Raw genomic sequence first — 72089 nt, 5'->3', positions numbered from 1 at the left:
CATTCTACTCGTGAAGTGAAAAACAGCGGACTGCAGGGAACTCGCATTCTTTCAGACACAAGGCCAGGAAAATCGTGACTGCCGTCTAGACTGTGCAAAATTTAAGGCAGCAGTGCGCAGTACAGATGCGCACTGTGCAATTACATTGATGGCCAGCTGCTAAGTAAGAGTGCGTTCAGACGCAGGAGAGCGGAGCCCTGATGCAGGCCAACGTTACTCTCATGAGCTGGGCTTTGGCTCTGCAGCTGCTGCTGCTGCTGGCCACAACCACACCACGGTCGGCTGCTACGCTGGTGTACATCGTCAAGCTCAAGGGCCACGCGCCGCTCTCCGGCCACCCCCACGCCTTCAATACACAAGGAAAACTGGACCTACACAGGTACACCCCACCACACACACACACTCTCTCTCTCTCTCTCTCTCTCTCTCTCTCTCTCACACACACACACACACACACACACACTCTCTCTCTCTCTCTCTCTCTCTCTCTCTCTCACACACACACACACACACACTCTCTTTTTCTTACATCTTGCTTTTGCCGTCATGCATCGCAGCCACGGCAGCCTCGCTTACTCTGCCTTCCTGTCGAGCTTGCATGACTCCGTTCTTCAAGAGTCCCTCGACGTCGGCAGCTACGAGAAGCTTTACAGCTACACCGTCCTGCTAAACGCCTTCGCCGTCAAGCTGCAGCATCGCATGCAGGTAGAGAGAGAGAGAGAGAGAGAGAGAGAGAGAGAGAGCAGAAAACATGCACAACAGTACAGTGGCAATACACACGCATTTGAACTTAAGGCCCACTCTCGCCTACACTAAAGAGAGAGAGAGAGAGCGCCATAAGCACATTTAACATGTAGCTTTAACAAAATAAAGTTAACATAGTTTTTATTGAAATCGTAAAATGTGAATCTAAATATCAAAACTAACATAATATGGCGGAAGGGAGAGCCCTTTGCACGTGTCTAAATCTGAGACATGAAGGCTAAACTCCAAAACTTATAGAAGCCTTTGTGCACGCAATAAAGCCGTACTATAGCAAATGTGCAAAGACACTGCAAATCTCTCAAGTCATGAGCTCAACACCCTTGGACCTATGTTTTCCCCGTCCCCCTTCTCTCTCTCTTTCCCTCTCTCATGATTTTAACTTTTTGTGATTGTTCGATCAACGATAACCACAAAAGACTCATGTTCGAGGGGATTTACTAAGAGCCAATTCACATGGCTTCAAGGTTGCGAACTTATTGGCAATCGGCAACCTGAAACCATTCAGTTCACATGGGACCTCCAAATTTGGAAGCTAAAATAAATAAACCCCTTTTTTCTTATTGTTTCGAGCGTCTTGCCAAAGAAAGCGAGCATCGTGCCACAGTCTGCGCTTGTCGCTTTGCACGGTTCTCAACTCGCTCCTCCTCTTTGCCTGGAGCGGAAATGCAACCAACTGTGAACCAGTTGCAGGTTTTTATTTGGAAACTGCTCACGGGAACCAAAAATATTTGCAACCAGTTTGCAACTAGTTGCGAACTGGAGGCTCACGTGAACTGGCTCTAATAATAATATAGAGACGTCACTTACATCAAATGCCCCTTTTCTACCCTTATATATAACACCATTTATTTAAAAAAATGCACCTTTTCTTCCTCGTAGAACCCCTCTCCCTTACACTTATGTTACCCTACAATAACCATTAGCGACTCCCTCAAGGACTCACGGGGCCTTCTAAAACAAGAGAAGCTCTAAATGTTACACCTGAGGCCATTAGATATAAGATTAGGAAGGGCAAAGTCAAGAACCAACAAAATAACATTTTTCCTATCTCTCTTCTCCTATAAGGCCTCTTTTAGCTAGCAATATTTAACACCCCCCCCCCCCCCCCCCCCCCCCCCCCCTCTCTCTCTCTCTCTCCCTCTCTCTCTCTCTCTCTTTCTCTCTGGGGTATTCACTAAGGGTTATCGTATGGTATCACGTGAGTGTACAATAGGGGGGTTTTCTAAGGCCAAATGGATAGATTTTACATAGGAGGGTCCCGTATGTAGGGGTTAAAAAGGCAATTTTGTTGCACGCAGGTGGCGTCCCCCTATTACTACTAGTGAATCCCCCGTGCTCTCGACTCTCTCCCTCCCTCTCTCTCTCTCTCTCTCTCTCTCTCTCTCTCTCAGTATACCTCTTGCCATTGTTATAACAATGTTAGCCATGGAAGACTCATGTAGTTCTTTTCAACAAGAGAAGCTTTCAATGTGTCATACATGAGGCCATTATACATAAAATCACTAATGGCAAAGTAAAAGAACATTGAAATAAGCCCCGAGGTCTAAGTCCAAGGGTCCATTTACTCTCCACATGTGGAGTAATTCTTCAAACTAGCGTTATTCTTTTTAAACAAAGAAGAGCATGTGTATAGTGATTGAACTGAAATTAGCAGGATCCATCAACTACTAACTCCACATTATCATGCTATGTGCTCAGAGAAGTTTCAACACAAGATCTGAATCAGCATCCCTCTTAAAAACTATTTGCCCGTGTATAACTATCTCTCTACGTGAATAGCCAAAGGTAATTATCCCACATATGATCAGGGTAGAATGAAAATTGCACATTTGTAGTGTTTTAATGGAGTAAAAATGGATCTTGGTGTGAAAAAGCTCACCAAAGCATTACACTCTTGACACACCATGCTTTCTCATAGAGATATATGGTAAAAAGTTGCAATAGAATTGCTAATGAGACAAAGTTAAAACTAAAAGCAACATATCATACTTGAGTCGTACTTACTCTTAGTTGTATACTCGTTTTAGAAATACTTGGAAAATTTGCAAAAGTAGTGCTTGAATGAAACATATTCGATGTCCCTTTACACCAAATATGAAACATGATTATCTCTTTGGACATATTTAGACGACCTTAAATTGGTAATAAACCATAAAACTGACACCCATTATCAGGGCCTCTGAATCTATAAAGAATATCTCAATGAGCACTTTGCTGCAAGAATAGAATTTGGCTATTAAAAATACATGCTTATAGTAGCACTTTGCTACAAACTTTGAAGGCTTGCAAAAATCTTGGTGAACACTTTGCTACAAGAACTAATAATTCAAAGAGAGCGAAGAACATTAAACCGTTGTGGAACCCGTGTCCTAATAGGAAAAGAAACTAGTGAGCTTCTCAAAGACCTCGATAAGATGACCATATGTTTCATCAAGATCTGTTTTTTCTAAGATGTGCTCAACCTTCACTTGCTCCTCCACGATCTACAAGACAACAATGCGTTAAAAAGAAACAATTGAACAATTATTAGTGAGCCATGATTCACTTAAAAAAAACGGATCGATTCAAGTTGCATTCATGAATTAGTTCACCAATGAATATGCTCAAATGGAAGGGTGGTATTATACTTGTACTTTGTGTCAAAAAATATTCTCAAAGAGTATGTATGAAAGTTATCAATGTCCAACCCTTGCAAGAATGAAAAACTAGAAGTTGGTAGACGGCAATAAAAATGCAAATTGTACATACATGGATTTAAAAAATCATGATCAATGCATTATGTGCTTGCATGCCATGCCCACAAAAGAAACAAAAACCATAAGCAAGTATGGTATGGATGTGGCACTGTCTTCACCTAATTATTATAAACCATAGGGAATGTGCCTTTTCCCCATATACTTGTTTCCTCCTCCAGTGTTGGAAGGGTTATGTTATTCTTTTCCTCCTCCAGTGTTGGTCATGTTTGCTTCTCCTCCATTACAGGAGGGTCACATTTCTTTCTAGATTTTCAATGCATCGAGAGAACTTCATTACCTTCAAGCTTTCCAAAATGTCAATTATATAGCAATCTCCATCATCATCTTTTGCCATTATGTTGACTGTTGTCTTCACTTCTGTACCAACTTTTGACTTTTATACCTCTCTCTTGTTGACCACAATCTCTACAATTTTCCACCTATATTTAATATCATTCAGTCTCCATCTTTCATACCTTCTCTCATGGTGACTACAGTCTCCATCATCATGGTGATCATGTATACTATGATCTCCACCATCATCGTTTGTCAAGGTGTCGAGTCTCGCTTATTTATGTATCAATTTTCATCATATCGATTGTCGTATTTACTAATTCTTTATCAGCATGTGAGAAGATACCAAGGTTCTCTCTTACTTTTGAGTTGCAGTGAACCACATTGTGCGTACCTTTTCACTCATCACACACACCAATGTGGATTTTGAGCGTTGTGCTACTATTCTTTGCACAACATCATTCTCCTAGCAAATTGGTTGCAGTGCTATGATTTCTTCTAAATTCATCCTGTCTATGATGGTCTCTTCATCTTTTTATACCATTGAGGTACCTTTTTTCTTGTTGATCATGATCTCTATCATCGTGTTGATCATGTCTACTGCGATCTCCATTATCATCTTCTACCATTGTGTCAATTATTGCGTTCGTTGTCGGGTAAGTAAAAAACCCATGTTTTAACATGCTTGAATGAATAAAATGACCCCTTATTTTAGGATTTTTTTCAAAATTGAATATAAAAACCCCTTATTTTAATGTATCTCTATTAAATTGCCTACAATTTTTGCATTTTATATCACCTCTTGCTGAACTCACGCGGTACATTAACATGATTACATAGTGCACCCCTCGAGACTGCAATCTCCATCATCGTGTTGATCATGTCGACTATGAGTCTACTACGATCTTCATCATTGTCTCTTCTCCCATTGCGGTCTTCGACTTCATCATTGTCATTATTGCCAACATATCCATTGTATCTGCCCTTGAAATCATCATGCTCTTTGTGATTCCTTTGATCACCATCCTTGCTCTCAATGAGTACTTTGATCGCCATCCCTTTGGCTACAATCCTTTCTATATTCATTCTAACAGTCATGGTCTCTTGGTCTTTCCTACCTTCTCTCATGTTGATCATTTCTATCATGATCCTCTCAATCATGGTCTCTTCATCTTTCAAACGTTCTCTCATGTCGATCATTTGCATTGCAATCTCTATCACCATGTTGATCATGTCTATAGAGATCTCCATCATCATCCCTTCTCTTGCTGTAGTCTTTGCATTCATTATTGTTGAATTACGACCACCATATCCATTGTATCTATCTCCATAATCATCATGCTCTTTGTGAGTTTTGATCACCATCTCTATGGCTATGATCTTGTCTATATTCATCCTCTCAATCATGGTCTCTTCATCTTTCATACATTCTCTCATGTTGATCATTTCTATCGCGATCCTCTTAGCCATGGTCTCTTTGTCTTTCAAACGTTCTCTCATGTCAATCATTTCTATCATGATCCCCATCATTGTATCAATCAATATATCTAATGCAATATCCATCATAATCTCTTCTCCTGCTATGGTCTCTCTGTCCATCATCGTCATTACTACTACCATATCTATTCCTGCAATCATCATGCTCTATGTGAGTCCTATGATCATTAGTGCATTATTGGCAGCTATTACTCTTATCATTCTATTTTGAATTTTATCCCCACCTTCCATGTTCTTGAAAATTCACTACTTATCTAAGCAATAACGTCAATGATAGATTGGCTGGCTTCCTGGCTCATAGCCTCACTATGTTGTGGTAGATAATGGCTATTGGTCCTCGGCATGCACTAAACTGTAGCACCAACAGCACCCACAAGTTGTGGCTATTTACATGAGGTCCATTGCTTTCAGTCTAAGTGTAGCCTTGAATTGACAATTCAACATATGCTCCTTGAAATGAATTTCATATTCATGAATGAACATTATGTTGAAGAACAAAATTATCATGATGCTCTAGGATAACGTTTCACCTAAAGATCATCCTTTTCCTCCCGGGCTCAAAAAATCTCTACTATGGGATCAAAAAAGTCCCATTCATTCCGCTTCTTTACAACACTGCTCTTGGAGCTTGACCTTTTCATCAACTCAAAGGCAAACACTGCCTTGCTTGATTAAGAGAAGTCCAATGCCCACTCCCGATGTGACTTTTTGCCAATACGAGTCTCTCTCCCAGAATGTGCACTGAGAATAGCGAGCTCATGAAGCTGCTCCCGAATGTCAAAAGCAACTGCAAGCGGTGCATGCATGGAGAGAGAGAGAGAGAGAGAGAGAGAGAGAGAGAGAGAGAGAGAGAGAACAAAAGTTGTGGGTGGAGCTACTCAACACTGTGTGTGATAGAGCCCTTATTATTCAAACTAGTAAAGAATAAGGTGTGTACAAGTAATGGGTGGTTGGGAGTCTCTGGCATGTTTGACCATGGTAAGAGGCACACCGCCTTTACCCCAACAATCTCCCACTTAAAGGAGAATGTGCCGATAAGTGGTACTACTATAGGACCTAGTAGTATGTACAATAGCTAAGGGAGGAAACTCGTCTCAACCTATGTCCATTGGCTCTCTTGAAGCCAATGCATGCCGCTATGTAGGCTCTAGTGGTGTGCGAAAGCGTATATCCTTGCTAGAATCAGCATGCATACCGTGCAAGTATCCTGTAACGACTTGCACCACTCCATGATGCATCATGTTCGTGTCAGTCATTGAACGACTGACAACCCCAACTACAAATGCTCCCACTGTAGCTGCTATGTTGGTTCTCAACACTAAGAGGTCATACATAAGAGTCCCAAAGGCTAATGGCAAACGTGTAATCTTTGCCAGCATATCCATGCCAATTGCATCAACGCCATGTGCAGTGACCTCTACCAATCTATCCACAGTCGGGATCTCAACCCTCACTATATCACCACTAGAACTAGTTGCATATGGATGCATCGATTATGACTCTAGGGTAGTCGTCACTCTCTCATCATCCATAGGGACTATATCCTCATTTCCTGGAATTACCATAGTGGCTTCTAACATGAGCATGTCAAAGAACTCATCGCTCATCTCCGTGGTAGGAGGCATCTCTATCCTAAGAGGATTCATCCGATGTGTCTTGCTAGAGCATGGCCGCTCTAACTCTACATCTACAGACATGTTTTGCACAACACTCTGGAGCTCATCCACAAAAGTACATGTCTGCAAAATCAATGAGACTGCAATGTCTCGTACATGTGACTCACTGCTTTGCTTCCTGATTGGCAAAGCCTCAAAATCTGTCACCACCATTGGTGACTGTTCTAGTCGTGCACCCAAAGAGCTATCCTGCTCTACATGTCTATCCTCAGACCCTACATACAGAACAAGCGAAGTGTCACTTTGCTCATCAGCAAAGTGTACTCGCCTAGACTGCAAATGTACGCATGCAACGGACTCATAGAGACTATGACATCTCTGACACCAAGAATGTAGAGAAGAGTCAAACGAGCATCATGATGTCCTCACGCATCACAAGCAAACCTCTCCTCATCAAGTAAGACTCATCAGACAATTGAACATGACACCCATGATAGTTGTGAGATGGAGATCAAACTCCTATAAGCATCAGACACATGTTGAACATCATGGAGCACAAGCATACTCCCACTAGCAAAACACAAATGAATGTCACCCACACCATGAATACCATCCCGTCTTAGAGCAAAAAACATGCTAAACCACTTCCTGCGAGCACTAACATGGCGAAAAGCACTATTGTCCGGCTGCCAATGTCTAGGTGAACCTACGGAAGTAGGAGTTTCTACCACACTCATAGTCTTGACAACATCCAATGGAATCCTCTACTATCTCCAACGCCTGAAACAATGCCTTGTCATGTGCCCTGGTCTACAAAAATGCCAGCAAACCACATGTTTGCACCTTTGAGGTCTGCCTGATACACCAACCTGTGTATCCAATGACAAACTACCACTACAAGATACCATAATTGAGTGCAAAATGAGTCTATAGATCAGCCCACACAAAGCGTAAATGATACAATGTAAAAGAAAACTAGCTGATCAAACACTTGCCACCAAATCTATGGTAAACATCGCATAAAGGGCATAACCATGTGCCAAACCAAGAACCAATCATGCATGAATCATGACCATATGCAATGAGAGCACAAGCAAAATGACCAACCGCATAGGCACATGCCAAAACTTAGCTAAAATAGCTCTCTAGCACCTGTCACAAACGCATAGAACCTAGCAAAAAACCGACAACAAAATCTCAACCATAAAACCGCATCCAAGATGCCAAAGTGGGAGAAGCTCTTGACATCTACAATCTCCTTCTAATCCCCTGATCCTTCATTGAGGGCTTAACTCGTAGTAAGGTATCTTGTATAGTGGTAAGTTTCATGGCTTCTAGTCATGAGCTAATTGGTTCCCTTAAGCCTTGACAAAAGCGGACTACATTTTATGGTCATTGGCGGTGTGTATCGTCTAACCCTTGCAAACTTTGAGTAGTACTCTTCTTGGGATAAGCTGTATTGTTTCAAGGCAAAGAACTCGTTCATCTTTATCGCCTCATAGACAAGAGGTAAGTATTTTTCCTTCATTGCCTATTCAATCTCCCTCCAACTTTGGGTTTTCCAATACTCCCATGTCACGTCAATGTTGTTGTCACCATAATTTTGCTTTCCTTGAGAGTCAAAACATCCCTAGTATTGCTAGGTTTGCAGGTGCGGTCTTTGTAGCAGAGAAGTAATTGTCCATAGCTTCAATCCATACTTTCGTATCCTTCTCAATATCATCGCCTTCCCCCTTAAAAAAAGATGGTTATATTGGCTTCAACAACAACTTCTTCTCCTGAATTTCCATCTATATAACATCGTTTTGAGGGTTTACCAATATAGGAGTGATTTGAGGGTTCCCCTGGAGCGTACATATATATTAAATTATTATAATAACATCAATGTATATAATAACTTAAAACACTTTAAAGTATTTTTGAGACTTGGACTTATCTAGTCCATCAAAAGCTCAATCACATGACTTAACCAGTCAAACGTTTTGTTTTGTAAGAAAAAACAACTAGATCTCATATTCATAAAATAATCAAAAATCATGTAGGGTGGTTTACAAAGATCTCCCCATGAGCAAACATATTAGAGGTTTCAATCATAATTCTGATTTCACATTAGCTTGCATGTCGTAATATTTTGGTGGGTTGGGCCATGGGTGTAGAAAATGATACACACAAGGAAGCTTGGGGTAGCCAATGAATTTTTTTTTTCTTCAAGGTCAGCCAAGTGTGATTGTTGCAATATGTCAACAAAGTTATGGAAAAGTGGGAGTGAACCTCGACCACTATAGTCTCTAAACGAGGACTCTAAACCATGAACCATAACACTACTCAATGCCAATGAGTAGAAATGCCTAAATGGCTCCACAATTTCACATACAATGGCAATCTGCACTCAACATACATCCATGGAGTGATTGCGCATGAACAAGCACTAAAAGATTTGCAATCCAAAAACTTGATCAATGCAAAAACAATGCTCTCAAGAGAGCTCACCAGCAGTCAAAAATGCTTGCCAAATGCATGTATAATGGGCATCAACCTTGCGCCAAAACCATATGCAAATCCATTCGCAAAGATCATAAATCGAAGCACAAAATCACTTCCAAAGTATACTATGAAAATCTGTGAAAGAAGCTCCACTTGTGTGCTCAAAAAACCTGGTCTCTCAAGAGACCGCTTCGATGGTGTGTAAACGCCTTCGTGCTTCGTTGCCCAAATCTACTAAAAAACCCTCAAACCACAAGCTCTGCACAAGTTGAAATTGCACCTTCAGCTCAAAATTTATGCACCCAACTTCAAGCACTTGTCGAGATTCCAAAAATGCATCAAACTCGCACACTATGCGAGAACAGAAAACCTGAACGGTGAGGAATTTGCAAAAAGTTTCTTCTACAAAGTTGTAGACCACGTCGAAACGGAGGGATACGTGGGTAGATCATTCAGATCTACATTCTACAAGTAGAAAAACAAATTTGAATACAGTGTTGTTGTGCACACAGTTTTTAGGACAACACCTTCACTTACACACAATCTTCCACACTCTTTTCTGAGCTTCCACAAGAGTATACATCACACTCAACTGAGCTCACAAGCTCCCATTGCATTCTCACAAAGCTTCCAAGCTTTCTTAATCTCTCCATTGCCAGAGCGAGCAAGCTACTGCCTCAAATCTCTCAACACCGCCATGCTCTCCGTGCCATGTGCTCTGATACCAATTGTGAGTGCATGAATGGGATGCGTGTGCAAAGAGCAAGAAGCGAGAAGGGGAGAGAGAGAGAGAGAGAGAGAGAGAGAGAGAGAGAGAGAGAGAGAGAGAGAGAGAGCAGGATGTGGGTGGAGTAGCTCAACACTATGTGTGTGAGAGAGCTCCTTATTCTTCTAACTAGTAAAGAATAAGATGTATACAAGTAATGGGCGGTCGACCGTCTCAAGCATGGCTGATCGAGGCAAGTGGCACACCGCCTTTACCCCAACACCCCCGCTATTTTGAACCACTTTGTTGCTATATTGACATGCCCCTACCCGAGTCTGATGCAAGGTCTTCTTATACACTATTGTGTGACATGCTCCTACCCAAGCCTGATGCAGCTCCTTCTATGCTGCTTTCAACCTAAGTGTAGCCTTGTGTTGCTGTTGCAACACCTCCTCCTTTATTATGGTTGTGCCATTGATTTTGTTGGTTAACATCTCTTCCTTCTTGACGGTTTCTTGGGGTCCTCCTTGTTGTGGCTATTTATGAAAACTTCGCTCAACATCATTGCTGCTTTTCAGCACCATTCACTAGCTATTTTGACCCGCTTTGTTGCTATATTGATGTGCTCCTACTTGGGTCAATTATGGAACCTTCTACACTTTTGCCGATCATGGACTCCATGTTCTCTAGCTCCTTGTGCTTCTCCTGGTGTAACCGCTCTGTTGCTTGTAGTCATGGAGAGTTGGTGGATCTCATTCACTTGCATTGAAAAGCATGCGTATTCGCTCACACTAAAAATTTGGCACCCACATTAAAGCACATCCCATCCCCTATCCCCTATTATTAGCTAAAAATCCCTCAAAAACCATTTAGTGACATGGAGCACTCTACTTCCAACTTTCACCCAAACACCCCTAGAGAATCATCGTAAAGAATAATCCATGAATCCATGGAATCTTTGACAGAGAAAATATAGTAAGGAACAAGCCCGTGGCTTCAATATTGTGCCGGGAAATTGTGACTGGTACTCGCCCAAATCCTCCTATAAATTGATGAAATTTCTACCCATAAACTGTAGAGGAGAATATATGTTACATCTAGCTCATAGATAATGGAAGGCTCATTGTGCTTACACAACTCAATCTAGATATCGAGTAATGCAAAAATCTTGTTATTTCCTCGTCCTTGTGAAACTCATTGCCTGCCATCAAGGCATTGTAGATGAGGAATGCTAAGCACATTAAGAAAGGTTATTGAGCAATACAATTATCTAGCATGGCTTTGCTCACTCATGACTTAATTTATCTTATTAGACTCCTCTTTGGAAACAATCGAGTAAATAATTTTTGAATAGCCATGACGAACAATTCCTCAAATCGAATCGGGATGTTGTTTGAAGATCATGCAACGATACAATATAAAATTAATAGACTTTGCCATGTACGAACTCCCCGTAATTTTTGCCTAGCTGTAAAGTATTGTACAACTTGCACCTATGCCTGAAAGTGTTATTAGTTCCAAAAATGATCGATCGATCAATTTGAAGCATCCCTTCCTTGGTTGGCTTCTCTACAACAAAACTCTAAACTGAAATGCACATAAATGTAGTTTGCTAAGTGTTGCAAACCTCAATCTGCAAAATCCCTCTTTTGAATAAATAGATGGCCAATGGAGAGCACTCAAGTGTGTGCCTTGCCACAAGATTGAGGCCACAAGAAACCATTTGGATTGCACCTTGTGTAAATCTCGTTTTTGCCAATCACCTTGCCAACTTCTTTGAAGCTCAACAAAGACTTGGAAAGTGTTTTAGCCCTTGTGAGTAAACTTCTCTTGTCAGGCGTTTTGGCCACAAAAACTCTCCAACCCAAGAATTGGGTGCCTACCATGTAAAAAATGAAGCTATTGAGCTTGGTAGCTTTGACGGCAGCTCATGGAGAGGGAAAGCATTGGTGTTGGCCGCTATGGGGCTGTAAGAGGGTAAAGCATGAAGTGAAACATGTTGATGGTGCCATGTGCACCGTTCTAGTGCCACTTGTGCCCCAAACCAAAACGATCTCAAACAAACCCTCTCCTACTCACTTAGTGGCTCTTTCCATGCAACCTTTTCCCTGAAAAATAGCACCAATGCTAAAAACCACACCATTGACTTTTCCACGGCCATAGGCTTCACTACCTAAGCTTTGATACGACTAAAATGCCTAGGGGGACTAGAATGTGCGTCTCCTCCACCCAACCACCTTGTCTTAGGTGCCTTGGCCCATCTTTAGGAGACGCCTAAACTTAACACGATATAAACGGCCTTGCCTAAGAACCTGTCCCACCCTCTCAAATCCTACTTTTGTCTTGATATTGTTGCGACTCATTTTTATCTCGTTTGCAACAATACACTCAATGATACTCCCTTTCCTCGTGGGAAATTTAGTATCAAGAAATTGTGTATATCACATGTGTTCAAGGTTTAGTTAAAAAATCCTCCTCATTTACACATGGTTGCAATTTAAATGGTCTAGTCTTCTTTACAACCTTTTGTTTTCAAAATTCATCTCTTAAACCCCTCTTCTGGATGGAGTCTGTAACATTTTTGCATTGAAAGCCCCTCTTTATGCACTCACATATTACATTTACATATTTCAAGATGATCTACTAGGAATTTTCTTCTCTATATATTCAACAATTTGGGGTTGAGACTCCTTGCCACACAAATAATAGATAATCTTAAGACTAAAACAATTACAATTAGCATCTTCGAACTCGATAAATTATACATAATCTCATAGTACAAAATGAATAACTATTTATCAAAGGTAGACATTATTGCACGCCAACGACTGACTCGTGTGACTTGGGTCTCCTTGTGGATATTCAAGGGACAGCAATGCATACTTAAGGGAAATGGGTACATTGGGTAGGTTTAAAATACTCAAAAGGCTTCCATTGGTTGGTAATATCAACTCACAAATTTGGAAATAATGTCAATGGAAATCCTATGACAGGGTTTGCTATTTTAAATGAACCTCCCACTTGAGATTTACACGTGATCACAATGACATTATGCACATGTTTTTCTTTTATTTTAATGTGTGTGAGTGTGTGTGTGTGTGTGAGAGAGAGAGAGAGAGAGAGAGAGAGAGAGAGAGAAAAGGAAGTATAGCCTCTACATCACAATACCTATAACATAAAAAAGGATGAAAATTCTCACAAATAGAGAAAAGATTAGGGCACTAGTTAGGACTCCTAAATAATGGTGTTGTGCATGTAGGTTCCTTGCGCAAGGCAACTCCTAATGCCCATGTATGAGTGCACCTAAACTCTATTGCATGATAAGTTGTTGACACAAAAAACTCATTGAATTGCTTTCATTTTCCAAATAAGGGTTCATGTTTGTTAAAGAAAGTGAAAATTGCACAAGGCATACATAATGGGTGCGGAGAATTAAGGTTTGAATAAGGAACAAGGTGGTGATGGCAAGTGACACTTTCTTTGATAAACTTAAAGGATAGTAGTAGCAATGTTGTGCATTGTAAAGAGAAGGAAGAGGGACACATTGTAGAGCTCTTGAAGGTGATGAGGGCATACTGATTTCTTTGTAAACCAACTACAATCAAGAAAGAAAATTTGAGAGCATTTTGGAAGAGTGTCTTCATGCCACTTCATGTTTCTTTCATGCAAGCTCTAGAGACCAAATGGATGTACGATTCCTCACACTATACACGAGTATGCTATTCTTTTTTGAATCCTCCAACGCATCTTCATGGGCTTCTATGTCATGTTCTATGATGGCCTTGCCCACAACCTTCTCCAACAAGAGTGAGGGCGATTGATAAGTGCATTGATATGTCAATAGCTTTTGGCAAGCAACAAGGTGAGCTGTGGTATTACTGTAGCATGCCAAGAGTAGTGCTACTCTCTTGCTACTTCAATTACTTGTTTTTTTGTACGTTGCAAGCATAGGAATGGACCTTATGATGAGGCATACACTCCATGGCCTCACAATACGTCGATTCTTATTGTAAAGAGGATCACATTTCTTATTGCATTGCCTCTCTCAAAACACGCATGTACACATTGGGTAAGAGTGGACCCAACAATGAGTCATACACTCCATGGCCTCACAATACGTCGATTCTTATTGTAAAGAGGCTCACATTTCTTATTGCATTGCCTCTCTCAAAACATGAATGGACACTTTGGGTAGTGCATCTGGTGGTTACCAGTCGGTACCTCTTCATTGTTTTCTTAAGGAGATTACAATTGATTTATTGGTTACTATTCTTCTTCTAATATATGGATATGGGATCGTGTCTTTTCGTTTCCACGCTCGTCAAGGAATGTGGTCATACAAGCTAATCTACAATGTAAAAGATGTAGCCTATACCTTAATTTATAGTGTTGAGCAGAACCCTAAGGTAAAATGCATAGTAAATAAAAATAATCAGACATAAGTAGCCCAAATCTATTTGTCTTTTGTTGCAAAGGTGATGTGCAAAGTAGCATAATTAAACATCAAAGCTTGGTAGCCATCTTCTTGTGCAAACATCTGATAAGCTTGCCTCCAATCTCTCTCTCTAGCAGCTTGACTTCTGCTCGTTGTGGTAGGTGACGCTTAGATAGACACTTAGATAATTGGCTTATAGGAGGGCAATTGAGGCTCTCACTCCAACATGCGGTCACTCAAATGTGGTGCTCTCTTTGAGTGCAAAGTGTCATAGAGAAGTTCCTTTCCCACAATGTCATCTTGTGGGGTACCCTAATTACAAGTATACCAATAAAGGTCAACAAGCTCTTGCAATGACTAGTTCTCACATAGTGTAGCGGAGTGCTGTATTCTCTCTCTCATCTCATTGGTGTGAATTCAAAAGGTTTGGTTCCTAGCCTTGAAAATTGGGATCACACTTGACCCTCGAGCAATGAGACCATCAATGATCCTAGCTATAATAGGAAAGTGAACTTGAACCGCTTCAAAGACGAGTTGCTTCTAAACATGCAAATTTTTCAATTCCCTTCCAAAGCTAGATTAAAAAAAAAAACTTTTAGTTAAAGGAAACATTCTGTTTAGTCCCTTTTACATACAAAAGTACCCATCCAATGACCCACCATATGAAAGGTCGATCGCCATAAGAAGGGAAGGTGCCCATCAAATCCTCGAACGGGAACATGAGGTTTCGCAAATGAGGCATTGCTTATGAGAAATGACCTAGTTCGAGAGAAATAAATGTGAAAGGATGAAGTTTCTTATAGTAAGTGAAACAAATGTGGGTTTCCTATGATAAGCAAAACAAGTGTGGTGTGCTATATATGGAATGACACTCTCATTAGTACCAGTTTGGTACCAATAAAGGACGTGATATTTAGAAAATATAAAATAAAGTCCGTTTACAAGCTTATGATATGTTAGCCAAAGTATCTTAAAAAAAATATAATCTTTCATATGGAACTAGAGTGATGAAAAACACCCACTTAAAACGGTTATCTAAAACATGTCTTTTAGTCTTAGAAAAAATGAAAGGGTTATATGCAGTAATTCATGCTATTTTATGTATGCGCTTCACATTTTTGTAAATTTCATGTAAAATAAAATAGTTTTTTTGACTATATTCAAATATGTGATGCACCTTATTTGAACTAGTACAGCCGGTCGTCTTTGGCAGCCTCTTTCTCTCCCCCCCTCTCCCTCTTTATCGTGTGTAACTGGATTTTTTTTCGTTTTGGACTTTAGCCTTCAGATCGCAGATTGTGACACGTGTAAAGGGGAGCCCTTCTGCCATATTATGTTAGTAGATACGATTGATGGCAAAGTAAAGCGTGTCTTTTATGTAGCTTCAATTTGTTTGTGCTACATATGTACTCATTCTACCAACTAAGTACTTAAGGTAGTACAATTTGATATTTACGCAAGTTGTCTTTTGTAGATCTTCAATACTGTGCATGTTGAAATTCTATTTCTTAGTTCATAAGAGATTAGCCTTAAAATTGAGTCGAGGAAGGAGAGAGAGAGAGAGAGAGAGAGAGAGAGAGAGAGAGGACTTCTCTACTAACCTAGGCCATCTTCAGGCTCTTGTCACCTTAATCTTGCAACATTGCAACTTTTTGTTGCATCCTTTGACCTATGTTAGTGCTTTGAAAAAACCTACTCTTAATAAAATCCCACCTACAATAAAATGTGTACATTTGAAAGAATTTTGGGTAAAAACCTTCAAATATAGTCTACCTGTAAATTTCTCAAATATGGAACAATTTTGGGTAATTTTTTTTGAACATAGTCAATTTACCTCCAATATTTTCCATGTGTATGTTTTCTAAGCCAAGAGTTCTGCTTTTGTACTCAGTAATCCAGCCGGTGTGAGAGAGAGAGAGAGAGAGAGAGAGAGAGAGATGATTGGCACAGGTAGAGACGCTGGAAGAGCATGGAAGCGTGGGGAGCATCGAGGAGGACAAGAGGTTCAACAAGGCGACGACGTACACGCCAGAGTTTCTGGGCCTTGCAGGCGGGGCGTGGAATGTGAGGAAGGGCAGCGTACGAGATGCAGGCAGAGGCACTGTCGTGGGCGTTCTCGATACCGGCATCGACCCATCTCACCCTTCCTTTTCCCCACATGGATTCAAGCTCCCCCGACGCTGGCGTGGTGCTTGCCCGCCCTCCTCTGCTTCCTTTTGCAATGGCAAGATCGTCATTGCCCGCCACTTCTCTAAGGGCATCATTGCCGCCAACGCCTTCAATTCCACCTACGATTATGACTCCCCTGTTGATGGCGATGGCCATGGCACGTATGTGTCTCTATTTCTCTCTTTGTGCCATTTTTGTGCATCTGCAAGCACGCATATGTTGATGCTCATGCATTGTGTGACGTTCATAACTTAATGTTCTTTACCAGGACGTGTTTTCTGTTGATACATGAAGTTGTTATTTTCATAGAATCTGCTGCAAGTATGTACACTCTCACATACACTTAATTTCCAAAGGTGAGTTTAGCATGAAGTTGCAGGTCTTTAGATACACTCTTATCGTTTTATGTACATTCACCAATTCTTCTGAGATACTTTTCTTTAAACAAACAAGAACACACTTCTTTAGCAATTGTAGTCTGAGCAATTAGCAAGGCTATATTGATTGTTCTTTTTTTTGGGTAAAGTTAGGATTCATTTTTCTGATTGTCCTGTCTTCTTTTTTATTTGTATTTTTGGCAAAAAATGGGCCCTGGACCTTTCTATATTTACATAAATGAAATTTTAGAAAGCTCCAAAGCCGGAGGAATTACAAGTCAACAAATTGGCAGTGAAAAACTGAAACTTCACGAGAGAATCTTGAAAACAGGCTCCGGATCTCCAAGGCCAAGATTTGCACTCCAAGCAAAAGATTGCTTCTCCACCACATAACAACCCAGCATTAACAATCTAGTTGTCAGGTGCAACGGAATTGTACAACAACGATTATTCCATGTGTCCATAAGCATTTTCAAATCCAAGTGGCTCATCCCTCATATGCATAGCAAAATGATCACTTGCTTCGTCTTCAAGATTTCCATAATGGGCATCATAGAAATTGTCACGAGGATGTGGCAACTGCTAACTATGTCACGAGGACGTGGCAATTGCTAACCATAGTTGTTGGTTTCTTTCCAATGATTTTTGTGTTATTTTTTGAGACCCTCTTTTTGAAGTTGCAAATGGTCGGACATTGTATGGCCAATGTGTACGGTAGTTTCACCCGCAGACGGGAAGTTGGTCGGCACTGGAAGTCGTACAGTAAGAGGATGTCTAGGCCCAACCCCAGGTCATGTAGGTCCCTTTGTTGCACTTAGCAAGTTGGTGGATACTAGGAAATGAACTCAATAAAGGCATAAAGTCAAGGTGGGATCACCAACAGAAAGTATCCGACAGTTGGGCCACATTGCACTTTTGGATGCGGTCCCAATGAGGATAGATGGTCAGATGACCAGCGGGAGCCCAACGGAAGCATCTCCTAAAAATTAGGGAACTGCTATTTTGGGCCGTGAATTGTGTTCGCGTCATTACCTTCGGAATGACAAGGGAACATTTTACAACTCTGCCGCGAAGTCAACTGGGCAACCAGTCGAGAGATTTTTGAGGCGGCAACCCCGAAACGGAAAAATGCTTGTAATCGCGCCAAGTGGCACATTTCTGTGCACTTTCCTCTTGCATGAAGAAGTGGCACTGAATTTGTAGCTGGGAGGGCTCATTTTTGAGCTTTTGTCACAGGTTAAAAGCTATGGAGTGCTTTCTTTCCACTCTATGTACAGTGTGGTGCTAGGAGTGATGACTTGCACACTACACACTGCTCTCTCTCCCCCCTACATGCAGTTATGTGATGCCCCACAAGAGGGCTCTTCATTTGACTGATGTACATCTGTGTGGTTTCATGCTTTTGTGCTGAGGCAAGAGCCTCCTTGAGCTGGAACAGGAGTAGCTGATTGCTACTCCAAAAGCAGACACCGGTGAGGGTCATAACCTCACCAAACAGGGGTAGTTTCAGTGTTGTGTATGCGCTGTAATTTGACTGTTTTGAAGCCATACGGTTGCTAGAACCATTGGGAACAGTGCCCCACTAACATAGGACAGTTCAGGGACTGTTTAGGGACTGAACATGGCAAAAATCAGTAAATACAGCGTGCTGAATTTACTGTTTTGGGCAGGAATTAGAGGGTTTACGCCAGTGGAAGTGAGTTCCAGTAGGGGAATTGCTTTTGCGCAAGGTTTGGGTTTGTTATGCTGCCGAAATTTGGCCAAAACAGGTGGTATCTAGCGGGATACTGGTAAAGAATTCCTAGGACTCTACTTTGTAATTTACCCTTTCAAAGTATAAAGAAATACCGAAAGGGGTGCCAATTTTGGGGCCTACAAGTTGTCGGCTTCTGCTCGGGGCATTCTGAGCTGTGTGTGCACTTAAGTGTTAATCCCTGTCGTAGGTTCCCTATGCAAAGTACTCTCTCTGTGTATGTGTTTAAAGTAAAGTAAATTATTTTGGGTGAAAGCCAAAGCCTATTGCCCCACAGGCCGGTTTCAAGGTTCCGTTGCCGGGACATCAATCACTTTTTCCTCAAAGAGTGAGCCTCGGTTGTTTTGGGTAAAGACAGAGTACAGGAACGCGGGATTACACTATGGCCGACAAAGGGAAGGCATTATGGAAGAGCGATCCTCTTTGAAGGACAGGCAGAAAACTCCAATGGTCTTCGAGATTGGCGAGAGCTCACGGCCACGTCAGTCTGTACCTCCTGTTGATGTGAATGTCCATCCAATAGTATAGGGCTTTATGACTGGGCAACTTGAGGATGTTGCGTTTAGGACTTAGTTAGTTACTGCGGTGAATGTCTTTCCGCAACTGGTGCAAAATCCAAGGTTTATGGAGCTCTTGGAAGCGCCACCAATACAATAGCAAAATAAGCAACATACACTGTGAACGAAGCTTGTTGAGGCTCAAGCCCAAGTACTTCATGCGACTGAGCAGGATAGGGAACACTCGCATGTTGCGGTGTCAGGGGCTCCAAAACAGGTTCCTCCCGTCCTTGAACAGGTGGCTAGAATGCCTATTTCACAGGCTATGCCAGTTCAGTCCGCCACCTTTCAAAGCCCGCATGCTGTCTTGAATGGACAGGGAATTGGATATTAGGCAATGCACCCAGTTTTTCCACCATCCGTGGTACATCCTGGGTATTTCGGGGGTGGATTTGTGTTCGAGAGTATGGTTGGTTATGTGCCTGGAAGTCAGCCGTACATGCCAGGAACAGTGTCTGGGGGTATGCAAGACATGATGCCAAACCCCATGTATGGTAGCATCAGCATGCAACAAGGTTTTCAGTGCAACCAGGGCCGGTTTGCGGTGCCACAGGGTCATTTCGGCATGGCTGGTTTTTTTGGACAGCAGCCAGATATGGCACCTCTGATGCAAAATGTTAATGGCCAAGACGTGCCGATGATTCCTACTACAGTGCCCATGTTGCAGACTATTCCTTATGACAATTTGGGGGCACTGGAAAAACCGAAAGCTTACAAAGAAGGTGGTGCAGCTGTAAAGTTCAGCACTTTTAGTGGCTTCGAGGATAAAGTAAAGGCTCTGGCAGTTTGTTACAGCTTATGCAGGAGGGAATTTTACAGAGGCCTCGAAGGTGAGGAAAGCTGCCACTTTCTTGAAGGACAATGCGCTTACATGGTGGACGACATTGTGAATGCAAGGACAAGCACCTGCCACTTGGGTTTACTTCAAGCAAATGTTTGCATCTGCTTGGCTGTCAAATGAATTTGAAGCCGACGTCATGACAGATTGGCACTAGCTTACTTCGGCTACATGCAAGAGCTTGTTGGAGTACAATCGGAGGTTTTGTAAAGCGTTACTCTCAGTGACCTCCTACAGATTTGTGCCATTGGCAGAGCAGATAGAGAAGTATTGTTGTGGGCTGCCTAAAGGGCTTCGGGACTACTGTACTAAGAACAAAGTGGCTACCCTCACCCAGCTCATGGAAGTTGCTAACACTGGTCTTGCCTAGTTGAAAGGAGAGGACAATGGGTTTCTGAGCAACAAGAAAGGAGGGCAGCAAAAGATAAATTTTGTGAAGAAGCCCATTGTGAAAACGGCTCCTGAAGCGTCACAGGGTCAGAAAAGGTCACCGAAGACAAGGATTGAGCCGGGACTTCTGGAGCGCAGGCAAAGAAACAGAAAAGGAAGCCTTTGTGCGCAAGTCGCTCGAGTAAAGAGATCATATGGCACTCATCTTCTTTGATCCAGGTGCCAAAGCAAACTTTATCTCACCAGAGTTAGCTATGAAGCTGGGCATTAGAGCTGAAGAGATGGGGTACACGGCACAGGCAGGGTTGGCATGTCCTGACCACTCAGAGTGTTACTCCCATTATTGGAAAGCTGCGTCTGCATATTCAGTCATATGTAGACACATAAGTGTTCTATATCGTGCCATTGGAAGGGTGCGATGCGCTACTTGGAATTCCATAGATGTTCAGTGTGCATGGCGTGTTGGATGTCTTCGGCAAGATGATCACCCTTTAGCATAGGGGCAAAACTCATGTTTTGGATGTAAAGCTCAAAGGGGAGTCTGTCCCTATTGTATCTGCTTCTGTTTTTCACTTCTGTAATAAGAATCATCTTTCTGTGTACTTGATTTTTGTACGTGATGTCTCAGATAATTGTCAGTCAAATTTATCTGTGTCAGGTAAAGAAAGGTCAGCATTTTTGCAAGAGTTTAATGACTGTTTTTCTGATTCATTACCGTCGCAATTGCCGCCAGAGAGACCTGAGGATCATCGGATAGATTTGGTGCCAGGGTGTAGCCCACCAAATAGACCTCCCTACAAGGTTAGTGCGGCGCAGCAGAAAGAGATTATGGGCCAGGTTGAGGAGTTATTAGAGAAGGGGTTGATTCAGCCTAGTTCTTCACCCTTTTGCTCCCCAGAGCTCCTAGTGTAGAAAAAGGATGGCTCATTGCGCATGTGTATTGATTATCGTGCGTCGAACAAGAATACCATCAAGAATAGGTTTCTTATTCTCGATCGTTTAGAGGGTGCTGTAATTTTCAGTACGATAGACCTTAAGAGTGGTATCATCAGATTTGTATAAGGCCAGAGGATGTGCACAAGACTGCGTTTAGAATGACATTTGGTCTTTATGGGTTTCTAGTGATGCCGTTTGGGCTAACAAATGCTCCTGCCACGTCAACAGAATGATGGATCGGATTTTTCGCTCGCATCAATAGTTTGTTGGGACGTTCTTCTATGACATGATAGTCTATTCAAAGAATGAAGAGCATAGGCGTCACTTGACCATTGTGTTCGAAGAGTTGCGTAGTCACAGGTTACTTGTTAATCCTAAGAAAAGTGAATTCTTCTCGGAAGAGATCCACTTTCTTGGCCACATAGTCTCAAAGGATGGTGTCAGAATGGATCCCGCAAAGGTCGAAGCTATTAAGACATGGCCAGACTTGAAGACTGTGCACAATGTCTTGGGATTGTGTTCCTACTATAGAAGGTTTATCAGGAATTTTGCAAAGATAGCATCATCTCTTCACGCTTTGCAAAAGAAAGAGGTCACTTTCAGATGGACCCAAAAAGAGATTTCAGCTTTTAGTCTCTTAAAGGAAAAGTTGACTTCAGATCCAGTAATTGTTTTGCCAGATCTCAGGAAGTCATTTGTGGTCCAATGTGACGCGTGTGGCAATAGCATCGGAGCAATGCTAATGCAAGATGGACGGGTAGTAGCTTATGAAAGCCGAGTTTTGCAAGGGCCTGAGAAGACTATGCAAGTCTATGAGAAAGAGCTCTTGGCTGTGATTCATGCGCTTTCTAGCTGGAAGCACTACCTTTTAGGTGCTGATTTTGTTGTCCAGACACACCATTAGACCCTGCAATACTTCTTGCCACAATCAAAGTTATCCGAAAAGCATATGCAACGGGCAAACATTCTTTCTATGTTTCACTTCCAGTTTATGCATGTGGAAGGCAAGAAGAATGTTGTGCAGATGCGTTATCAAGGAAGCCACAAATTTCAGCTGTGTCAATTCCTGATCATGAGTTAGATGACATGAAGGAACAATATGCTACTGATGAAGATTTTGCAAGGATCCTTGAACAGTTGCAAGAGGGGCAACATCATGAGCACTACCTGCTCAGACTCCAGAGATGGTTTTATGATGATGCATGGCAGACTTTGTGTCACTAGGCGAAGAGAGTCATGTCCCACCGTATGCAGGGCATCGTGGTATTTAAATTTTATGCGACAATTAAAGTGGTAGAGACATTCTTCTATTGGCCTACCTTGAGGAGAGATGTGGATGCCTTTGTGTGAGCATGCGTGATTTGCCAAAAGATCAAGTTTGACAGGCAAACGGCACGAGGGCTGTTACAACCACTGCCGATTCCGGATAAGCCATGGGAAGGCATTGCTATGGACTTTATCTTTGATCTTCCAAGAACGCCAACAGGGAATGATGGTATATGGACCATTATCTGTAGGTTCAACAAATAGACCCATTTTATCTCTGTCAGGAAGAAGATAAAATCTGATTAGATGGCACGCTTGTTCATGTACAATGTGTTTAAGTACCATGGTATGCCACAATCGATTATTAGTGATCGTGATCCTCGCATGACTAGTTTGTTTTGGAGATGATTGTTTGAGAACATGGGTACTACGCTCAAGTTCTCGTCTTCGTTTCATCCACAAACTGATGGACAGTAAGAAGAGGCTAATTCTATTGTCTTAGATATGTTGAAATGCTATGTGTCAGATAATAAGGGCAAGTGGGAACAGTATTTGTCTATGCTTGAATATGCATACAATAATACGGTGCATTTGTCTACTGGCAAAGCACCTTTTGAGATTGTTGAAGGCGGCAAAAAGGTTCCTCCCATTTTGCATACAAAGGACAAGATCTTTGAGACAGATCGATATGTTGAGAACATGGATGAAATGTATAAGAAAATTAAAGTTGCCCTGGAGAAGACTTTAGGCAAAACATAAAAAGGCTGCTGATAGTCACCGTCATGAATTGTTGTTATCACCTGGTGATTGGGTTCTGTCAAGGTTCGAAAAGGCAAGGTTAAAGAAGATGAAGAGCAAGGAACGGCTGTTTCCTAAGCTCAGTATGCGTTACTATGGGCCTTTTCAAGTGCTTGACAAGATCAGCGATGTGGCTTACAGGCTGAAATTACCTTATGCGTCGAAGATTCATATGCGTTTCACGTGAGTCTTCTAAGACCCTTCGTGGGTGATGTGCCAGAAGAGGATCAGCGAGAGGTTGAGGAACTTGATGAGATCTTGGTTCCTGAGCAAGTTTTGGCACATAAGGACAGAAAAGTTAAAGGACATGTTGCAAGACGCTATTTGGTGAAGTTCAAAAACTATCCGCCTATGGATGCAAAGTGGATGGAAGAGCATGAACTGTCAGAGTCACCAAATGTATTGCAGCTTTACCTTGAAGCCTTTGGGTTACAACCTACTTATGCCCCAACCCAACGTGTGCAAAAGAGGGCTAATGATAGGGCTAGCACATCAACTGTACATATGAATTCAATGTAATAGATGGAAATGACAAAAGTATGAAGGCCTCATTAAGTCATTTGTATCTATGTGTTATGACCTTTCTTGTGGATACATGCAATGATAAAAGAGTGCTAACAACACAAGATCATAAGTGGCGTGTATTTATGGTATGTAATCGAGGACATTTGTGATTTCAAGAGGAAGGTATGTCACGAGGACGTGGCAATTGCTAACCTTAGTTGTTGGTGTCTTTCCAATGATTTCTGTTTTATTTTTTGAGGCCCTCTTTTTGAAGTTGCAAATGGTCGGACATTGTATGGCCAATGTGAACGGTAGTTTCACCCGCTGGAATTCGTATAGTAAGAGGATGTCTAGGCCCAGTCCCAGGTCATGTGGTTTTCCCCGTCGCACTTAGCAAGTTGGTGGATACTAGGAAGTGAACTCAATAAAGGCATAAAGTCAAGGTGGGATCACCAACAGAAAGTATCCGACAGTTGGGCCACATTGCACTTTTGGATGCGGTCCCAAGATGGTGGATACTAGGAAGTGAACTCAATAAAGGCATAAAGCTCAAGGTGGGATCACCAACAGAAAGTATCCGACAGTTGGGCCACATTGCACTTTTGGATGCGGTCCTAATGAGGATAGATGGTCAGATGACCAGCGGGAGCCCAACGGAAGCATCTCCTAAAAATCAGGGAACTGCTATTTTGGGTCGTGAAATGTGTTCGTGTCATTACCTTCGGAGTGACAAGGGGAACATTTTACAACTCTGCCGCGAAGTCAACTGGGCAACCAATCGGGAGATTTTTAGGCGGCAACCCCGAAACGGGAAAATGCTTGTAAATGTCAAGTGGCACATTTCTGTGCACTTTCCTCTTGCATGAAGAAGTGGCACCGAATTTGTAGCTGGGAGGGCTCATTTTTCAGCTTTTGTCACAGGTTAAGAGCTATGAAGTGCTTTCTTTCCACTCTATGTACAGTGTGGTGCTAGGAGTGATGACCTGCACATGCACACTACACATTGCTCTCTTTCCCCCCTACGTGCAGTTATACGATGCCCCACAAGAGGGCTCTTCATTTGATTGATGTATGGTTGTGTGGTTTCATGCTTTTGTGTTGAGGCAAGAGCCTCCTTGAGCAGGAACAAGAGTAGCTAACTGCTACACCAAAAGCAGGCACCGATGAGGGTCATGACCTCACCAAACAGGTGCGTTTTCAGCACTGTGTATGCGTTGTAATTTGACTGTTTTTCAGCCATACGGACGCCACAACCATTGGGAACAGTGCCCCACTGACAGAGGACAGTTTAGGGATTGTTTAGGGCTGAAAACAGGGCAAAAACCAGTAAATACAGCGTGCTGAATTTACTGTTTTTGGGCAAGAATCAGAGGGTTTATGCTAGTGGAAGCGAGTTCCAGCGGGGGAATTGCTTTCGCGCAAGTTTTGGGTTTGTTATGCTGCCGAAATTTGGCCAAAACAGGTGGTATCTAGCGGGATACAGGTAAAGAATTCCCAGGACTCTACTTTGTAATTTACCCTCTCAAAGTATAAAGAAATACAGAAAGGGGCGCCAATTTTGGGGCCTACAGGTTGTCGGCGTCTGCTCGGGGCATTCTAGCTTCCGAGCCGTGTGTGCACTTAAGTTTTAATCCCCGTCGTAGGTTCCCCTTGCAAAGTACTGTGTGTGTGTGTGTGTTTTTAAAGTAAAGTAAAGAATTTCGGGTTAGAGCCAAGGCCTACCGCCCCACGGGCCGGTTTCTGTTGCTAAATTAGCTTTATCTTACAGAAAAATAATTCTAAATGAATTATTGGATTTATAAGTGAGAGGGTTTTCTCGCTTGGAACACCAAGGAAAAATAATTCTAAATGAATTATTGGAATTTTAAGTGAGAGGGCTTTTCTCACTGGAGACATCCGAGTACAGAGTATTCCTAGTGCGTCATTCAAAGTAATGACGGGAGCATTGAGAACGGGAATATCTGTAAGGCCACCAGGAAAACGGGTACTTCTGATGCGTCACATCGGATGGGTGACAGGGAGCATCGGAAAGAAGTATCCGACCATCCGGGAACGGACATCTCTGATGCGTCATAGGATGGGTGACATAGAGCATCGTGAAGGAGATTGTATCGTAAGTTCGGTAGGAAAGGACTAGGTGATGGGTATTCCTGATGTGTCACAAGGTGGGTGACGGGTGCATCTGAAAGGGAATATCCATAGTCGGGAGGAAATTCCGAACTGTGTTGGAATTGTGCACAAGGAAAAGCAAGCACTCGAATGAAGATGAGTTCAGGGGAAACTTTGAGGAAAAACAGATGCTTTTTGAGAAAGGGGGATTGCTTTTCGGGAAAGCAGATGCTTTCCCGCGAGGAAGTCTATGTCTGCATTGCAATTGTGCATGTGATTGCATCCAGGGAGGCCTGGGAAGTGTTGTGAAAGCATTGTTTTTAACTTATAAGGTTTTATTGAGTTTTTGGGCAGGTTCAGACTATTTTTAAAATACGCCGGCTGCCCACTTAATAAGTGGGCAGCCATCTGATAAATAAGGCAACAGATCAGCCCGCGTTTTCTCTCTCTTTTTCAGGCTTTCTGGCAGAACAGCGAAAAAAAAAAAACCGGGCCGCGATCTCTACGCGAGTAGCTATTCGTGCCCGTGGCTAGGAGCTATAAAAGCATCACATGCCCTCACTCAGAAGAGAAGACCAATCTTTGCAAGGAGGAGATGCTGCTGCAGATTTCAGCCGTAAAGAAGACGTTGCCGGTGATGCCCATGGCTGCCCCAAGTGTACCAAATGTCGTCAAGACCCAGTGCGCGAGTTCCCTCGCAAAGAAGTGCCTACGGAGCGTGTTTTCATCGCGACAAGCTGCTGTTTTTCTCTGTTTTCAGCCCATAAACGTCGTAGACGGGGCTGATTTCCGAGAAGGAACCCGAGAACACACCTCTTTTGTGTGTAGGATTGGAAGAGAAGATTTTTTATGCAGAGATCTCTTCCGGGGAATTGCTTTTTTCGAGAACCGAGTTGCGTTCGAGCGTCGAGACTTTGAAGGTAACGATTTTCATGTTATGATCTCTTAGTATTTGATTGCAGGTATACTTCCTCTTCGTGAGGGAGTAGGAGCAGAGGAAGGCATGAGCCTCTGCAGGAGAAAGCGCTCTGAGGAACTAGAGCTAGATCAGCCCAAGGGTTTCGTACCCAAGTTTGGGAAGCAGATCCACGGATCGAAGAGAGGTAGACTCTCGAGATGTAATCCAGAAGTTGAAATTCCCAAGGGAAGGACTTCGTGTCCAGGAAAGCGGAGTTAATCTGCAGGAAGAGGACTCTGGAAACAGAGTTAGAAAAGAGTTGCAGGGATGTCATGCCCTGAGTCTGGAAGGTGAGATCCAGAGGCGGGAACCTTGGTTCTCAAGGATTTGGAATAAGGAACGGAAGTTCCTTGGAATAGGGTTTTGCCCTAGGAATCGGAAGCTAAGGCTTTCAGGAACCATCAAGTCTTATTCTAGAACGAACGTGGTAATACGTTCGGTTCAAGTGCTTGTATAGACTTCTCCTCAGTAATAAAGATACTATTTAGGGGGGGGGGGGGCAGCCCATCTTCTGGTCCCCAGTACTGTGTCGATCTTCTCACTCTCTATCTCTCTCTCTCTCTCTCTCTCTCTCTCTCTCTCTCTCTCTCTCTCTCTCTATTTCTCTCTATATCCTTTGGCTTCAGTAATAAGTGATAAAATCTATTTATCCGAATGTATTTTATATTGTTATGCGCTCCCATTTGTGACAGTGGTATCAGAGCATGGTCTCCTCTCTTTCTCTGTAAAGGAGGACGACTCTGGGAAGATACGGGAAGAAGCCATGACAAGCCAAGAGAGAAGTAAGCAGACGGAACCTTAAGTCCTGCAAGGAAAAGCTCGCAGAGTTGGATTTTTTTTTTCTCTCTCTGCAAGAAGTCGACACAAGACTTGGGATTCTCTGAGAAGGCGACAAGAGCATGATGCTCAAGAACCTAGAGAATCCAAGGAGCGGAATGCTCGAGATCCTTCAGAATCCAAGGAGCGGAATGCTCTGGTACTGTGGGAAGGTTCGGATTGTTCGTAGTAGAACAATCAAGTGGGCTCTGATACCACCGAAACCTTTATGTGCGTTAAGCACAGAAGGTGAATCACAATAGCAAACACTTCTACTCGAAAAATAAATAATAATAATAATAATAATAATTATATATATATATATATATTTAGAGAGAGAGAGAGAGAGAGAGAGAGAGAGAGAGAGAGAGAGAGAGAGAGAGAGAGAGAGAACATGAGACACAAGAAGGTGGAATTTCTTTCCTAGAAGCATTGGCCCTCAAGACAAGTGCCCCTAATACAAGTTGTTGTCACAAGTGCTCAAAGCCTTCTGTGAGAGAGAGAGAGAGAGAGAGAGAGAGAGAGAGAGAGAGAGAGAGAGAGAGAGAACATGAGACACAAGAAGGTGGAATTTCTTTCCTAGAAGCATTGGCCCTCAAGACAAGTGCCCCTAATACAAGTTGTTGTCACAAGTGCTCAAAGCCTTCTTGATCTTCACAAGACTCAAGCCTTTGTCGCCTTCAAGAAATACTCAAAAGAGAGAGATCGCCGAAAAACTGATGATCCCCACAAATGCCCTCAAGAGGTTTTTATATAGGTAAAAGCCTAGCCTTTTGGGTGCCCTTGACCTTTGGCTTTTCAATTGTCCGACGTTTGGCTTTTCATTTGTCCGACCTTTGGCTTTTCATTTATTCGACCTTTGACTTTTCATTTGTCTGACCTTTGGCTTTTCATTTGTCCAATCCCTTGGCTTATAAAAAGAAGGGCACCCCAATTTCTAGGGTTGATTGCACGTGACACTAGACGACCAAAGGCGAGATAAGCCTTTTACCATCTCTGGTAGTAATCGAGAGCTATGCACTTGCTGCAGTTTTTGAAATTCTGAGGTTGCTGCTTTTTTGCAAACACTAAGCCTCTTGCACGATCGGGAGCGGCCACGACTTGCACGGGGGACTCTTCTAACGACAGACACTTGCAGATCTACACGTTGGACATGTATCTACACCCAATCGCCACCATTTTGGTACTCATTACTTGCTGTTTTTTTTCTGTTTTCAGCCCCTCGACGGTTGAAAAGTGTGAGAACCCCCTCCTCTGACACTCTGCAACTCCGTACCGATCGGTGGTGTACAGGCACGCTGAAATCTCTATCACAACAGCGTTTTCAGCACCCTCTGCAGCGTTTTTTTAGGATGGACATCACGCTGAATTTTTACCCTTTGTGCGGTTGATCACTCCCTTGCTCGTCAGGACACCATCCGGTGGTTGTCTGCGTGGTTATTTTGGACTGGTACAACATTGGAGACGATACCTTCATCGGCGACTTGCGATCTTCTCGATCTACCTCTAGGACCACTCTTTTGAGCACGCGACATGTTGACTCCGAAGCAGAAGGGACAACAACAACAGTCCCAGAAGGGGGCCACTACGTCGTCAGCGACTAAGGCCACTTCCACTTCCGTGACTACGTCGCCATCTTCCAACGTTACATCCAACAATTATGCCCTCACCCAATTTGCTGAGGAGAAGAAGTTGGATTTACACAACTATTCTGTGTGGAGGACACGAGTCCGCACAATCATTGCCTACCATCGACTCTAGGAATGGTTGAATGATTTCACCCATTCGGCTACTCAGCCTTCCCTTCCCGCTGCCACTCAAGCCCAGATCGACGAGTGGGTGGATCGAGACATACGAGTCTTCACCTTTCTTATGATGAACCTCTCGGACCGCATCACGAAGGAAGTTTCCAGAGAGGAGCTTGCACATCCATTGTGGAGACGGATTCTTGACCAGTTTGAGGAGACCTCGTTTCCCAGACAAATCACACTTGAACAGGAGTTGTACAACCTCCAGTTCAAGGATTTCAACTTACTTGATGGGTTGACCCGCCGCATGCGGGAAGTCTGGAACGACCTTGTCTCTGCCGAAGGTGAGATCACCTCGGCACGCATGGCTGGCCTCTTACTATTCAAGCTTCCCCCACGCTTTGATCCCTATTTCCAAAGTTTGCTCGTATATGGACGTACCTCTTTTCCCACTTGGGACGAGATTCTCCCTTCCCTTAGACAGATTGAGGGGCACTCTGCATTCCGAGCCGGAGGTGCTGTTGATGCAGAAGGAGCTTTGATAGCTCAAGGAGGTAACAAGAAAGGTAAAGGTAAGAAGAAGAAGGTAAAGGTAAGAAGAAGAAGAAGAACAAGGACATCGAATGTTACCATTGCCACAAGAAATGGCACAGAGAATTAGAATGCAGAAAGAAGATGCGATACGAGGCCAACAGGGAGAAACAGACAGCCTCGATTGCAGTTGTAGCCTCTAGTCTCTCACGGCGGGGACCGATCTTGTTGCGATGATGGACCACCCTCTTGCTACATCGCAGTCAGGCACTTGGGTTGTTGACAGTGGAGCCACCACTCACACGACTCCCCACAATAGTCATGGTTTAGCTCTCTCAGGGAGACACACGGGAAAACCGTCACTATGGGTGACAACCATGAGATTTTAGTGTCTGGCACAGGCCAAATTACCCTCTTTCGTTCTACCTCAGACCCGAAGTTCATTTCAGTGGAGGCGTTTTACGTTCCGGACATGGCCTTCAACCTCCTCTCTGTGTCGAGTTTGGACTCTCTGGGAGCTGACATACACTTTGGGAGTGGCACAATCACCATTTTTGAATCTACGGCAGGTACCATCCTTGCACGCGGTGAGCGCAATGGTTCCCTTACTGCCGCAATACTCTTGTGTCTAGGACTACGGATATGGATCTGTAGTGCAACAACACCCGTGAAACCATGTACAAACCATTTATGCAAGAGGGTTTCAAAACTAAAAAATCCTATCCGATTGAGTAGTCTGGACACGTAGGTCCCGCAAACAGGCTCACAAAATTGCCGGAACTAAATTGACTATGTAGGCAAACCTTGGGTTCCAAGACATAGTAGTGGCATGTCGACGTGGCACATCGAGACACGTGCATGTGACAGATTCATACAAGAGCAGAGGTGGGTCACATATATAGTGACCCCCAATTGGTTGCCTGACCCAGATTGAAGACACCATGATATGATATAGATAATATGGAAAAGCCTTTAAAAATACCAAACACCCTCTGAATGGGCGTAGATTCCAAGCATTTCTTGGAAATTGGCAGACAAACCCTGTGCCAGCCTACTGGGTAAGACAATACATGGCAATACAGGCCAGGAAAGTGATGTATACCTTACTCAAGGCTGGGCACAGCCACGAAACAGCAGCCGTTACTACCTACTATCTCCTTCTACGAGATGCTGGAGCAATCTAACTACCACTTTGAGTAGAGTGCTAATGGAAATCCATGATGCTAAGACAACATGAGATCACCCCGGAAGGGGTGAGGGTGGATGGTAAGGGACTCGCAATTTGCAAGGTTTGTGATGATTTGTAAGCCAAATCTAAGTGTTTTTTAGTGGAGTAATTTGGGAGAACATATACTTTGCAAATGTCAGCACATGATTGTTTAGTTTTTGTTTCCCAAGTACATGAGAAATAAAGCAGCTGTACATACTCTTTTTTTTTGGGGTCACAAGCAGACATACGAGCTCAATTGCTGTTGGGAATTATGAAGTTCCTGTAAATGTCTCTGGCTACAACTATGGGTTAGCTAGTGGCATGGCCCCCCAAGCTCGGTAAGCTGTTCTAAGTTTTTGTGACACTCGGTAACGTTCTTTAATAAAGACATCTATGTTTACAATGCAAAATGCAGGCTTGCTGTTTATAAAGTCATATACAGGGACGGAGGGTATCTATCTGATGTTTTGGCAGGAATTGACCAGGTATTGGGGATTCTGAGATCAGTTTTTCTTTTTCCTTTTTGGTTGTGAATTTAGGGTTTACTATGCATTTCAGTCTTTTGGCTTGTTTTCAATCTTCAATCCTGGACTCTTATCTATTTTCTCATTTATGCTGGTAGACTAGAACGGATGACTTTAGATTTGACTTGCAAGTGGTTGATTGTTTGGGCACCTTTAGCTGTATGATCTCTGATTCGGACGGACTTTACAGGCGATACAAGATGGTGTACATATATTAAGCATCTCGCTTGGGTCAACAAGTAGCGCATCTGGTGTGCCATTCCTGAATAGCTTTGATGTAGCTCTCTTATTTGCTGTAAAAGCAGGGGCATTAGTCGTACATGCTGCTGGGAACAATGGTCCTTCTCCCATGACAATGAATTCTTTTGGACCCTGGTTATTGTCGGTTGGGGCAACTACCACAGATCGGTCCTATGCCAATCCTGTCATCCTTGGGAACAGACAGGAGTTTATTGGAAGTGGACTATCAGGTTTTTCCCTGCTGCTATTATTTCAAATTTTCAGTGAGCCCATGTGTTTATCTGCACATTTGTCCATCTTTTGTTTTAATTTGTATATGTAAGGGAATATGCAGTATGTAAGTAACATAAAACAAGTCAATGAAAAGAGACAGTAGTACTAGAGTCTTTATCTGTGCCTGTTGTCCTATGCACATTCATGCATCTCTCTGTTTGCAGGGGTATATGCATTCATATAAACATATCTGGTTTTATATAGTACTCTCCCTCTCCTATCTCTCTATTCCCTTTCGAAATTCTAATGTACTCTCTCTGTCTCCCCCCCCCCCCCCCCCCCCCCCCCCCAAAAAAAAAGAAAGAAAGAAGCATCGACGTCGGGGGACTGGTAGCACATGCGATAGAGCATTCCTGAACAGGAAGCTGACAGAACAGTAAGGGAAAAAAATGCCCGACTGACATTGCAAGTGCTGAGGATCCGATAAAGAAGAGGTCACACTAGAAGGAAGCCGAGAAGGATTGCTGAGGGCCTGATTCGGACACATAGTACTTCCTGTGAGGGTCCTTTGGACCTTGACTCGAGAGCCAAGATCGGTTCTTTTTGAGGGGGTTCTTTGGACCTAGGCTCGAGAGCCAAGATTGGTTCTTCTTGAGGGGGTTCTTTGGACCTTGACTTGAAAGCAAAGATCGGTTCTTCGTGATTGATCGAATCTGCAATGAGGTTAGCTTCGCTAGAAAAAGCATCAACTAAACCATCATCCTTGTGAACAATCACATCTTTTTCCTGCAAATCATCATGCTTGTGAGTAATCACATCTTGATCATGCAAATCATCATGCTTGTCATTGTCATGCAATTCTTCAGGCTTATCATCATGAAAATCTTGTTTGTCATGCTTTGGAGAAGAAGAGACTGATGTTGGGTCTAAAGGCCCTCTTATAGCCTCTCTTACTCATTTATTCATTCTTTTATACTTGGGTGTGTTCACACCCAAAGGCCATTTAAATGGTCATAAGTTTGTACCCTTACATAATAATAAAACATAGGGCTTTTAGTGGTGTGCCCAAGAAACACAATGCGAAATTGTACGCTTCCTCCCTCTCTTTGCAACAGCGCTCGTGCTCTCTCTCTCTCTCTCTCTCTCTCTCTCTCTCTCTCTCTCTCTCTCTCTCTCTCTCTCTGCTCGTGGGTTCTTCTACACCCATCGCTAGCCCCTCTATCACTTCAAACTGGTATCAGAGCCAAGTTCCCTACTCCCGCGCGCATTCCCTCGCGAGAAATCTTCATTTTCTCTCTCCTGCGCAGTTTTCTCTCTCTAAAAACAGCAAGCGCAGGTGTCTTCTCTCTCCTCCCCGGACTCAAGGAAGACAACACCTCAGTCCACAAGTGCTTATATGCTGAAAACAGGTCATTTCGGGCTGTTTCTCTTCAAAAACAGGTTTTTTCTGTTAATTACAGCAAGCACAAGTGTTACAGGTACATTTGGGACACTTTGGGCAACACCAATCCACCCGGAGAATTGGGGGTTTTGCCCTATTTGCTGAAATTTCAGTAAATTTCAGCAAGTTGTCACTTTAAACTTGGGGGTTTTGCACATTAGTGCAAGATTATTCAAGTCTACGCTTACAGGTGTAATTACAAGAGAAATTCTCGGGGATTCGAGTTGAGAAATTGAGGGCTTTTGCTGATTTTTCAGAAATTTCAGCAAATTGTGCAGTAACTTTTGGGGCTTTTGCAAATGTGATGCAATTCTGGACATTTTGTGTCATGTATTGCAATTTGTGGTACAATTGAGCAGAGTTTGAGACCTCTCTCACATATACAGGAGGTTTATGTGACAATAAACACATGTATTTACTTATGGATGCTTCCCATTGAGTCTATGTATTGCTGAAAATACATTTTGCAGCAGCTTTTACCTCAGTTTCAGGCTTGAGGTTGTTGCAAATGCACTTTGGTTTTACTGCTGAAGTGGGAGCATTCATGCACAGGATGTATGCTTCATGTGTGTGCTGAAATTTCAATATTTACTACTGAAATTTCTCTCTTTTACTGTTGTACACTTTGGATAAAGTGTTTGTAACCCAGTGTTACGTTTCCTTGCACTTCTATAGTGTTCTCTGAGCTTGTAAGAGGCTAAAATTGCAACTTGCAGCCTGTTGTTATACAATTACAGCAGTGAATTTTTGGTCTATTTTGCATCAAAATGGCCTCCAATGCATCTACAAGTAGCAGTGAGTCAAAGTCTTTGATGGAAATCAAAAGATTTGATGGCACTGGCTTTGATTTGTGGAAGGAAAGAATGCAAGGCATTCTATTCCTTAAAGATTGCGAAGATGCATTGCTCGCAGCAAAACCTGAAAACTTGTTAGATGCAGATTGGGCAAAGCTGAACAAAAAGGCTATTGCTTATATAAAAAATGGCCGTGTCAGATGATGTGCTTACTGATATTAAGCGTCTTGACACTGCACATGCTATTTGGCAGAAGTTGACTAGTTCGTATGAGAATAAAACTCCTGTGAATCAAGTTCATCTCATGCGGAAACTTATAAACATGGAATTGGATGAGGCAAAGCCTGCATCTGAGCATTTGAATGCGTTTACAGGTGTTTTGAGTCAACTTCAGGATTCAGGGCTGCAACCATTTGATGACAAGTTGAAAACTATCTTTCTTTTGATGACTTTGCCTGACAGTTGGGAAGCGCTCGTTGTGTCATTGTCAAACAATGCTGCTTTAACATATGATGATGTAAGAGGCTCCATTCTCAATGATGAGATTAGGAGGAAAGCCAGTGGTGAAGGCAGTGGCACAACTTATCATGTAAGGGGTAGGTCAGAGAAAAGGAACAATGTAGCTAACAGGGGCAAGAGTAGAAGTAAGAGCAAGGGAAAATCTCAAGATATAACTTGCTATCAATGTGGACGCAAAGGGCATAAAAAGCCTGATTGCAGATTTTACAAGCAAGAGCTTGAGAGGAAGAAGCAGCAGCAGGGTAAGAAGAAGAAGGATGCTAAAGGTGATGATGACACCTCCTCTTCTTTCAAGGATGTTGGCAAGGCCAATGTGGCCTCTAGTGTGGTCATAGAGGAAATTGTTGATGTGGACGAAGCACTTGTCGTAGCTTCGAGTGTCTTTGATGATGTTGTGGCTATGGCAAGTGATATGGATATCACGAAGCCAGATCTTATTGACGCTTTGCTTTCAACACATGATGGGCTGTCCCAGTCTTGGATAGTAGACAGTGGTGCCTCATTTCATGTAACTCCTTCTTTGGAGTCTTTTGCCACATACACTGCAGGTAACCTGGGTAAAGTTTACTTGGGTAACAACTATGCATGTGACAGTGAGGGTGTTGGTACCATTCACTTGGCTTTGGAAAATGGCCAAGAACTTGTTTTGCATGATGTTAGGTATGTGCCTGGCATTAAGAAGAGTCTGCTATCAGTTGGGCAGCTGGATGTAAAGGGCTACTTCACTACTTTTGGTGGTGGCTCTTGGAAAATACAAAAGGGTTCTATGTTGATTGTGAAGGGCAGAAAAAGGGGAACTTTATACTATTTACATTGTAAGGCCTTACCTGGCAAGTTTGTTGCTATGGTTGAAATTCATTATCCAATGGAACTTTGGCATAAGAGACTTGGCCATATGAGTGAGAAAGGACTACAGATTCTCTCCTCTCTTGGGAGATTTGATGTAAAAGGTCCTTGCCTTGAATTTTGTAAAGATTGTATCTATGATAAACAAGTGAAGTTCTCTTATTCGTCTGGTGTCTCTAAAAAGTTGCATGCTCTTGATTTAGTACATTCAGATGTTTGCACTATGCCTGTGAACTCGCATGGTGGTGCACGCTATTTTGTATCTTTCATTGATGATTTCAGTAGAAAGACTTGGGTGTATGTACTTAAAAACAAGAGTGATGTTTTTGACGCTTTTAAAAGATTTCATGCTTTTGTGACCACACAAAAGGGTCTCAAGTTGAAGTCCATAAGAACAGATAATGGAGGAGAGTATGTATCACGTGAATTTAATGTTTTTTGTGAGATGCATGGTATTAAAAGGGAGTTAACAGCCTCTTATAATCCATCATCTAATGGCGTGGCTGAGAGATATAACCGCACAATTTGTGAGAGGATACGTTGCATGTTGTCCACAGCTAATCTTCCGCAAGAATTTTGGGGAGAGGCTTTGAAAACTGCAGTTCATGTATGCAACCGTTCTCCAAATCGTGCTTTGGACAATGGCATCCCCGAAGAGGTTTGGTCTGGCAAACTTGCTTCATATGACCATTTGCGTGTTTTTGGCTGCGAGGCATTTGTGCATGTGCCTGTAGATCAGAGGACTAAGCTAGACATGAAATCCATCGGAGGCATCTTCATGGGTTATGGAGATGAAGGTGAGATGGGTTACAGAGTATGGCTACCTGATTACAGGAAGGTTGTACGCAGTCGAGATGTAGTATTTAATGAGGCTAAATTGCTCCAAAATGCTACACATGTAGACCATGATAAAAAGAGGGTCAAATTTCATAATGACCAGCCAGCCATAAAGCCTTCCTTGGCTGAAAATATGGTGCCTATTGATGCTGAAAATGAGCAGCAACCATTTGTGCAACAGCCAGAAGAGAATGGACAACAAATAGATGCACAAAATGGGGTAGAACACAATGACCAGTAGGCTGAAAATGATTTACAGCAGGGTATAAATGCTGAAAATCAGCCGCTAAATGATAACAGAATCATTCCTGAGGATGTAGACCCTTTACCGGCAAATGTACAAAGAGGCCCTGTGACGACAGAAGTAAGTGGGAGCTTGCTATGAAATCTGAGATGCAATCACTGTATGCAAATAATACATGGGAGCTTATGCATTTGCCCAAAGGTAGGAAAGCTATTCCTAACAAGTGGGTTTATAAGATCAAATGTGTTGATGACAAACCCAAATACAAAGCGCGTTTAGTTGCCAAGGGTTATACACAGAAGGAAGGCATTGACTTCGAGGAAATCTTCTCACCTGTAGTGAAGATGTCTACTCTTCGTGTGTTTTTTGCTCTATGTGCTATCTTGGATTTGGAGCTTGATCAAATGGATGTGATCACTGCTTTCTTACATGGTGACTTGGATGAGGAGCTGTATATGGTGCAGCCTGAGGACTTTGTCATTCCAGGGAAAGAGCATTTGGTATGCACACTAAAACGCAGCTTGTATGGGCTGAAACAAGCTCCTAGACAGTGGTACAAAAAGTTTGATACTTTTATGCTCAATCATGGTTTCAAACACAGTCAAGCAGATCACTGTCTTTACACTAAAAAGGCTCCTGATGGTAGTCTTATTGTGCTAGTCCTATATGTGGATGACATGTTGATTGCTGGCAAGCATAAGGAGACCTTGAATGCTTTGAAAAAGGAGCTGAATTTAGCTTTCTCGATGAAAGATTTGGGTGTAGCTGAACATATTTTGGGTATGCGTATTAGGAGGGATAGAAAGAAGCGTCTTTTATTCCTTTCTCAAGACAAGTACATCAAGAAAGTACTTGAGAGATTACTATGGATGATGCTAAGCCTCTTGGTGTGCCCTTACCTACGCACACAAAGCTTAGCAAGCTTGATTGCCCAAAAGATGATATAGCTGCTCATGCTATGAAAGGCATTCCTTATGCTTCAGCTTGTGGTTCATTCATGTATGCCATGGTTGCTACACGACCAGACATTGCTTATGCAGTGGGAGTTGTTAGCAGGTTCATGTCTAATCCTGGCAAACCACATTGGGAGGCAGTGAAGAGCATATTCAGGTACTTAAAAGGTACACTGGACACATTTTATATGTTATGGCAAGGGTACACTATCATTGCGGGGATTCTGTGATTCGGACATGGCAGGTGATCTTGACACTAGAAAGTCTACGAGTGGGTATGTATTCACACTTGCTGGAGGTGCTATTTCATGGTGTTCAAGGTTACAAAAGATTGTGGCACTGAGCACTACAGAGGTTGAATATATTTCAGCCACAGAGGCTTCTAAGGAAGCTATTTGGCTTGGCAGGTTGGTTAGAGACTTTGGTCTTCCTGCATATGCTCCAGTGCTTGGTTATGATATCTAGAGTGCTGTATGCCTGGCTAAGAATGCCATGTTCCGTGCTTGTCCCAAACACATTGACGTGCGGTACCATTTTATATGACAGGTATTGGATGATGGCCTTGTCACACTGACAAAGGTCAAGACACAGCATAACCCTGTAGATGTTCTCACTAAGTGTCTTGCTAAGACACAACATCCGCATTGCTTACACTTAGTGGGAGTTACTTAAAGGTACCACATCGGGCCTTTAAGTGGGAGGTTGTTTGGTCTAAAGGCCCTCTTATAGCCTCTCTTACTCATTTATTCATTCTTTTATACTTGGGTGTGTTCACACCCAAAGGCCATTTAAATGGTCATAAGTTTGTACCCTTACATTATAATAAAACATAGGGCTTTTAGTGGTGTGCCCAAGAAACACAATGAGAAATCGTACGCTTCCTCCCTCTCTCTGCAACAGCGCTCGTGCTCTCTCTCTCTCTGCTCGTGGGTTCTTCTACACCCATCGCTAGCCCCTCTATCACTTCAACTGAGAGAGTCTCCTTTTCCCGAATCTCTTGCATCTGTGCTTGCACTTGAGAAAAGAATCGGAACAAGGCGGCTTTCCTTTCATTGTGCTCATGCTCTATGGCTGCCATTCTTTCTTCGTGGTCACGTTGGATTTCTGCTTTTCTTTCTGCATTTCTTGCTTCGCGTTCTAACTTCCTGTCCATCATCATCGTGTCGAAAGCCTCCATAGGAGTTAGTGCAATCCTTGGCGTAGATGGGGAAGGGTCGGAAAAGCCTCCTGGTGAGGAAAAATCTTCTTTGCCACTCCCATGCTCACCACCTCCAAGTGAAGTATCCATTCCGCTTCGAGTGATGACCATCCACTGAAGTCGTGGGTTCTTGTGGGTGCTTAAGTTCGGGAGGAACTTGGGTTCTTGGGGGTCTTGGGTCTTGGGGTTCTTGGGGTTCTTGCGGTTCTTGAGGGTCTCGAGGTTCTTGCGGTTCTTGAGGGTCTTGAGGTTCTTGCGGTTCTTCTCTCGCTTGCAATCTGTGTTAGAGAAGGATCTTCTATTCACCCGAGTTCTGCTCTTTTCCGCAGGCGCATCCATTGGCGGCCTTGCGCTCACACCAAGGTTGCTTCTTCCCACCCCACGTCGATTGGCCGGCCGCTAAGTGCACGGTCCGCTCTCAATGAGTGAAAAGAGGCACAGGGGGAGGTTGGACAAGCCCTTCTTTCTTGGGTTTCCTGTCGCTCTTCAAAAACACGATTAGGAATCGACACACCCAAGAGATCTTGGGTTACGTGCGACCGCAACAAGCAAAAAAAATTCTGTGGTTCTTGTGGTTCTTTCCTTGAGTGATACAGAACACTGCCAAAGCTCTGATACCAATGTAAGGTGCAGCAGAAGTGAACATTGAACTTTGCTCAAGATGAGTGCTCCGAACTGTGCTCTTAGGGAAGAGAGTGTCACAAGGCGGGTACTACGTGCCAATAGAAAAGAATAGACTGAACAGACTTTTAGCACTTCAATAACAACTGAACTGAGAGAGAGAGAGAGACGACACTCGACACGGATTGGCGGAATTCCACCCCAGAAAGTATTGGCCCCAAACCTTGGCGCCCCTTTCGATATTTCTTTATATTACTGGTGATTTGCAAAGTACAACAGTCGGGGAGCACCTGCTCTACAATCTGCGCGCTAAAAAGTGCCAGAGAGGGCCCCCAAAGCTCGTATTTAAAGGCCCAAAGCCTAAAAGCATCAAATATGAAAAGCTGACCCGAAAAAATCACTTTCCTAAAATTTCGGGATTTCCCTAAAAATTTACCGATTTTGGAACGTCCGTACAGGTGCCACATCATCATATTTTGATGTGCAAAGTCTTTTGAGCGTGTTCTGCTTTATTTTTAATGCCGTTATGTCACTTGGGGCCCCATCGGACGGGATCCCCATAAGTTGGTAGGACTTCTTCTTCTGTTACGTGTTCTTCTTAGGGTTTCTAGAATTAGGGTTTGCAGGTTTTAGGGTTAGGGTTTCCGGAATTAGGGTTTCAGCACTTAGGATTTTTGGCAGAAATTAGGGTTAGGGTTTTTCTCTCGGGCAGCCACGTCATCTGTAAGTTGGCTCCATTCTTTAGGCTTTGACACGTCAGCAGTTTGTTACAGGGAGAGCCTTTCGTTCTTTAATGAGTGCAAGTGATCACAAACAAAGTGAATAGACACTGTGCGTGAAGGTGCTGAGACTGAGAGATAGAGAGAGAAGAATACGACACCAGAATGTTGTCAAACCCTCCTCCGAAGGCCCCACTCTCTACGGCAAGAGCGGTCTACTTATGATTGCACAAATCTCTACAATGCTTGGACTTGCCGACGATGTTGACGACGACGAGACGGGCTGAAATCTGAAAACGCTAAGGGCTGAAATCTGCAAATCTTTATCTGCTGAATTATGACTCTATGTCGGTGACGATATCGATGGCGACGATGCGATGACGACGTGCTGAAAACGCAGATGCTGAAATCTGCGTTTTTTGGGCCGAATCTACAAACTTTGCGGGATCTGACCGTGCGGCGAGGATCTGCTGCTGCAGGAAGGTGAGATCTGCGAGGTTTGGGACTTCTTCTGCGGGTACTGACTGCTGAAACAACGCTATGCTGATGCAAAAACGCTAGGACTGAAATCTGTCTGCTGCGGCCGGTTGTCTTGCAAATGCAAAACGCTAGGCTTCTTGATCGGTCTTGCTGCTGTGGTTATGTCGCCAAGCTGATGTAGAAGCAAAACGCTGGCTGATCTGAGTTCTTGTCCAAAAACGCTAGCCAATCTGCTGTGGAGGAAAAACGCTAGAGGTCCTTGGGGTCCTACTGAGAAGTTGCCTGTGAGCAACTCTTGCTGCCTCTTCTGCCAGAAAGTGCTAGCGCTAGGTTTCTATTTATACTAACTTAGCAAATTTGCCCTACCTACTTTCCAACAAAAGTCACTTAAAAATAATAAGTGAAAAATGTCAAAAATAGGGAAAATAGGTTTATGCACTGTAAAAATGCTCCTAATGGGTTTTGATGGAAATCTGATGATCATGCTGTGTGCAACCAGAGGATATACATCTAATCTAAGTGTCTGGACATGCATGGTCTGCGAACAGACTCACAAAAGTGCCAGATCACTTCCTATTCTAGACTGACTTGATTGAACTGAACCCTTATCATGCTGTTGCTTGTCCACGGACACATAGGGTTGGATGTGTCACGTGACAATCATATAGTGAAGAAAGCTGATCAAATCAACTTCGCGTCCTTTTCGGATGTGACTGATGATTGATGGTGTACTTATGAGGATCCATCTAGGTATATACTTGTGAGGATTATGAGAGTTTGGATTCGAGCATTGGAACGCTCCCAAAATTTTGCTCGTGCAGGATTCTTTGGTTTTTACCACAAAGCTCCAAGCTCGTAAGAGTCAAAGGCCGTCATCATGGTCGCTTTCCAAATGGTTTTGTTGTCGCCATTGAATTGCCAATCCGAGGGAAAGGTAGGGAGGGTAGGTTTCTTGATTGTTTGATCACCTACGCCGGAGTAGAACTGGGACCAATCCCCCCGCTCCTTGTTGATGGGTGATTCACCACCACGGCTGGTAACTACTTCAGGATGTACTTCATCACGGACCGATTTCATGTCAAAATCGTCACTCCTCTCCATTGTGTGAGAGAACTTGGACATGTGACGAGGCTAGGTCAAGGTAGAAGAAGGAAAATCTTCAAATCTGCCCACTACAGGTGAAATCAGTCCCAAATGAGTGAAAAACGCAGAAAAAACAGCAAACCATCTCTTTTGTCGCGGAAATTCAGCACCAAAAACTCGCACAGATCACCAATCCGATTTCAGAGCACACGGTGGCTTTGATACCATGTCAAAGATGCAACGGAAAAGGGTGAATCGTGTGATGATCTCGTCTGCAATTGGGCAGCCAACAAATCTCGGATCTATTGTGATAGACCACAAGCTCCTAGCACGAACCGCCGACCGTACACGCCAACCACCTACAAGCAAACACTGCATGTGTAGGGTGTCTACACGGCGAGGAGAGGGAGCACTAGAGAGAGGAAGTGAGTTCGCTGTGCAAAAACGCCAGAAAGAGAGATCATTGGTGATGAAAAACACGAGAGAGGGAGAGAGGGGCCGCACACACAAAAAACGCTAGCAAGAGGAAAATGCTAGAGATAGAGCGTGTGGCCAAATGTTGGAACTCTGCACTGAATATGCCAAAAAGCATATATAGGCAATTGCTAGAATTGCCCTACCTACTGAGAAACCCCACCATCCTGATAAATGGCCTCAAAAGGCTAATAAATATGTAAACTCACTAAAAGTGACCTGGGACATATATTTTGTAGTGGAACTGCAAAAGACTAGAGACTCTGACCCCGGGAAACCTGAGGAACGAGGGTCTCGCCTCATGCCAGCCTACAGGGTGGGCAACACTGTGGAGCGCAAAAGGTACGTCTACCTCGAATACGGTCGGGCACAACCTCAAAACAACCCACTCCCTAATCTGCACCTGGGAGATACTGGAGTCACCACGGGAGAGGAATCTGAACTCTTAATAGGTACAACCTTGCAGAGCGACTAGAGGAGGTGATGAGGAGTCCACACATTGTCCTACTCATAGAGATACAAGAGAGCCTAGAGAGGGGCCTACGAGGATCTACGGATACCAATGTATATACCAAAACAATTCCTGAGGGTTTGGAGAAGTGGCCGTTCTCTTCAGATAGGAGTGGTAGAGTAGGAGTCAGGTTGTAGCATGAGATCGAGAGGCCCGTTTCATTTGGATCTGCTTATAGATTACACAGGAGGAGATTATGTACATCGCCCTATGTTACTCTGCACCCAGAGGCACCTTGACATGCAACCATCAGCGTGAGACCAGGACCAAGAAATGCTACAGGAGGAGAACCTCATCAGTCTCATCAGATACAACCCACCCCACTGTCTTTGGATACCATTTACGTAGATTAGGCCCCCAACACCATCTCGTAATATATTCCTGGTCTATGTCTAGAGGCATGACATGGATGCCACATGGAGTCCTTGATTTGGGGGGGGATAACATAGTTTGCTCACATAATATTAGAGACTGCTGGCACTTGTAGCGGCACCAGAGGGTGGCAAACAATCACAGCTTACAGACTTCTTCCAGATGACCACAACCCTACGCCATCTGTCACACAGACATAGAGAGGGGTCACCCTACAGCAGGCTGAGACGGTCAGAGCTAAGAGATGCCCTGTGCCCTGCAGAGCTCTGAGACTCCATCCCATATAGATCTAGGAGATTATCACCAGACAGCCGATGAGAGATTTTCCCAGATGGTTGAAGACCCAGTTGCGATTTTTGGTGCAGCCCTTACACACCACCCACCCATGTACCGGATCTTACACCCCTATAGGATGAGCTAGTCATCTTGATGCACTTCATGATTGTACTTCCACCCCTAGAGATTGCGGCACGTGCACAACACGCCCCTCCCCCCCCTCCCCCCTTTCCAAAACCACAGGACCACATTTTGTTACTTTGTACTTTTGTCCTTTCCCACTAGATGGAGGATGCACACATGTATATTTGTTTTGTCTCATAGGCTGATGTCGGCCTCTAATAGACGTAAAACTCTCTCTCTCTCTCTCTCTCTCTCTCTCTCTGGACTTTTTACATCTTGTGCCTGATGTCATTTTCATTCTCTGACAGCTGGAACTCCCGGTGGCCGTCTATATGCTTTAGTCTACGCAAAAGATGCCTTCATTGAGCAAGCTACAAATACCTTTGATACCGACTACTATTCATACTGTCCAGATGCTCAAGCTTTCAACAGAAGCATTGTGAAAGGGAAAATTTTGATATGCAACTTTATGCAAATATTTACAGGAGGTGCTGGAACTGAGATCAATGATGCCATAGCTACTGCAAAGAATTTAAGTGCTGTGGGTCTACTTATCATTTCACCCGATACAGAACCTTCTCAACAGAAGTCTCCAGTTTTGGATCCTAGTCCTTTCTCCATTCCTGCAACATTCATTACGGATCCAGATGCATCTCTGGTGGATATTTCTCCTTATACTTTCATGCTGCACATGATTGTCGTTACTTGATTTTTTGAAACATGGCAAGTTGCACAGTTTTAACAACCTTGTGAAGCTGTGACTTATGCTTTATTTCTATGGCTAGATCATCTTAGACTATTACAACCATTATACGGAAAGAGACGAGTACAAGAAGGTAACACATTTTGGCGCCTCTGCGTGGATCAAGGATTCAAGAATGCCCACATTTTATGCAGAGGCTCCGGAGGTAGCTTACTTTTCTTCAAGGGGTCCAGTATATGCAAACACTGCAACCTTAATGCAGTCTGATGTTCTGAAGCCAGATATATTAGCCCCTGGCAATCAAATCTGGGGTGGATGGACACCTAGTGGCATTGATGCCAATGGTTATAAAGGTAACATATTTGTAGTGTAATTGTCCTCTTTTTCCAGAAGAGAGTATCAAAGACTTTTTGAAAAGGTGATATTCTTCTTTTATTTCCATAATGTTATAATCAGGAGAGCGTTTTGCAATGCTGTCTGGGACCAGCATGGCAGCTCCTCACATAGCTGGAATAGCTGCTCTTCTGAAGCATAAACATCAAAAGTGGAGCAATGCAGCCATTCGCTCTGCACTTCTTACGACAGCCTCTCAAGTTGACAACAGGGGCCGCTTTATTCGTGCGCACCAACCTTCAGGCAACACATCTGTTTCTATTGGCTGGGCCTCTCCTTTTGATTATGGCAGTGGGTTTGTAAATGCTACTGCAGCAATGGACCCAGGTCTTATATTTGATGTTGGTAAGCCGTCTGCTAAACATAGATTTATTTTCAGTTATGTGATCACAGTAGCTCTTTCCATAAGATTCTTCTTTTAGTGTTGGGCTTAATTTTCTGGAGTGCTATGACAAGAACGCAGAATGCAGATTCCTTTGTAAATGTATGCTCGTGTGTTGTGGGAGCATGCATCTATACCTAATGCATGCTCCCACTTTTGGGCACGGATGACTTGCTATGACAAGAACGCAGAATGCAGATTCCTTTGTAAATGTATGCTCGTGTGTGTTGTCGGAGCATGCATCTATACCTAATGCATGCTCCCACTTTTGGGCACGGATGACTTGTTGAGCCATGTCTTCGTCTTAATTATTAATGGTATGCGTGATGGAGCTAATGATAGCCTTATGAAAATGGTCTCAAACACTGAATTGCATATTGAAATGTAGTGCAACAATAGTATCAACACGTGACGGATCTGACAGTAAGATAATCTCGCATTATCACTTCGTGACTTGCATTACCTTGAAAGTTGCATCAAAGCATCTTTTTGCATCACTTATGGACGCCTAAAATCATGTCGACCTGGATTCCTATTTCCAAAATTACCTGCACATTGCTTAAGAGGCAAAGCATACGATCATGATCATGGACATTATCAATACGCTGCGTTTGGGCTTGATACGGGTTTGCATGGAGGGGAAGATGAAAGACTCGAGAGTGATTGGTCAGCATGTCCATACACTCACAGATTGAGATACACTTTAAAACACGCTTCCTGGCTGTTATGCAGGGTTTCAAGACTATATCAATTTCTTGTGTACGCTTCCTGGTGCTGATGCAAATTCTGTCGAAGAAGCCACGGGTGGTATATGTCAGGATCGACCAGGGGATAGGAGTTCTGACCTCAATCTGCCCTCCATCACAGTAGGTAACTTGATTGGCACCCGCAAAGTGAAGCGGGCAGTGACCAGCGTGAGCAAGCGCAATGAGAGATATGAGGTCCAAATTCATGCCCCTAAAGGAGTACAGGTTTTTGTTGAACCAATGATGTTTACAGTCAGCAATGGGCAGCAGAAAACATTTACTGTGACATTGAAAACTATGAAGGCCAACCAAGCATTCACTTTCGGATCCCTTTTGTGGATTGGTAGCAAAGGGCATGTGGTTCGGATGCCTTTGGCCGTCTCTGCGTCATTCATGAGTGCGTGATCTTCTCTCGATTGTGCTGTGTAGCTTTGGATGGGATTGCTTCATCGGCCTTTTGAAAAATTGGGTTATGCTTCATCCCCAGGACGGTCACTCATCAAAAGCTTCTTGTGTTCAAGGGATTATTAATATCACCCCTATATGCATGTTATATTTACGTGCACTAAAAGTATACGCTTTGGAGTATTTATAATCCTCTCGTGTTAACTCATGATGTGATACACACACATTTTGAAAAGTGACCACCTCGGGGAGCTTCTGCATGGTGTTCCATGAGTGTAAAGAGCATTGGGGCCCCTTGTGCTACTACACCCCAAGCAGACTGGGTTCAATAAGATGATTTATGATTAATTAAGGTGGGCTTTTTGCAAGCAAAGTCTCTCTCTCTCTCTCTCTCTCTCTCTCTCTCAATAAGACTTGTTTCATGCAAGTTATGGGGCCACTTGGCTTGAAGAACTTGTAGTGGGGCTATTGTGTACAATAAGTAAGAGGAATGCCAACATTCTGTGGGTCACTCCACTCATTTCAAGTAAGATATATGCAAGTAGAGCAAGTTGCCCACCATCCTATCCATTGAGAAAGCTCGTCTTATACAAGGCTTTAAGAAACTTTCAAATGCTTCATTTGTGAAGATTAAGAAAGGACTAAACTAAGTGATTCCTGCCTCAATTTCACATGTTTCATGCCCTTCATTCGTTTGAGGAACAATTTACTTATCTATTTGCATTTGTGAGGGATGCATCACTTTATCCACTCTAATTGTTAATTGGGAAACTTGCTTTCCACTTCATAATAGCTTTAGTACTTGGCAAGTTCCTCGTGCTAGCTCACATGCTACCATTGTAACTTCATACAATGCCCCTACATGTAAAATCCTTCTAGGTGTTGACAGTACTAAGGTATTATTTTGCATGGAAACTGTTTGCTAAAAACATTGGCAACCCAACTGGTTTGTAAAAAGTAGCCGCATTCTTCTTTTTTGGTGGTTCACTTGCAAAGCTGTGATGACAACATGAATGGTTCACACCTGAGTGTTGTTTTCACTGTGTTCGGAAATACACCCACGCGTGTGCCCACACGCATCAACACTTCATTCACTCGCACAATCTGTCATGTAATCTGATGTTTTACATTGTGGCGTTGTTGAGGTTGATATCATCGGTCAATTTACATTATATCATGAAACATAATGTTCACCTACTTGATATCATGAAACATAATGTTCATCGGTCAATTTACATTATATCATGAAACATAATGTTCACCTACTTGGAAGAAGCACTGAGTGTAATACTTGATTGTCACCTCCTATTTAGTGTAGCTCTAGCATAACCAAATGTAATATACCTTGTGAGCTTTGTAAACCTTCTACTATATTTAGGCTTAGAGATTCTTTAGGGTCAAAATGTAGATTTTACAATGTAGGACTCTCTCCTCCTAATTCTCCTATCTTTGCACTTTGGCCATCATCATGGCACCTCCTACTTGCTTTGTAGCCCTATATCTTCCTATCTAGCCACATTCTCTATATCTTTCTCCCAATGTAGCCATTGCAAATGCATTGGAGTTTGATCTAAGGTGCCCAGTATGTGTGCTTGTAGCTATACTAAACTAAAATCAATTTTTACATGAGAGTTGGGTTTTGAAAGAAGAAGAGGATGAGCAGTTTGTAGATGTCTCTATATATCAAGAAAGAAATTTGTCACTGCACATGTGGAGTGGACAACCCGTCACCAAATTGGCCATAAGGTTCAATTTAATCATTAAAATTGCATCACCAAAACTTGTGGCCACACATGGGGTAGAGTGGACAACCCTTCACCAAATTGGCCATAAGGTCAATTTAATTATTAAAATTGCATCACCAAAAACTTGTCGCTGCATAGAGTGGACAATTCACACCAAATTGGTGCACTAAGGTTCAACTTGATTAAACTTGCATCACCAAAAACTTGTCGCCGCACATGAGGTAGAGTGGACAACCCATCACCAAATTGGCCGTCAATTTGAGTACTAAAGTTGCAAAACCAAAATCTTGTCAAAAGATTTCTTCTTATAATAGACCATGGCATCTCTTGTTGGGTTGAAATGCCCCTGTGTCTGCCCCTAGGAATCGCCCTGTGCATAGCTTAGCCTTGAATAAGGTAGTATAGAGATAATGCTCATGGGAAGCACTTGTAAAATGTTTGGATGAGAATGACATGCTTGTAAAGAGAGGCTTAAAATTGGCACAAGTTTACTTTTCAATAAATCCAATATCCAAGTGCAAAGAGACTTGTTCTACTCTCATAACCATTCATAGTTCCACCCACCTCCATGTCTCCTTTTTCTTTTTTTCTCTTCTCTTTCTTTTGTTAGCACGTACCAATAAATGGCTTGTAGCTTTGTGAGAATATGATTCCTCTTTTTGGGTTTTTAACGTTCCTTCTCAATTTCATTGGATCTTCGTCAAATTTTTGTCGCTGATCACTCATTTTTATCCTTTTGTTTTCTTTCCTTGGCGTGTCTCATTGGTTCCTTTAGGGCTTTTGGGGTGGTTTCATTCCATCAATAAATTGTTCCTTTGTTTTATTGAATTAGCATTTGTTTCTCCATTTTCAACAACTTCTGTGATTGTTAGGATCCTGTGTCCCTCTTCCATTGCATCTCATCCTCGATAATTTGTTATCTTCAGCATGGAGCATGTAAGCATATCTTCTCATCGAGTTTGACAATCTTCTTGCCCCTTTTGACCTAGCCTTATGCTACCTTCTTATTTCTCACTTCTTGATTTTACAGGGTGTTGTAATGCTCAACCCTAAAGGTGAGCTTACACTACTCCATGAATCATGCATACGCCCATGTTTAGTTACTTCTTAAGACTTCTCAATCTAAATCATAAGAGTGATCTATGTAATCTAGCTCCAATGTGTCTGCTTCAGTGAGAGCTTGCACTAATGTCTGCTGACTCATGGATACACCCATATTTAGTTACTTCTTGAGGTTTCACAATCTAAATCATAAGAGTGATATATGGTAATCTATTTCCAATGTGTCTTCTTCAATGAGATCTTCCACAAGGATAATGAGAGAGATGGGCACAAAATCTAACCCGTTGACAAGGGAAGTTGTTGGGGTTCAAGCCAACTAGTAGGACGCCCATTACTAACCCATCTGTAACTAACCTTATTCTTTATGGTTAATTGAATAAGGGAGTGAGTGAGGGTATTATCCTCATTGCACGCCACCCACACTCTGCTCTCCCTCCCCCTCACACGCACGCACGACACACTCTTCACAAGTGGTATCAGAGCAAGATCCGTCTTCATCCTTGCTTTGCATGTGTGCACGACTCCTACTATGGCTACTAACTATGGCTAAGGCCCAAGGATTGAGTAGGTAAATCGCGCTCTACTGAATAGTGTCCTCAATACATAGGGTAAAACCTCCAACTTCAGGATAGTGAAGATGGGGGTTTGGATCATAGACGCAAGTGGCTCGTTTTGTGTCCCTAGGAGCGCGATCTATAGCTGCGAGCTATGAGATGCTCTAGGAAAAACGCCAAAGGATGCACAAAATGCGCCTCAGTTTTGTGAAATGTTGTGCAACAAAACATCAAGGGTATTGCGAGACATACCCCACAAGTATCTTGGGACATCTCTCTAACAAAGCTCGATCCTAAAACCGACGGCCGCCAATAGCTCTCACACTAGCTGAGATACCCTGTAACCACAGGTGTTTGTAATCTTTTGACACCGTTTGAATTTTTATTGGGGCCTCATCAGTCCCTTAAGAGGGGGTTGTACTTTTATTGGGGGTTTAACCCTAGTACAAGTTGAAGATTGTAATCGAGTGTGAAGAGAAAGGGGGAGAGCAAGTGTTGCGCTTGGCAGCCCTTTACATCGGGCAAAACAATACAATTTTTAGCCCTCTTAGGGATAGCTAATTAGCGCAATGCAGAGGGGACGTAATGCGCAGAATTGGCCTTGGCGAGCTCAGGGGCTAGCGCTGGACATTGGGTAGTGCTAACAGTTCTTTTTGCTTTCTAAAAGAAACCTTAGTGTTGTGTTGGGTTAGCGAGACTTTCATTGTTTTCAGTACATGATGGAGACTTACTTTAAATGTCTATTTCACTTCCATTTCATATCCTGACATGTCTTGCTTTTTTTTCATTCTATTGTTTTAGAATGTTAAAGTGAAACTTGCATAATTCTAGTAAATTATATGGAGAGACACACACACACACACATATATATTGATGAGTTTTTTTAATTTTACATTTCATTTCACAGCCTCACATGGCTTGACTTTTCTTACATTCTATAACTTAATTCTAGTCAATATTCAGGAAAGTCTCTTTTATTAAGCGGCCGTCGACTAAGTTTCCTTCCCACAAAGAAGCGAACCGGAAATACTAGCAAAAATAATAATGTTGCAAGATTTTTGAATAACTTTCTCATATATTTCACCAATTTTTCTTCCCTTTACCATGGTTTGCAACCAGGTAGTCTCCATTTTCAACCGCCTCAAGGCTAAAGCTAAGGCAATCCTTTCTTGAACACTGATTCTAAAACTCAACCGAATGATTTATCACATTCTAATTATTTTAGAAAGCCAGCGTGATTCTTTCACTTGTTTTTGTGGGCATTGGCAAGAGTAGAGCCTCATAGGCTTGCAAAGGTAATCAAGGCAACATTTTTTTTAAAGCAAAGCAGGGGAATTTTAACTAGCCGCAGCAAGAGTGTGTGCATACGCACTGGCTCGAAGTTGGCACCCACACACAACCACACGCTCTCTTGGCATGAGAGAAAGCGAGACGGTTTCTCTCCAATGCGTACATGTCTCCGGTTGGCCTCTTTGAGCATTGCTTTGAGCCCAACCTTGACATCGAGCGTTCTTCTAAGCACACACACACACACACACACACACACATATATATATATGTCACACACACACACACACACACACACACACACACACACACACACACATATATATATATATATATATATATATATATATATATATATATATATATATATATATATATATATATATATATATATATATAGAGAGAGAGAGAGAGAGAGAGAGAGAGAGAGAGAGAGAGAGATCTTCTCTTCGGCCTATTGTCGTCCCGACTCGCCCTGTCAATTTCGACAACCTATCAATTTTGACATCCCCGCTACCTTGAGGGAAGAGGGATGAGGGGCAGAGCGAGCACACAGAGCGATGGGCACTTGGGGGGATAGAGGCGGAGGTGCAGGGATACATCGAGTCTTTTCGTTCAAAATTACCAGACTCCCTTAGAATCTAGGTGATAAATTAATTGACTTTGCAAAAGTGGACCGACTATGTCCGTAAGGAGTATGAGCAATATCATGTGGAAATTAGCAACTCTTACCATGTACTGTGAGGTCTTTCATGAAGTTGGAGAGGTCATTCTTTCCCAAATTACTTTTCACATTATGGAAGGACTTCATCCAATGCTTCCCACAATTTCACCTTTTTATGCCTTGCCATGCCATCAAGTCCACGATCCTTCACAACTTTCTGTAGTGCCTTCCATTGGTTGTTCTGAATATTGGATAAACCCCTATGGAGTCCCAAGAAGGTCCTGGCCTTCATCCCGCGAGTAAACGCCTTCATAGCAACATTTTTTTCACCTAATGACCTCTTGGTATTTATCTCAATCATAGATTCCCTCCATGAAGTCCAGTATTTGACAAGATCCTTTTAATACTTTTTATGGTAGCCTTCTTGGTTGATAAAATATGCAATTTCCTTGCAAAACCTATGCAAAGATGCACAATTTTCTCAATAATTTTACATAGTGCATGCAGTGTGTACATGAGGACGAGGGGTTATTTAAAACTACTTGAAAGTTTGGATCTTTTGTGTGTGTGTGTGTGTGTGTGTGTGTGTGTGTGTGTGTGTGTGTTTTAAGGGCATTATTCCAATTAGCAGGAGCCAACTAGTTTGCTACACCCAAGCAATAGATACAAAGGATTTTGGGAGTGGTACCCTTTGACATGTTGTACATATGCTTTAAACTCTTTATATCTTCCCCCGTGTACCGTTCCAGCTTGTACCTACCAAAACTCTCAATATCTAGCTCTTTCCCTACTTGATGGCCTTTGATGGCCTTGATACTTTGTGTCAAAGGTTCCCTAAGCATCTCCATCATCAAGGAGTTTATTTTAAGCCTTGCTGCTTAATAGAAAATGGCTTTGGTGGCAAGGAGTTAACTTTCTTTCACTTGTCTAATCCCAAACCCAATTTCTTTCTCCTAGTTGTATGTAGTAGTGATTGTACGTTTTGTATCTTCTCCTTGCTTTCTTCAAGCTGATAATTTAGAGGATCCTTAAACTGTTGGCTCTCTAGCTTAAAAATACCCCTCTCTACTGCAAGATTTTTTAATATAACTTGATAGCTTTTTAATGCCGTCTCCTACAAACCTCATCAATCAAGAACACTTGAAGAATGGCGGCGTGCTTTTGGTGATGGGGTCGATGGGATATAGCCTACCATATGTACATAAGACAATGTGCTTCTTTCCCTCTCTTCTCATTGCTTGGATGGAAGAAGGAGAGGCTTCAACATCCCTATTTCTTCTTTGAAGGGGTGCATATCAATCTTCAAAAGCCCTATTTCTTCTTTGAAGGGGTGCATATTAATCTTCTAACTCAACATGAAGATGATAAGTACCTCTTCTAGTAAGATTCATGGTTGCAATAAGAAGTCAAACATTTACTATGGGGAAGGAGATGATAGGATTGGATATGGTGAAGAGAAAGCTGCCTGACTTATAAGAATGGTGCGAAGCTGAGAAGATGAAATTTGAAATTTGATCCAAAAAGGAAAACTAGTGCATTGGAAGGAGTTTTTTTTGGGTAAGGGACCCCATTTCAAAAGATTTGAAAGCAACACTTCATGTGGGCCCCTGAAAAGCGACATCCCGTGCAAATTGTAAATGATAGGGATTCTCTCCGAATTTTGGGATTTCAACTTCAATCTCTACATATTAAAAATGGAAATGTATTTTCTCTCTCTACCATTTTTTTACAGGGCAAAAAACCGACTTCAAACTTCCCATAATGCTACATTGACATGGACATCATTGCCACATTGTTGTGTTGTCTCATAGGCCAACATGTGTGTGTGTGTGTGTGAAGTCAGAAGCCCATTGTACCTACCTAACTATCACTAAAGGACCGCACAAAATAGCACAAAATGATTCGGTGGAAAGAAAGGAGCCTATGTATTTGTATGATTCTTGAAGATCCTACTCCATGCTAGTCACTTGTGTGCAAAGGCAATTTCCACTCATTCCCTAGCAAATCATTCAAATGAAGGAGCCAAAACAGGTTAAAACTTATTAATGAGTCCACTATGTTGAACCTGCAAAACATGCCAAAAAAGAATAAATGGACAATGTGGCTAGGTCGGCAAATGCAATGGTCAAGATTCGGGTTTGCTGATACCCTTTTCGCATCCAAGATGAGGTAACTCTGGCTGTGGATAGGAAGGAGAAAGTGCTCATCCCAAGAGATGGCCAAGTAATAGCAATTGCATGCCTGGGGCGGCCTCATTGGGGCAAGTCTGTCTGTCTGTCTGTCTGTCTCTCTCTCTCTCTCTCTCTCTCTCTCTCTCTCCAACGCATAATTTTGGCAGCATCTCCCCTCTCTTCACTGAGTAGGTTGTGGACGTATGCGATGCGTGGGTCAATGGTGAGACTTATAAAGTTATAGCATTCAACATAAAAGCTTCTGAAGGCATCATGGGTGGGGAGCGTGGGAACCTTGCGTGTTCCGCGTTGAAACTTTGTAGAGCGCGTGCTTAATTTTCAAAGCCAAATCCCAAGATCTTCCAACTTCCAAAGGTCCAACTTCAGAAGTTAGAACTGCAGAGAATTCTCTCTCTCTCTCTCTGCACACGCAGAGCCGCCGAGGCGCTTTTTCCCATCCTTATGTTGGGGTGCGCATAGGACTCTCTCTCTCTCTCTCTCTCTCTCACACACACACACGCATACACAATTTGTCTGCCTTAACTTTCTTCATCTTTTTCGTTATTGCAGATTGAGCCGCTTCAGCCTCCGATTGTCTGAGCCTCATGAATGCAAAGGACGCCGACTGGCCTTCCTTGCCCCCCATCAGAACCTCCTCTTACAATGCTAGGGTTAGCTGCGAAACCCTAAACCTACCTGCATCCGAGCATGCCCCGACAACCTCCACCACGCCATCATCAACATCTCATGCGGCAAAACCTGCGTCGAAATCTGCATCAGCAGATGCATCGCCTCTAGGTACATCATCACATACCTCCCATGTCTTCTCCTCATGTTTTCCACACAGGTTTGGGAAAGGGCATGGACATGATGGCGGTAAGAAGGGCTCATTTGATGCTGGCGGGCTCTTCCGATCCATGTTCGGTCCTGTGGTGCCACGCTATCCTATGCACAGGTCGACTTTTGCCAGCGGAATGTCGACGCCTCCGAGCCGCACTGGCCCACCGTCTATGTCGACCTCGCCCTCAGGGCGGATGAAAACTCCTGGCAGTGCAACCTCGCCTATCAATCTCATGAGATCAGGCGGCTCGACTCCGCATTCGGGAGCGGCGTTGCGAGCCAGCAAAGGGCATGCTGGTCATGCATTCACCATGATGCCCCCTGATGTTGTAGGCAAGAAGAAGCCGCCCAATTACGAGTCTGATGAGCCCAAGTCGCCCGAGGTCACATGCATAGGCAAAGTGAGAAGGAAGCATTGCAAAGCCACCTGGGATGCCCTGGTTAAAGAGAAGCACAACGATGGGAAGATGAAGAAAGGCAAGGTCAAGCGACTGTCTGGCGAGATGTCGCAGATGTCAGGTGAAATAGTACGGAAAGGAGCACACTGTGAGAAGAAAACTGAGGGTGCGGAGCTCACAGTTTCAGCAAAATTGTCGAAGCAAAGATCGCAAAGGCGGCAATCACGCGATTTTGAATCATTTTCAACAGAGTTGGATGCATGTGTGCGCATCAAGCGTGGGGATGATCAGGAAGATGGGAACTATAGCAAAGGAGTTATGGAGTCAGGAAGGGAGGATGCTTCTACTCGTATTCGTCAAGGGGACGATTCATTTTCATGTCTGGACTCCAGTATTGGGGATAGTTGTGCACTCAACATGCCAGCAGGTGATTGCACACAGAGCGTACCTTCAAACTGTCTACTTTTGATGAAGAAAGGCAGCAGGAATAGGTCTGCTCATTACCCTTCTGATCTTGATTTTGTTGGTGAGCAAGGGCATACAAGTAATCAATGGAGTTGGGGGCAGGTATTAACGTAAACTTCTGGAAGAATAAGCTCATGCTACTGTCTCAAGATAGACGGACCATATACTCACAACACACATACACACACACACACAACATACAGCCCTGTATAGTATATAGACCTCCTCAAAAAGGTTGTTTTAGAGTGCCAAACAGTGTATAGATGTACCATGGTATTGACTACAATGCTATGTTCCAATGTTGTAAACCCTAATTTTTTCTGAAGAAGGTGCAAGCTATGGAGTTTTTGAAGAATGTGTGTACAAATACATACATACGTATGTGTATGTATGTATGTGGAGAGAGAGAGAGAGAGAGAGAGAGAGAGAGTTCCATCATCGTTCACTGAGGTCACGTATGACCCATGGGACCAAAGATGCATACAAAACTGTTTCTCCTTCCCTAGAAGAGGAGGGTGGAAAGTGTTTCCTCTTCACATGAGAGAACTACCTTGAATGGAGAGGTCTTACCACTAGCCATCTCATGGGAGGACTTACTGGCAATGTCTTAACTCCATTTTTACAAGATAAAGAAAAACTACTGGTTATGTGGTATCATTGGAGAGAGAGAGAGAGAGAGAGAGAGAGTCTCTGTTACAATGTTGCGAAGTTGTCGGGTACAACGTGAAGAAGAAAGGCGTTTGCTGGTTGTCCGATCTGTTATGTGACAATGAACTCATGGTATTGGTGTTTAGCTTAACTACCAAAGTAACCAATACAGTACTTTATGTAGACAGTTCCTAGGCACCAAGTGGATTAGCATTTTCTAGTGGCAGTGAGAAGATTGTTCGATAACGCTTATGCAAACACTAACACATCTCAGAGTTCTCGGAAAGTTTCTGATGGAAGATATGTGCATACGTAGTCAGTAATTCCATTGGTTTGGGGCTTACTAATGGAGGCTTCTTAGAGGTGATGTAAATTGCATTGCTTCAGAGGAAGAGGTGGTGTTGATTGAGGACCATGTGTGTTGTCAGGATATGGGAGTCATAATGATGTCCTATGGTGCACATTGAGGGTTTCATTCAAGTATAAGTCACTTTGGGATATCCGAATGGTCTCGATAGGTGCGACCTACTTCATCTAGCTTTTGTGTAAATGATTCACATACATTGTGTAAGCCTTTGATGGGAAAAACCTAGGGTAGAGCTTTCAGTTTATCACTAAAATAGGATCCCCAATCAAAGTCTTTGAAGACTCACATACACATGTCAAGTAGTGTAAGTTGCATATTTACAATGAACATTCTTCTTTTTGTAACATCCACTTTCATTCTGTATTTTGGGAAATCCCAAAGCCCATGGGTTTCAAAATTTTGAAAAATATGCCAATCCTTTTAAATCTATCACAATTTGCTATTGCATCCAATCTTGTGGTTGTTGTACAAGAGTTTAATCTCAATTCTAGGTTGATACCTAACGAATAATGGCTCCAAATTTGTAAATCAATTGTTAAGCACTATTGTGCTAGTCATGGAAGCTTCAAGGCCTTTTTGTACTATGTCCTCTCCATAAAATGGCTTTGTTGAACAAGGACACTGACTTAATTCGATTCCGTTCATGCCATGCTACATGCCGTCGACTATTCGTCAAGCTTCTAGCAACATATGATTACAAAACCCTCCTCCATTGAATTGAACTTATCATCACTCCATTGTTCTACACCTCATGATGTAGCCATGATCTTGTTGCCTAGAGTTACTTGTTTCTATTTTCTATGCCCATGAACCCATTGAAATACGACCCGAAATCGATACAAGCAATGTTCTCCGAGATATTGCCAACTGTTTGGTGTCAAGGGCTGTCTTTTTTAATGGTGCTTCTCGACTCAGGTTCTTCCATTTAGGATCCTCTATATTTAATGAGTCCTAATTCATCTTAGGCAGGAGCTCCAACAACATGTTATCCATCCCAAAAGCAAAAAACTTAGTCTCATCTATTTGAAGATCCACATTATTTAGATGAACCTCACCATGCACCTCAAGTTGCTTCCTGATTCATATTCCTTTTACCTCTATCTCCACAAGAACACCAAATTGGTCCATTGTTTCATTGCAAAATTGCTCTCAAGTTAATAAGCAGCTTACCTCCATTTGATATCATTTCTCCTTCAAGCCACCACAAGTCAATGCTTCTAATAAACTTTAGATAGTGCAGTCTAAATAAATGGTACACACATCCCTCATCTAGAAGTCTTTATCATGCATCATGACTACCATTAGTTCCTCCCTCCTACCCTCCTCCTAGCAACCCCCCCTACTGTTATGAGCGGGTATAGAGCTAGAAGAGAGCAAGAGAAGGCACTCACAATGTACAAGAACTTGGGACTTGATGATAAGCTTACAAGACTTGATACTTTATTAGAGAGCTAGATACAAGACTTAGATTACATGACTTGAGTACAAGACAAGGCTTGATTGCAAGGACAAGACTTTAACATAAGGCAAGAACTAGAAGAGGGCTTTCCTCATAGGAGTCTCACAACTTGTTAAAGTTTAGGCTTCTCAAGTGAACTACCCAATGTGATCCCATTATTTAGTTTGTCTTTTAGGTAGTTATTTTACTTATCTGTCAAAGTTTTGGGTAGGGCAATTTACTGGGATTGCTATATAAGCAACCCCTTGCCTCCATTGTATACCCATTTAGTTATTCATTGCCAAGGTTGATTGGTTCAGGAGACTCTGTCTCTCTCTCTCTCTCTCTCTCTCTCTCTCTCTCTCTCTCTCTCTCCTTGGTTTCTACGCTTCCGCATCGTCGACTTTGACATGGTATAAGCAGTGATCCTTGAAGGCCTTGGCATGGAGGAGCAAAGAGAAGAAGAAAACATTGTCCCACGGCAACACTCTATCTCCCCCTGCTCTTGCCGTTCTAAAACGTAGCCAACAGCGGTGCCATTTTTCCCCTCTATCGCAAGCGTTTTGAAACGCTACCTTGTAGCAGCTTTGCATCCATGGCCTCCCGTCAAGTGCCGCTCCTTCAACAACGTTTAGAAACACTGTATTCGCAACTCGAAGGCAGCGTGCAGTCCACCTGCCACCACAGACGACGTTTTGAAACGCCATCCGATTTCTCCCCCCTCCCTTCCCCCCCCGTTCCAGTGTTTTGAAACGCCCAACCTCCCCTCCCTTCACTCATTGACTCCCCCCCTTCTCCTTGATGTGGAAACGTTTCAAAACGCTATCCCCTAGGAGTCTTCGGGGCTTTTGAGCAGTGGAGAGGGGTCGTGCCGAGCTTTAGGAGCGGCTTGGAAAAGGCACATTGTGGAGTGGTTTGGGAGATGAAGCGGCATAGTTTGGCCTTAAGAGAGGGACAACTTGGAGTTTGGAGAAGGCAATAGAAGCATAGGGTGCAGCGAGCATTGTCTGTGGGAGCGGCTTCGTGCCAATCTTGCGGCTCAGGAGAAGCGACCAGTTTGGAGCTTAAGGGGCGGGAAATCCGATTGCAGTAAGTGTGGAGCGGCTTGGGAAATTTTTATCGGCTTGAATGGAATTCTTAGCCATTGCTATGCACAGTTTATTGTGGAGATTTGGATTTGTATGAGGCCTACCATAGGGCAAACGTGTGGAGCGGCTATCGACGACAGAGTTTTGGATTTCAGTGAGGGATAGCAGATCGTGCGGAGCCCATTGCGTGTGGAGTTCTCTTTGTGGTGGAATTGAATTGGCTTGGATCTTTTTCGGCTTAGTTTGTACGGCCATTTTTTGGAGTGCGAGAAGTTACCCGATTACCAGATCTTGCAATTTCAAAATGGCCTCCCCTTGCTCGAGCACTCGCAATGACAATGACCAAAAACAACAAGTGGCTATGGATAACGGATTGTCAACCATCCATATAGCGGCTTGTACACCGGCATAGTTCTCAAGGAACCCAGAAAATTGTTTGGCTCAAGGTTGTGAAGTCAAAAGCAAATGGCGAAGTTTGTTAAAGAACAACGGCAAAAGGTCAGCTGGACAAGGATGGTAGTACCAGTACTCAGTTAGCTACCTCGATACCAGGGAGGTATGGCCACATTCATGATTGTGATTCAACGCTTTGTTTGGCTCGAGAGTTTGAAGCCAAAGGCAAAAGCAAGAACTCACAGGAAGACAAGGATAAAGGCAAGATGGACAGAGATTACGGTAATAAAGGTTTGGCATAGGAGATCGGCATGGCACTCGCGACGGTGGCCACAATGGCCTTGACGTCAGATTTCTAGTTAAATGATAGGTGTCACCACTAGCTTCAGCCCCAGAGAGGCTTGTGAGTGGCAGAGAGGAACAAGCACATGCTCCCTATAATTAATTTGGACCCTTGTGTTGGAGTTCAAGTTATTGGTGTTTGGACCCGTAGGTTGGAGTTCAACGCACATGCATCTGGCAGGGAACCAATCAGACGTCTAAAACACCATGGATGGGCTAGCCAATTCATTGTTGTTGGTCAGATTATGGACAGGATGTGTTCCAACAATTCATTATCTTGGAGTTTTATATTTTGGACATGATGTGTTCACAGTTCACGAATGGGGATTATTGGACGTAGTATGGTCTACAGTTCAAAGTTTCTACAAAGGCAATCGATGCTCAAGATGGCATTACTTTCATGTACAAAGTTGAGGAGAGCAACACCAAGGTGTATCAAGTATCCCGGCTGGTGCTGGGGTGTATGTGGTAGCTTCTTCATTGACTTCGTCTCACTATTGATGTCCACTATTAGCTGCAGAGAGGGTGTTAAAGTTTAGGCATCTCAAGTGCATTGCCCAATGAGATCCCATTATTTAGTTTGGCTTTTAGGTATTTATTTTACTTATTTGTCAAAATCTTGGATAGGGAAATTTACTGGGATTGCTATATAAGCAACCCCTTCCCTCCATTGTATACACATTCGGTTATTCATTGCCAAGGTTGATTGGTTCAGGAGACTCTCTCTCTCTCTCTCTCTCTCTCTCTCTCTCTCTCTCTCTCTCTCGTGCTCACTCCCCTTGGTGTCTACGCTTCTGCATCGTCGACTTTGACAGAACTGGTGTTGGTAAGACTGGGGGGCTTGTGGCCCAAGACCCCTATTTATACTAGTGCTTGAGGAGGTTATAACTTTCTAGGTTCTTCTTGAGGAGGTTAGAATCTTCTAGAACCTTCTTGATCCTTCTAGTTCTTCTAGAACCTTTTAGATCATTCTTCAACTTTCTAGAACTTTTCAAAAACTTATAGACTCTTCCGAAATCTTCTCCAAGCTTCTAAAAACTTTTAGAATCTCCTTGATACTTTTAAAATCTTCTAGAATCTTCTAGATCCTTCTAGATTCTTCTAGTGATGATGCAAGCAATGATGTAGGCGATGACACAAGTGATGACATCGACGATGATGCACGTGATGTCATAAGCGATTGACTCTCAGGCATCCATGACATTACCCCCTCCTCTAGCGACAAGTTCCACGAGGAGCGGTGGTGTTCCTTGACTAGGGCTTGGGCTTCCATGGATGTTGTTGATGGAACTCTTGGACTTTGAGAGGTGCATGCTGAAGATTGTATGCTGGTTCGCAGGTTCGTTCACTGATATCATAGCCTTTCCAATGCACCAAGTACTGTAACCTGCCACACAAAACTCGAGAATCTAGGACTTTCTCGACCTCATATTTGTCATGTCCTTGAATCTCAATCGGAGGTGGTGGTTGTAGGGATCTTCCTGGGATGTTAGATGTGTGACAAGGTTCTAGGACTGAGACATGAGAAACCGGATGGATTTACTGGATGAGGGCAACTGGAGTCGATAGGTGACTGGATTGACTTGATCGATGATTTTAAATGGACCAAGCGTTCGATAATCTAGCTTTTGACAGGGATGAGATGAACGCAGATCACGCCGAAGGAGCCACACTTTATCCCCCTCTTTGTATTTTGGATGCTAGATGTGGTGTAGATCTACAATTTCCTTATACATGGATTGCGCTTCTTTGGTATGAATTGTAAGTTCATTGTGAATTGCAGACAACTATTGTGCAAGATTAACAACAATTGGATTCTTGACCTGATGGTGCGTGTGGATATCTATTTTGGGATGTTGATCATAATTAGCAAAGAATGGAGTGTGACGGGTGGAGGCATGAAAACTGTTATTGTAGGAGAATTCTGCTAGCGGTAGGAGCTCAACCCAATTATCATGGTGATAATTGATTGTACAACGGAGATACTATTCCAAAACTTGATTGACTCTCTATTTGTCCATCACTTTGTGGGTGATTGGATAAGAATAGGTTGATTTGTACTCTGAGTAGCTTGAATAAGCCTTTCCAGAAGCTAGAGATGAATTGTGGGCCTCGATCAGCAACTATGTCATCTGGTAATCTATGATAACGATCGATATATTGTAGAAAGAGTTTGGCCGTAGCTTCTTTGATGATGGTTTTAGTGGTTGGAATGAAGTGTTCCATCTTTGCAAACCGATCTACGATCACTAAAATAAAATAAAATCCTTGTGGTGACAAGGGTAGCTTTACAATGAAATCCATGGAGATGGATGACCATGGATTGCTTGGAATGGGCAAGGGATGGAGTAACCCATGAGGACAATGACGAGGGGACTTTGATCTATTGAAAGTGGCACAAGTAGCTACGTACTCCTTGACAAGCTTCCGCATTTGAGGCCACCAAAAGTCACAGGATAGAAGCTCAATTGTCTTATTAACCCCAAATGCCCTGCTGATGGAGGATCATGCCTTTGTTGAAGTACCTCCAAGCGTGTTGGTCCTAGAGGAATATAGAGAAGATCCTTATAGTAGATTAGTCCATCAATTTGTTGAAAGTCCTCATTAACCCCTTGTCCTTGTAGTTGTTGTCTAATATCTTGGGCAAGTGGGTCCTTGGCAATTTGCTTATTCACCATAGAAAGAAAAGTAGAATCTTTAGGAGCTTGGCTTATGGTGGCGTTTAGCTTAATCTGCTCATGTTTCAAAATAACTGAATCTTGTTGATCAAATGCTGCGTCGCCTTCTCTAGGTGCAAGGTAGGATCTTCTTGATAAGGCATCTGGCTTACCTTGCTGACAGCCAGACCTATAAGAGATAAGGAAATCAAACCTTGATAGGATACCACTCCACTTGGCTTGGTGACGATTCAAGACGCGGGATGCCATGAAGTATTTCAAATTCTTGTGATCTGTATAGACAATGATCTTATGAGGAGCTCCATCAAGTAGGTGACGCTAGGGTTCAAAGGAGTCGATGATTGCTAAGATCTCTTTGTCATGGATTTCATAATTGATTTCTGCAGTTGAGAACTTGCGGGAATGAAAAGCCACTAGGTGTACTCGACCATCCTCACCTACTCGGGATAGAATTGCATCAAGGGCAAAATATGAAGCGTCTGTTTCTAGGATTAAAGGCTTTGTAGGATCTGCATGAATTAGAATGTGTGCCTCGTAAAGTCTTGCTTGAGAGTGTGAAAAGCTTCCGGGACCTCTGAGTCTCAAAAAACACTAATTATCACTACAAGAGGTAGCGATGCTAGCAGTGTGATGCTCAAATGTGAAAATTCACGGCATTGCTATATGCGTCTCTATACAACAAATAATATAGCGATGCTTATAGCGTCACTCATAGAGATGCTCATAGCAACGTCGAGCATGTCAAAAAATAATCCACGAGCGCCAAAAACTCAGATCTCATATTTGAGTTTCGACGCTCTTGCAAAACAGGTATACCCGCTCCCCTCCTCTCTCTCTCTCTCTCCTCCCCCCCCCTCACCACACACACACACACACACACACACACACACACACAAGGAGAGGAATGAGAGTGAGGTATGCTCCTTCCCTCTCCCCCCTCTCCTCCCTCTCATGTTCCCTTCCCCTCTATCTCTCTCTCCCTCTCTCCCACACACACACACACACACACACACACATTCATTGTGTAAGAGAGAGAGAGAGAGAGAGAGATAAAATAGAGAAAGAGAGAGAGAATATGAAATGAAATGTTATATTAAAATGAAATTAAATGTTATATTAAACGTCTTCAAAATGTCAAAATGATTTATGAGATCAATCCGATAAACTCCTTGTGGATCTAATCTAATGTCTGCATTGTCCAAGAAAATAGTGCATCGATTGGTGAAGAGCTTCGTCAATGTCTGTCTTTGTAAATAGACAGACTATGACATATATAGATAAAAAGAGAGATAGAGAGAGAGAGTCGACATAGGTTTAGGATTTAGTTTTTATATTTAAGTTAAAGTTTAAGTTAGAGTTTAGGTTTATATTTAATGTTAGAGCTTTGGGGTTAGGTTAAGGATTTAACTCAAGGTTTAAGGTTTAGAGCTGAAGAAGAGGCCCAACCATCTCTCTCTTTTTTGTAGAGCATAAAGGTGTTTGAAGCTAGTTAACTTTGGAATGTTCAAAGGGTAGGCAACAACACTAGCTATTGAAAGCGTTCTCCTTCAGTTGAGCTTGAGTGATGGAAGAGGAAAGTGGATAACTCAAGACTTTAACAAAATATCAAGTTGGCTTGTGTGTGTGTGTGTGTGTGTGTGTGTGAGAGAGAGAGAGAGAGAGAGAGAGAGAGAGAGAGAGAGAGAGAGAGAGAGCACTTGCGGTGTTGAGCAAGAATTAGAGCAGCTGAAGCAGAGGATGTAGCATGAGCAGTTTTCATTTGAAAAATCTGCATTTTTGTTCTGTGTATGTGCATGCATGTTAGAGAGAGAGAGAGAGAGAGAGAGAGAGAGAGAGAGAGAGAGAGAGAGTAGGTAAAATTTAAGATTAGATTTTGGATTTAGTTTTTATATTAAAGTTTAGCTTCAGGATTATGGTTTAAGTTTAGAGTTAGGTTTATGGTTATTTTTGCAGTAGTTTGCATGTAGCTCACATGAGTTTAGGTATGTAGTTGCTTGCAAGCTCGCAAGTGCAAACAACTCTCTCTCTTTCTCTCCACAGATGCGGCATTAGGTTGGAAAGGTTTCAAGGGCACAATACTCAGAATGGAGACAGACATGTAATGTGTACAGTGATCCCTTGAACAAGGAGCTACTGCGAAGAGATGTTAAGCTGCTGTGCACAGTAATCCTTCGAACAAGGAGCTGCTGTGAAGAGATGTTAAGTTGCTGTGAATGGCTACAACTGAACAAGAGGCAAAGGGGTTTTGTCCACTACATCCATTATCATGTAGATGTGGGTGTGTAGATTTCTTGTACCCACAAATAGAGGCATTGACCAATAAAGACGAGATTTATAACTCGGTGGTTCTGACCTCTGTGCACCTCTAGACTGAGGTGTGTGTGGATCAGACATGGCTAAAGAATTTGAGATAGTTTACATTGTGATCTATGGTTTCTTGATTGTGAGAGAGATTAAGAGCTAGAGAGAGAGATAAGGGACGGAGGATGCCAATAGAAGATTAAATTTATGTTCATGCTATAAGGTTTTTACATTCATTATGAGTAGTGACGACGATGTGGGGCCGCCCAACCAAAACGCCTATCTCTCAACAAGGATCTTATGTCCTAGTAATCAATGCAAACATGTTGTGCAACGGACAAGACACGTTCCTTTGCAACAAGTTTGCAAATTTGGCGAGTTTGACCCATCTATTATAGATCGAGTTGTTGTCAATTACAACTCTTCGGACTCTAACACTGACCAACAGACAGCAATCTTACAACCCAATAGACGTGTTCGTCGCAGGCACTTTACTCAAGCAACATACGTGAGGACATAAGATGCAGCCTCTGACATCTCGGAGGGTGATCATGCAGAGCACATTCCCAACGAGGCTATGTTTGAGCTGGAGATCGATGAAATGATCGAGACGATCATGGATTCAAAAAGGCTTATCTATGATGACATGAAAAGTGAAGTTGATACGCCATTGTATGGTGGAGCACATATGTCTAGATTGAAGGCGCTCCTGGTTCTTCTCATCATGTATGCAAAGTTTGGATGGAGTGGCACTAGCATCACAACACTTTTTAGGTGACCTATTACAATGTGTCTACTTCAATAAAAAACTCTAAATATATAATATACCAAATTACTTACACAAATGTATCATATCTTTTTGCTATATGGGTTTCTCAAAGAGCACATACTGCTAGCTAATAATGTGATGCGAGATTCTAGAGAAGAAGCAAGAAAGATCTTGCAAAACTTGGGGATGGATTATAATTCTATTCATGCTTATCCTAAAACGAATGCATTCTTTTCAGAGGGGAATACATAGACATGGAGAAGTGTTCGAAATGTGATTCCGAGAGATATCGAGTAGAACTCCACAGACAAAAAATTCCATAATATAACAGAATGCTCAAGTGATATATACTCAAACTCAAACACTATAAACCTTTGTTTTTCTCATGCTTATTTATTGTCATGTGTATACATGCAGGGCTCTAAACAAGAAAATACAGAGCATGCGTCGCATGTGGACCTAAACTTAATGCACGTCGGGCGTTCTCACTCAAGAAGTAAATCTACGAAGGTCATCAAGCGCATCTTCTAGAGAATCACGAGTTACGAGCCGGTTTTTTGGGAAGAGAGTCATCGAGGATGTCTCATCAAGAATGGTTAGAGCAGAAGGAGATGTGTGATGACGGTTTGTCCCCAGGGATGAAGAGATTCTCTCTATGGTACGAGTTACCATATTGGCCCTGACTCATGATCAATCACTTGCTCGATCCAATACACATATTCAAGAATGTGGGTAATCTACTGTGGGACCATCTCATCGGCAAGAAAGATACTTTGGGAGCCAAAATTGACCTTAGAAATGCGGATCGTATGGAGCAATACTGGCCGCAAGTAGCACCTGATAGATCGATAAAACTCCCTAAAGCACCATGGATTTTGACAAGAGGCCAAAAAGCAAAGTAAAAGAGATCATTTGATCCATCCGGATGGCCATTGGCATAAAGCCCTCGCTCTGAAAATGTTTCACTAAATAATGGAAGCTTACTGGTTTGAAGTCACACGTCTGGCATAAAATGTGTCAGGTATGTTTGAAGTGGAATAGATCATAGTGGGAATTGTGTAGCATATCCGTGTGTGGACTTTAATACCATTGCTAGATGTGTTTTGTAGTTTACTTTACCGATGGCCATTGATGGTTGTTTGTCTCCTGGCGTCTGTACCATGATCTACAAACTTAAGAAGTTGGTGCAATGGTCTCCTAAAAGGATATCCATGTAGGTTCCATACCATTCACCAAACTAAACGCTGTGGAGGTTGTATGCATGTTTGAGAAACACTTTCCTACTACCATGCTAACCATTCAAGTACATATTCTTGTTCAGATAGTTGATGAGGTGAAAATAGTAGGCACAATGCATTCCAGAAGGATGTTCTTTTTAGAACATTTCATGAAAACGCTCAAGGGATATGTGCATCAGAAGGCATGTCCGGAGGGTAGCATGGCACAGGGTTGGCTGGTATCAGAGTCCCTAGTTTACATTTGAGAGTGGCTAGACGGATTTGATCGTGCTCGAGATACGCTTTGGCGAACTGTAGATGATGAGCGCATATCTGGGATTGTGATGTGCAATCTCAGTGTTGAAAATAAAATGACGGGAAGATTTAGAGGCTAAAATCAATCAATTTTGCATGCTTCACAATCCAATGATGCAAAAGTGGATTTCACAGTACGAGGATACAAAGCAAGAGCAATAGAGGGCACGAATCAAGTGGAGATGGAGAAGACGACCACCAATGCATTATCCGACGGGTCTTGAGAACCTATCAATATTTATGAGCTTAAGCTGGTTGCACAACCAATTGAAACGCGCACAATAGTGCGACGAAGAGGTGACTGAGGAGGAGTGGAAGTATTCGTGGGGTTGTGCTACCAAGGTATGTTTGCAATGCACGACTCGTGGCTTTCGAGATGTTTGGATGGCCATTCATAATCTTTGCTGGTTGTAGTATAGCGTGGTGTAAATGTCGACATTTTAGGGTGGAACGGATCGACAAAAAGCATTATACATAAGATTGTGGAATCATGGCAAAATTCGAACAATCTAGTCGACGATGATCCTCTGATACAAATCCTGTGGTGGCAGAACTCACTTACTTTGGCACGCTACAAGAGATTTTGAAGATCAATTATAGAGGATTTTCTGTGGATTTGTTTGACGTGCAATTGTTCAAGATAAACATGGAGGATCGCAACGCTACTATGCGCAGAGGAGATTCAGGGCTCCTTGAAGTGAATTCAACCAAAAAGTGGACCGACCTTCAAGACACTTTCGTACTACCCGAGCATTGTGAACAAGTAAGTCTGTAAATATTTAACATCCAACTTTAAAGAACTGGTGGTCTGGAAGCACTCATGTAAGTTATGTGGCTCTTGCAAGTGGTATTTCATCCTACAAAGTTTGCACCAAACTGGTGGTATGTCATAGAGGTAGCCCCTCATTTGGACATATGAGGGCTACAATTTGAGAAGCACAGCAGCATCAATGGAGGAGATTGGAGAGGATATTGATTCGGGAGCCGTTGAGGTGGTGTGAGACGAGCCTGGCACTACTCTCTATGGGATGCATGCAGAGGACCTACAAAATGAAACGGAGGACATTTGCCTAAACGGAGAGCTCTATATAGACATAGGGAGTTATGCTGAGTTATGCGAGGATGAGAGAGAGACATCTTAAAGCCATAGATATTGTATCTGAGTAATTTTGCTCCTTTTTATGATATATATTGTATTCATGTGGAGTTTTGTCCATTCTTGTCTCTATGCTAAACTTGTGAAATTTAAATTGTGATTAATCAAATTATAACTTATTCAAATTTTCTTCTCTATTCACCATTAAGATTTAATGTTCGTGTATTTAATGCAGGCATGGATGATGATCACTTTCTTTCTTCCCTGGACCCCGAGAATGTTACCACCGGGGCATTTTTTTCCTCTTTAGGAGGTTTTTTTTTTTTTCGTGCATTGCATATACACCCATTCATTCTAGGGCTATCTATCTTTCCATTTCACACTAAGTAATACACTCTCAGTTGTGTTCCTTGAGCCTCCTGCATCTTCTCCAAACTGTGTGCGTTTCTTTGCAACCTTAATTCCAACAAGTGGTATCAAAGCAAGTTTCGTCCTCCCGGGCTTAGTCGCTAGCAGCTCTAGCACACGTCTACTCACTTTCTCCGATTTTAGTGAGCTCTGGTGAGCGTACGTAGGTCGACAAAATTTTTGGGATAGCTCGAAGAGCTGAGTCTGCTCAAATTTTTGATTCGGGCTCATTTCAGCCTTCGTTGCCATTATAGGCGGTTTTGCACAGGCTGTTTTGTCATTTTGTGCGAAATTTTTGTCAGTGCTGTTTTCTACATAACAGGTCTCTTATAGTCTTCTACGGCCTGTGCTATATAGCACGTGTTGTTTCCACTTTGTTTCTCCTCTTTTTGGGAAGTTTTCACATCAGGTGCAGCATTTATCATGGCTGACAATAACACAGATGTGTTCAAGATGTTTGTTGCTGAGGACAGATTGGATGAGGACAATTACCCTATGTGGGCTTACATGATGCAACATGTTCTTATGTCAAAGGGCGTCTAGAATATTGTGTAGGGTATTGATGTACATCCTGGTTCTGAGGATGCAGGCGATGTTGAGGATGTTGCAGGTCTTGCTGCAAGGATTGCTGATGTTAGAGTTGTTTTGCCTATGATGGAACAAGCTCGTTGGGATGTAAAGGATGCACAGACTCATGTGTTGATTGCTTTGTCTATGGAACACACAATTACTCCTCACATTCATTCAGTGAAATATGCAAAATAGGCTTGGGATATTCTGGCTGGTCTTTATGCAAGCTGCAATGAGGCAAAAATTGCATTACTGTGTAAAGAGGTGGAGTCAAAGATTATGCTTGAGGAAGATGATGTGGACACTTCCTTGCTGGTGTCAAGGATATCAATGAGCAACTTATTTCTGCAGGTGAAGTCATTTTAGACAATTCCCTTGTGCAGACTCTTCTTGATGCCTTACCAAATTCTTACCAAACTTTTGCTAGTACTTGGAGACTTATGCCCCAAGGAAATCTTGAAGTTGTCAAGTTTGATGCATCATGTACATTGCTATTGCAAGAGTCACTTTCAAGAAAAAACAGGACTAGACAACGTGCAGTTGAACAGGCTTTTATTGCTGCTCAAAGAAAGGGTGGTAACAACAATTCAACCACTTCTTATGGTTCTTCTGCGAGTGGAAAATCACCTGTCCCTAATGCTTTTGCTGGCAGTAATTCGTCTAGAAATTCTGGTGATAAGGGCAAAAAGAAGACGTGTTTCCATTATTTTAAAGCTAATGATCTCTTGATCAAGCAGTGTTCTAAGTTGAAGGCCAAAGAGGCTAAGAAGAAAGAGGGTGGTTCCACTGCAAATGCTGGTTCCACTACAAATGCAGCCACTGTTGAGTCTTTTGGAAAGGAGACTGTGATGCTGATGTTGATGCAGAATGGGCTTTTAGTGCAGAGTGCACTTACAATCCTGTTGTTTATGATGCATGCATGTCAATTGCTGTAGATTCACATGTGTGGTATTTTGACAGTGGTGCTACAAAGAAATGATTACCTCACATCGTGAATTGTTCACTCTCTTGAGTCTGTGCAACAATGCCTCTTATCCGGTTCAGGGAGTTGAAAAGATTGTACTTACTATTGCAAATGGCAGTTCTTTCACACTTGTTGATGCACTTTATATACCTGGGATCAAGAAGAATGTTTTGTTTGTATCTGCACTTGCTAGACTTGGACTTGTAATCAAATTTGTGGATGACAGATGTACAATTCATGATCTCAGTTTTGTGATGAAATTGTTGCATCTGGTCTTTTGTGCCGTGGGCTATTAAGCTCACTATGACAAGTGTGGATAAAATTTTGCAAATGCAATTACAGATTCAAGGACTGTTTCAGATGCAAAACTGTGGCATGCACGTTTTGGGCATTTGAATTTTTCCAGTTTCCTGCGCTTGTAGAAATCTGATATAGTTGCTTCTTTGCCGCCTCTTGAAGCACCTATCAAACATGTTTGTGAAGGCCGTATTTTGGGTAAAATGTAGCGTTCTAAGTTTCCAAAGGATGGTTCAGTTAGGGCCATATGCAGGTTGCAGGTTGTGCATAGTGATGTTTGTGGGCCCATGCAGACCCCGTCCTTGGGGAATTACCTTAACTTCGTGACTTTCATTGATGATTACTCCAGGCATGCATGGCTATTTTTGTTTAAAGCAAAGTCCGCAGTTTTTATGCGCTTCAAATTTTTTTTGGCTATGGCTGAAAATTTCTCGAAATGTGCTATGGACACCCTCCGTTCCGATCGAGGGGGGGAGTATATGTCTCATGAATTTAATACATTTCTTGCTAGTTGTTGGATAAAACACCATTGTACAATGCCTTATACACCTCAGCAAAATGGTGTTGCTGAGAGGAAAAACAGGTCACTTATGGAAATGGCACGATGTATGGTCCAAAGTCAAGCTTTGCTGTATTCTTTTTGGCTTGAGGCCATCATGTGTGCCACTTATGTACTAAACAGGTGTCCCACGAAAGCCTTGCAGTCTACTACTCCATATGAAGCATGGCATGATAGAAATCCTTCTATTGAGACATGCGTGTTTTTGGCAATTTGGCATATGCTTTAGTGCCACAAACACATAAAAAGAAATTGGATGATAAGGCTATCAAATGTATTTTTGTTTGTTATAGTTCTCAAAGCAAAGGTTACAGGTTGTATCATCGACAAACAAAGCGTATTCTGGTTTCACGGGATATTGTGTTTGTGGAAGATTCTGTTCAGTCCTTGCTATCATGTACCAGAGATAGTATTGTAAGCTCACATGATATTTATGACACTTTGTTGCCTTCTTTCAGTGGTGGAAATACGAATGTAAATTCCAATGAGGCAAATGTACAGCCTATGGGGGTTTCTGAAAATGTTACAGATCAGCCTATTACTAATGCAGATGTACATGATGTACTTGATAAGGAAAGGACTGAAAATGAGCAGGCTAGAGGTATGCCAAAATGGCTGGTGCATACATTGCGTGACAGTATATTGGATGCACCTTTGTCTAGTCGTACTCGTTCAGGTTCTCACCATGCATCTTATGCATCAGATTGTTATGCTTTGGCTCTGTGTAGCTTACATCATGTTGAGGAACCTCTGTCTTTTGATGAAGCACAAAATTCAAAAATTTGGATGGCTGCCACGCAATCAAAATATAATGCACTTATAGAAAATGACTCATGGACTTTATGTGATTTGCCTCCTGGAAAA

At 42.7% G+C, this 72089-nt stretch overlaps 3 protein-coding genes and 1 pseudogene across 3 annotated transcripts in view; all 4 read left to right on the top strand.

Moving 5' to 3' along the window:
* LOC147434024 (uncharacterized) overlaps positions 1-2503 on the top strand; it is a 2746-nt gene extending 243 nt beyond the window's left edge. The window contains exons 1-3 of the mRNA XM_086489565.1: positions 1-379; positions 558-705; positions 2420-2503. The exon at positions 1-379 is cut by the window's left edge and continues 243 nt beyond it. Coding sequence (XP_086345691.1) covers positions 201-379; positions 558-705; positions 2420-2503 — 411 coding nt within the window. The 5' untranslated portion in view covers positions 1-200. The remainder of the gene's footprint in view (positions 380-557; positions 706-2419) is intronic.
* Positions 2504-16473: 13970 nt separating this feature from the next.
* Positions 16474-46957, top strand: LOC147434022 (subtilisin-like protease SBT2.5; the record flags this gene model as incomplete). Its single annotated transcript, XM_086489564.1, has 8 exons — positions 16474-16862; positions 31735-31830; positions 31908-31977; positions 32207-32486; positions 44269-44618; positions 44746-45016; positions 45120-45401; positions 46171-46957. Coding segments are annotated over 8 exons (2157 nt in total), but the record flags the coding sequence as incomplete, so codon positions are not given.
* On the top strand, positions 37995-38802 carry LOC147434023 (secreted RxLR effector protein 161 pseudogene; annotated as a pseudogene).
* Positions 46958-54407: 7450 nt separating the features above from the next.
* Positions 54408-56130, top strand: LOC147434021 (uncharacterized). The gene is made up of 2 exons (XM_086490645.1): positions 54408-54542; positions 54643-56130. The coding sequence occupies exon 2, from the start codon at positions 54678-54680 to the stop codon at positions 55887-55889; it is 1212 nt and encodes a 403-aa protein (XP_086346771.1). The 5' UTR covers positions 54408-54542; positions 54643-54677; the 3' UTR covers positions 55890-56130.
* Positions 56131-72089: the final 15959 nt, after the last annotated feature.

This window comes from Adiantum capillus-veneris, chromosome 19 (genome assembly GCF_014529385.1).
Source record: "Adiantum capillus-veneris isolate H3 chromosome 19, ASM1452938v2, whole genome shotgun sequence".
Taxonomy (NCBI): domain Eukaryota; kingdom Viridiplantae; phylum Streptophyta; class Polypodiopsida; order Polypodiales; family Pteridaceae; genus Adiantum; species Adiantum capillus-veneris.
The sequence above is the reverse complement of the archived record's forward strand: the minus strand, read 5'-3'. Positions and strand labels throughout refer to the sequence as shown.

What these genes read in the sequence shown, in the direction of transcription:
- LOC147434021 (XM_086490645.1), top strand. Translation starts at nt 54,678, where the DNA reads ATGAATGCAAAGGACGCCGACTGGCCTTCCTTGCCCCCCATCAGAACC.